The sequence below is a fragment of the Euprymna scolopes genome, chromosome 12, assembly GCF_053919585.1.
Source record: "Euprymna scolopes isolate OS-2025 chromosome 12, ASM5391958v1, whole genome shotgun sequence".
NCBI lineage: Eukaryota > Metazoa > Mollusca > Cephalopoda > Sepiida > Sepiolidae > Euprymna > Euprymna scolopes.
This window is the reverse complement of record NC_136493.1, coordinates 33,573,206-33,645,294: the sequence shown is the minus strand read 5'-3', so window position 1 is coordinate 33,645,294 and position 72,089 is coordinate 33,573,206.

Below are 72,089 nucleotides of genomic sequence, written 5' to 3'. Positions count from 1 at the left end.
CTTACAGACTGTGCGTATTCTGGTATCTTCTTTTATCGTCTATTTTCAATGTTTCCTATCGAATCAAAGGCTTTTAATGTTATTCTTAGGTACTTTTAGCTGACTTTCTTTGATTTAGACATAAAATAAAGACAAAATTAATACCTTGAAAAATTGGCAAATTTTCATGACCGCGGATCGTACAGAATGTGCGGATTCTGGTATCTTCCTTTATCGTCTATTTTCAATGTTTCCTATCAAATCAAAGGCTTTTAATGTTATTCTTAGGTATTTTTGGCTGACTTTCTTTGATTTAGACATAAAATAAAGACAAAATTATTACCTTGAAAAATTGGCAAATTTTCATGACCGCGGACCTTACAGAATGTGCGGATTCTGGTATCTTCTTTTATCGTCTGTTTTCAATGTTTCCTATCAAATCAAAGGCTTTTAATGTTATTCTTAGGTATTTTTGGTTGACTTTATTTGAGTTAGACATAAAATAAAGACAAAATTATTACCTTGAAATATTGGCAAATTTTCATGACCGCGGACCTTACAGAATGTGCGGATTCTGGTATCTTCTTTTATCGTCTATTTTCAATGTTTCCTTTCGAATCAAAGGCTTTTAATGTTATTCTTAGGTACTTTTGGCTGACTTTCTTTGATTTAGACATAAAATAAAGACAAAATTAATACCTTGAAAAATTGGCAAATTTTCATGACCGCGGATCTTACAGAATGTGCGGATTCTGGTATCTTCCTTTATCGTCTATTTTCAATGTTTCCTATCAAATCAAAGGCTTTTAATGTTATTCTTAGGTATTTTTGGCTGACTTTCTTTGATTTAGACATACAATAAAGACAAAATTATTACCTTGAAAAATTGGCAAATTTTCATGACCGCGGACCTTACAGAATGTGCGGATTCTGGTATCTTCTTTTATCGTCTGTTTTCAATGTTTCCTATCAAATCAAAGGCTTTTAATGTTATTCTTAGGTATTTTTGGTTGACTTTATTTGATTTAGACATAAAATAAAGACAAAATTATTACCTTGAAATATTGGCAAATTTTCATGACCGCGGACCTTACAGAATGTGCGTATTGTGGTATCTTCTTTTATCGTCTATTTTCAATGTTTCCTTTCGAATCAAAGGCTTTTAATGTTATTCTTAGGTACTTTTGGCTGACTTTCTTTTATGTAGACATAAAATAATGACAAAATTTATATTTGAAAAATTGGCCAATTTTCATGACCGCGGACCTTACAGAATGTGCGTATTGTGGTATCTTCTTTTATTGTCTATTTTCAATGTTTCCTATCAAATCAAAGGCTTTTAATGTTATTCTTAGGTACTTTTGGCTGACTTTCTTTTATGTAGACATAAAATAATGACAAAATTAATACCTTGAAAAATTGGCCAATTTTCATGACCGCGGACCTTACAGAATGTGCGTATTCTGGTATCTTCTTTTATCGTCTATTTTCAATGTTTCCTATCAAATCAAAGGCTTTTAATGTTATTCTTAGGTATTTTTGGCTGACTTTCTTTGATTTAGACATAAAATAAGACAAAATTAATACCTTGAAAAATTGGCAAATTTTCATGACCACCGACCTTACAGAATGTGCGGAGTCTGGTATCTTCCTTTATCGTCTATTTCATATGTTTCCTATCTAATCAAAGATTTTAATGTTATTCTTAGGTATTTTTGCTGACTTTCTTTTATTTAGACATAAAATAATGACAAAATTAATACCTTTAAAAATTGGCCAATTTTTATGACCGCGGATCTTACAGAATGTGCGGATTCTGGTATCTTCCTTTATCGTCTATTTTCAATGTTTCCTCTCAAATCAAAGGCTTTTAATGTTATTCTTAGGTATTTTTGGCTGACTTTCTTTGATTTAGACATAAAATAAAGACAAAATTATTACCTTGAAAAATTGGCAAATTTTCATGACCGCGGACCTTACAGAATGTGCGGATTCTGGTATCTTCTTTTATCGTCTGTTTTCAATGTTTCCTATCAAATCAAAGGCTTTTAATGTTATTCTTAGGTATTTTTGGTTGACTTTCTTTGATTTAGACATAAAATAAAGACAAAATTATTACCTTGAAAAATTGGCCAATTTTCATGACCGCGGACCTTACAGAATGTGCGGATTCTGGTATCTTCTTTTATCGTCTGTTTTCAATGTTTCCTATCAAATCAAAGGCTTTTAATGTTATTCTTAGGTATTTTTGGTTGACTTTATTTGAGTAAGACATAAAATAAAGACAAAATTATTACCTTGAAATATTGGCAAATTTTCATGACCGCGGACCTTACAGAATGTGCGGATTCTGGTATCTTCTTTTATCGTCTATTTTCAATGTTTCCTATCAAATCAAAGGCTTTTAATGTTATTCTTAGGTATTTTTGGTTGACTTTATTTGATTTAGACATATAATAAAGACAAAATTATTACCTTGAAATATTGGCAAATTTTCATGACTGCGGACCTTACAGAATGTGCGGATTCTGGTATCTTCTTTTATCGTCTATTTTCAATGTTTCCTTTCGAATCAAAGGCTTTTAATGTTATTCTTAGGTACATTTGGCTGACTTTCTTTTATTTAGACATAAAATAAAGACAAAATTAATACCTTGAAAAATTGGCAAATTTTCATGACCGCGGATCTTACAGAATGTGCGGATTCTGGTATCTTCCTTTATCGTCTATTTTCAATGTTTCCTATCAAATCAAAGGCTTTTAATGTTATTCTTAGGTATTTTTGGCTGACTTTCTTTGATTTAGACATAAAATAAAGACAAAATTATTACCTTGAAAAATTGGCAAATTTTCATGACCGCGGACCTTACAGAATGTGCGGATTCTGGTATCTTCTTTTATCGTCTGTTTTCAATGTTTCCTTTCGAATCAAAGGCTTTTAATGTTATTCTTAGGTACTTTTGGCTGACTTTCTTTTATTTAGACATAAAATAATGACAAAATTAATACCTTGAAAAATTGGCCAATTTTCATGACCGCGGACCTTACAGAATGTGCGGATTCTGGTATCTTCTTTTATTTTCTGTTTTTAATGTTTCCTATCAAATCAAAGGCTTTTAATGTTATTCTTAGGTATTTTTGGCTGACTTTCTTTGATTAAGACATAAAACAAGACAAAATTAATACCTTGAAAAATTGGCAAATTTTCATGACCGCGGACCTTACAGAATGTGCGGATTCTGGTATCTTCTTTTATCGTCTATTTTCAATGTTTCCTATCGAATCAAAGGCTTTTAATGTTATTCTTAGGTACTTTTGGCTGACTTTCTTTGATTTAGACATAAAATAATGACAAAATTAATACCTTGAAAAATTGGCAAATTTTCATGACCGCGGATCTTACAGAATGTGCGGATTCTGGTATCTTCCTTTATCGTCTATTTTAAATGTTTCCTATCAAATCAAAGGCTTTTAATGTTATTCTTAGGTAGTTTTGGCTGACTTTCTTTGATTAAGACATAAAATAAGACAAAATTAATACCTTGAAAAATTGGCAAATTTTCATGACCGCGGACCTTACAGAATGTGCGGATTCTGGTATCTTCTTTTATCGTCTATTTTCAATGTTTCCTATCTAATCAAAGGCTTTTAATGTTATTCTTAGGTACTTTCGGCTGACTTTCTTTGATTTAGACATAAAATAAAGACAAAATTAATACCTTGAAAAATTGGCAAATTTTCATGACCGCGGACCTTACAGAATGTGCGGATTCTGGTATCTTCCTTTATCGTCTATTTTAAATGTTTCCTATCAAATCAAAGGCTTTTAATGTTATTCTTAGGTATTTTTGGCTGACTTTCTTTGATTTAGACATAAAATAAAGACAAAATTATTACCTTGAAAAATTGGCAAATTTTCATGACCGCGGACCTTACAGAATGTGCTGATTCTGGTCTCTTCTTTTATCGTCTGTTTTCAATTTTTCCTATCAAATCAAAGGCTTTTAATGTTATTCTTAGGTATTTTTGGCTGACTTTCTTTTATTTAGACATAAAATAAAGACAAAATTAATACCTTGAAAAATTGGCAAATTTTCATGACCGTGGACCTTACAGAATGTGCGGATTCTGGTATCTTCTTTTATCGTCTGTTTTCAATGTTTCCTATCGAATCAAAGGCTTTTAATGTTATTCTTAGGTATTTTTGGCTGACTTTATTTGATTTAGACATAAAATAAAGACAAAATTATTACCTTGAAATTTTGGCAAATTTTCATGACCGCGGACCTTACAGAATGTGCGGATTCTGGTATCTTCCTTTATCGTCTATTTTCAATGTTTCCTATCAAATCAAAGGCTTTTAATGTTATTCTTAGGTATTTTTGGCTGACTTTCTTTGATTTAGACATAAAATAAAGACAAAATTTATACCTTTAAAAATTGGCTAATTTTCATGACCGCGGACCTTACAGAATGTGCGTATTGTGGTATCTTCTTTTATTGTCTATTTTCAATGTTTCCTATCAAATCAAAGGCTTTTAATGTTATTCTTAGGTATTTTTGGCTGACTTTCTTTGATTAAGATATAAAATAAGACAAAATTAATACCTTGAAAAATTGGCAAATTTTCATGACCGCGGACCTTACAGAATGTGCGGATTCTGGTATCTTCCTTTATCGTCTATTTTCAATGTTTCCTATCTAATCGAAGGCTTTTAATGTTATTCTTAGGTATTTTTGGCTGACTTTCTTTTATTTAGACATAAAATAAAGACAAAATTAATACCTTGAAAAATTGGCAAATTTTCATGACCGCGGACCTTACAGAATGTGCGGATTCTGGTATCTTCTTTTATCGTCTATTTTCAATGTTTCCTATCAAATCAAAGGCTTTTAATGTTATTCTTAGGTATTTTTGGCTGACTTTCTTTGATTAAGACTTAAATAAGACAAAATTAATACCTTGAAAAATTGGCAAATTTTCATGACCGCGGACCTTACAGAATGTGCGGATTCTGGTATCTTCTTTTATCGTCTATATTCAATGTTTCCTATCGAATCAAAGGCTTTTAATGTTATTCTTAGGTATTTTTTGCTGACTTTCTTTGATTAAGACATAAAATAAGACAAAATTAATACCTAGAAAAATTGGCAAATTTTCATGACCGCGGACCTTACAGAATGTGCGGATTCTGGTATCTTCTTTTATCGTCTATTTTCAATGTTTCCTATCAAATCAAAGGCTTTAAATGTTATTCTTAGGTATTTTTGGCTGACTTTCTTTGATTAAGACATAAAACAAACAAAATTAATACCTTGAAAAATTGGCAAATTTTCATGACCGCGGACCTTACAGAATGTGCGGATTCTGGTATCTTCTTTTATCGTCTATTTTCAATGTTTCCTATCGAATCAAAGGCTTTTAATGTTATTCTTAGGTACTTTTGGCTGACTTTATTTGATTTAGACATAAAATAAAGACAAAATTATTACCTTGAAATTTTGGCAAATTTTCATGACCGCGGACCTTACAGAATGTGCGGATTCTGGTATCTTCTTTTATCGTCTATAGTCAATGTTTCCTATCAAATCAAAGGCTTTTAATGTTATTCTTAGGTATTTTTGGCTGACTTTCTTTGATTAAGACATAAAGTAAGACAAAATTAATACCTTGAAAAATTGGCAAATTTTAATGACCGCGGATCTTACAGAATGTGCGGATTCTGGTATCTTCCTGTATCGTCTATTTTAAATGTTTCATATCAAATCAAAGGCTTTTAATGTTATTCTTAGGTATTTTTGGCTGACTTTCTTTGATTAAGACATAAAATAAGACAAAATTAATACCTAGAAAAATTGGCAAATTTTCATGACCGCGGATCTTACAGAATGTGCGGATTCTGGTATCTTCCTTTATCGTCTATTTTAAATGTTTCCTATCAAATCAAAGGCTTTTAATGTTATTCTTAGGTATTTTTGGCTGACATTCTTTGATTAAGACATAAAATAAGACAAAATTAATACCTTGAAAAATTGGCAAATTTTCATGACCGCGGACCTTACAGAATGTGCGGATTCTGGTATCTTCTTTTATCGTCTATTTTCAATGTTTCCTATCGAATCAAAGGCTTTTAATGTTATTCTTAGGTACTTTCGGCTGACTTTCTTTGATTTAGACATAAAATAAAGACAAAATTAATACCTTGAAAAATTGGCAAATTTTCATGACCGCGGACCTTACAGAATGTGCGGATTCTGGTATCTTCCTTTATCGTCTATTTTCAATGTTTCCTCTCAAATCAAAGGCTTTTAATGTTATTCTTAGGTATTTTTGGCTGACTTTCTTTGATTTAGACATAAAATAAAGACAAAATTATTACCTTCCAAAATTGGCAAATTTTCATGACCGCGGACCTTACAGAATGTGCTGATTCTGGTCTCTTCTTTTATCGTCTGTTTTCAATTTTTCCTATCAAATCAAAGGCTTTTAATGTTATTCTTAGGTATTTTTGGCTGACTTTCTTTGATTTAGACATAAAATAAAGACAAAATTAATACCTTGAAAAATTGGCAAATTTTCATGACCGTGGACCTTACAGAATGTGCGTATTGTGGTATCTTCTTTTATTGTCTATTTTCAATGTTTCCTATCAAATCAAAGGCTTTTAATGTTATTCTTAGGTATTTTTGGCTGACTTTCTTTGATTAAGACATAAAATAAGACAAAATAAATACCTTGAAAAATTGGCAAATTTTCATGACCGCGGACCTTACAGAATGTGCGGATTCTGGTATCTTCCGTTATCGTCTATTTTCAATGTTTCCTATCTAATCGAAGGCTTTTAATGTTATTCTTAGGTATTTTTGGCTGACTTTCTTTTATTTAGACATAAAATAAAGACAAAATTAATACCTTGAAAAATTGGCAAATTTTCATGACCGCTGACCTTACAGAATGTGCGGATTCTGGTATCTTCTTTTATCGTCTATTTTCAATGTTTCCTATCAAATCAAAGGCTTTAAATGTAATTCTTAGGTATTTTTGGCTGACTTTCTTTGATTAAGACATAAAATAAGACAAAATTAATACCTTGAAAAATTGGCAAATTTTCATGACCGCGGACCTTACAGAATGTGCGGATTCTGGTATCTTCTTTTATCGTCTATTTTCAATGATTCCTATCGAATCAAAGGCTTTTAATGTTATTCTTAGGTACTTTTGGCTGACTTTCTTTGATTTAGACATAAAATAAAGACAAAATTATTACCTTGAAAAATTGGAAAATTTTCATGACCGCTGACCTTACAGAATGTGCGGAGTCTGGTATCTTCCTTTATCGTCTATTTTCAATGTTTCCTATCTAATCAAAGATTTTAATGTTATTCTTAGGTATTTTTGGCTGACTTTCTTTTATTTAGACAAAAAATAATGACAAAATTAATACCTTGAAAAATTGGCCAATTTTCATGACCGCGGACCTTACAGAATGTGCGTATTGTGATATCTTCTTTTATTGTCTATTTTCAATGTTTCCTATCAAATCAAAGGCTTTTAATGTTATTCTTAGGTATTTTTGGCTGACTTTCTTTGATTAAGTCATAAAATAAGACAAAATTAATACCTTGAAAAATTGGCAAATTTTAACGACCGCGGACCTTACAGACTGTGCCTATTCTGGTATCTTCTTTTATCGTCTATTTTCAATGTTTCCTATCGAATCAAAGGCTTTTAATGTTATTCTTAGGTACTTTTAGCTGACTTTCTTTGATTTAGACATAAAATAAAGACAAAATTAATACCTTGAAAAATTGGCAAATTTTCATGACTGCGGATCTTACAGAATGTGCGGAGTCTGGTATCTTCCTTTATCGTCTATTTTCAATGTTTCCTATCAAATCAAAGGCTTTTAATGTTATTCTTAGGTATTTTTGGCTTACTTTCTTTTATTTAGACATAAAATAAAGACAAAATTATTACCTTGAAAAATTGGCAAATTTTCATGACCGCGGATCTTACAGAATGTGCGGATTCTGGTATCTTCTTTTATCGTCTGTTTTCAATGTTTCCTTTCGAATCAAAGGCTTTTAATGTTATTCTTAGGTACTTTTGGCTGACTTTCTTTTATTTAGACATAAAATAATGACAAAATTAATACCTTGAAAAATTGGCCAATTTTCATGACCACGGACCTTACAGAATGTGCGGATTCTGGTATCTTCTTTTATTTTCTGTTTTTAATGTTTCCTATCAAATCAAAGGCTTTTAATGTTATTCTTAGGTATTTTTGGCTGACTTTCTTTGATTAAGACATAAAACAAGACAAAATTAATACCTTGAAAAATTGGCAAATTTTCATGACCGCGGACCTTACAGAATGTGCGGATTCTGGTATCTTCTTTTATCGTCTATTTTCAATGTTTCCTATCGAATCAAAGGCTTTTAATGTTATTCTTAGGTACTTTTGGCTGACTTTCTTTGATTTAGACATAAAATAAAGACAAAATTAATACCTTGAAAAATTGGCAAATTTTCATGACCGCGGATCTTACAGAATGTGCGGATTCTGGTATCTTCCTTTATCGTCTATTTTAAATGTTTCCTATCAAATCAAAGGCTTTTAATGTTATTCTTAGGTAGTTTTGGCTGACTTTCTTTGATTAAGACATAAAATAAGACAAAATTAATACCTTGAAAAATTGGCAAATTTTCATGACCGCGGACCTTACAGAATGTGCGGATTCTGGTATCTTCTTTTATCGTCTATTTTCAATGTTTCCTATCTAATCAAAGGCTTTTAATGTTATTCTTAGGTACTTTCGGCTGACTTTCTTTGATTTAGACATAAAATAAAGACAAAATTAATACCTTGAAAAATTGGCAAATTTTCATGACCGCGGACCTTACAGAATGTGCGGATTCTGGTATCTTCCTTTATCGTCTATTTTAAATGTTTCCTATCAAATCAAAGGCTTTTAATGTTATTCTTAGGTATTTTTGGCTGACTTTCTTTGATTTAGACATAAAATAAAGACAAAATTATTACCTTGAAAAATTGGCAAATTTTCATGACCGCGGACCTTACAGAATGTGCTGATTCTGGTCTCTTCTTTTATCGTCTGTTTTCAATTTTTCCTATCAAATCAAAGGCTTTTAATGTTATTCTTAGGTATTTTTGGCTGACTTTCTTTTATTTAGACATAAAATAAAGACAAAATTAATACCTTGAAAAATTGGCAAATTTTCATGACCGTGGACCTTACAGAATGTGCGGATTCTGGTATCTTCTTTTATCGTCTGTTTTCAATGTTTCCTATCGAATCAAAGGCTTTTAATGTTATTCTTAGGTATTTTTGGCTGACTTTATTTGATTTAGACATAAAATAAAGACAAAATTATTACCTTGAAATTTTGGCAAATTTTCATGACCGCGGACCTTACAGAATGTGCGGATTCTGGTATCTTCTTTTATCGTCTATAGTCAATGTTTCCTATCAAATCAAAGGCTTTTAATGTTATTCTTAGGTATTTTTGGCTGACTTTCTTTGATTAAGACATAAAGTAAGACAAAATTAATACCTTGAAAAATTGGCAAATTTTAATGACCGCGGATCTTACAGAATGTGCGGATTCTGGTATCTTCCTTTATCGTCTATTTTCAATGTTTCCTATCAAATCAAAGGCTTTTAATGTTATTCTTAGGTATTTTTGGCTGACTTTCTTTGATTTAGACATAAAATAAAGACAAAATTTATACCTTTAAAAATTGGCAAATTTTCATGACCGCGGACCTTACAGAATGTGCGTATTGTGGTATCTTCTTTTATTGTCTATTTTCAATGTTTCCTATCAAATCAAAGGCTTTTAATGTTATTCTTAGGTATTTTTGGCTGACTTTCTTTGATTAAGATATAAAATAAGACAAAATTAATACCTTGAAAAATTGGCAAATTTTCATGACCGCGGACCTTACAGAATGTGCGGATTCTGGTATCTTCCTTTATCGTCTATTTTCAATGTTTCCTATCTAATCGAAGGCTTTTAATGTTATTCTTAGGTATTTTTGGCTGACTTTCTTTTATTTAGACATAAAATAAAGACAAAATTAATACCTTGAAAAATTGGCAAATTTTCATGACCGCGGACCTTACAGAATGTGCGGATTCTGGTATCTTCTTTTATCGTCTATTTTCAATGTTTCCTATCAAATCAAAGGCTTTTAATGTTATTCTTAGGTATTTTTGGCTGACTTTCTTTGATTAAGACTTAAATAAGACAAAATTAATACCTTGAAAAATTGGCAAATTTTCATGACCGCGGACCTTACAGAATGTGCGGATTCTGGTATCTTCTTTTATCGTCTATATTCAATGTTTCCTATCGAATCAAAGGCTTTTAATGTTATTCTTAGGTATTTTTTGCTGACTTTCTTTGATTAAGACATAAAATAAGACAAAATTAATACCTAGAAAAATTGGCCAATTTTCATGACCGCGGACCTTACAGAATGTGCGGATTCTGGTATCTTCTTTTATCGTCTATTTTCAATGTTTCCTATCAAATCAAAGGCTTTAAATGTTATTCTTAGGTATTTTTGGCTGACTTTCTTTGATTAAGACATAAAACAAACAAAATTAATACCTTGAAAAATTGGCAAATTTTCATGACCGCGGACCTTACAGAATGTGCGGATTCTGGTATCTTCTTTTATCGTCTATTTTCAATGTTTCCTATCGAATCAAAGGCTTTTAATGTTATTCTTAGGTATTTTTGGCTGACTTTATTTGATTTAGACATAAAATAAAGACAAAATTTTTACCTTGAAATTTTGGCAAATTTTCATGACCGCGGACCTTACAGAATGTGCGGATTCTGGTATCTTCTTTTATCGTCTATAGTCAATGTTTCCTATCAAATCAAAGGCTTTTAATGTTATTCTTAGGTATTTTTGGCTGACTTTCTTTGATTAAGACATAAAGTAAGACAAAATTAATACCTTGAAAAATTGGCAAATTTTAATGACCGCGGATCTTACAGAATGTGCGGATTCTGGTATCTTCCTGTATCGTCTATTTTAAATGTTTCATATCAAATCAAAGGCTTTTAATGTTATTCTTAGGTATTTTTGGCTGACTTTCTTTGATTAAGACATAAAATAAGACAAAATTAATACCTAGAAAAATTGGCAAATTTTCATGACCGCGGATCTTACAGAATGTGCGGATTCTGGTATCTTCCTTTATCGTCTATTTTAAATGTTTCCTATCAAATCAAAGGCTTTTAATGTTATTCTTAGGTATTTTTGGCTGACATTCTTTGATTAAGACATAAAATAAGACAAAATTAATACCTTGAAAAATTGGCAAATTTTCATGACCGCGGACCTTACAGAATGTGCGGATTCTGGTATCTTCTTTTATCGTCTATTTTCAATGTTTCCTATCGAATCAAAGGCTTTTAATGTTATTCTTAGGTACTTTCGGCTGACTTTCTTTGATTTAGACATAAAATAAAGACAAAATTAATACCTTGAAAAATTGGCAAATTTTCATGACCGCGGACCTTACAGAATGTGCGGATTCTGGTATCTTCCTTTATCGTCTATTTTAAATGTTTCCTATCAAATCAAAGGCTTTTAATGTTATTCTTAGGTATTTTTGGCTGACTTTCTTTGATTTAGACATAAAAAAAAGACAAAATTATTACCTTCCAAAATTGGCAAATTTTCATGACCGCGGACCTTACAGAATGTGCGGATTCTGGTATCTTCCTTTATCGTCTGTTTTCAATGTTTCCTATCTAATCGAAGGCTTTTAATGTTATTCTTAGGTATTTTTGGCTGACTTTCTTTGATTTAGACATAAAATAAAGACAAAATTAATACCTTGAAAAATTGGCAAATTTTCATGACCGCGGACCTTACAGAATGTGCGGATTCTGGTATCTTCTTTTATCGTCTATTTTCAATGTTTCCTATCAAATCAAAGGCTTTTAATGTTATTCTTAGGTATTTTTGGCTGACTTTCTTTGATTAAGACTTAAATAAGACAAAATTAATACCTTGAAAAATTGGCAAATTTTCATGACCGCGGACCTTACAGAATGTGCGGATTCTGGTATCTTCTTTTATCGTCTATATTCAATGTTTCCTATCGAATCAAAGGCTTTTAATGTTATTCTTAGGTATTTTTTGCTGACTTTCTTTGATTAAGACATAAAATAAGACAAAATTAATACCTAGAAAAATTGGCAAATTTTCATGACCGCGGACCTTACAGAATGTGCGGATTCTGGTATCTTCTTTTATCGTCTATTTTCAATGTTTCCTATCAAATCAAAGGCTTTAAATGTTATTCTTAGGTATTTTTGGCTGACTTTCTTTGATTAAGACATAAAACAAGACAAAATTAATACCTTGAAAAATTGGCAAATTTTCATGACCGCGGACCTTACAGAATGTGCGGATTCTGGTATCTTCTTTTATCGTCTATTTTCAATGTTTCCTATCGAATCAAAGGCTTTTAATGTTATTCTTAGGTACTTTTGGCTGACTTTATTTGATTTAGACATAAAATAGAGACAAAATTATTACCTTGAAATTTTGGCAAATTTTCATGACCGCGGACCTTACAGAATGTGCGGATTCTGGTATCTTCTTTTATCGTCTATAGTCAATGTTTCCTATCAAATCAAAGGCTTTTAATGTTATTCTTAGGTATTTTTGGCTGACTTTCTTTGATTAAGACATAAAGTAAGACAAAATTATTACCTTGAAAAATTGGCAAATTTTAATGACCGCGGATCTTACAGAATGTGCGGATTCTGGTATCTTCCTGTATCGTCTATTTTAAATGTTTCATATCAAATCAAAGGCTTTTAATGTTATTCTTAGGTATTTTTGGCTGACTTTCTTTGATTAAGACATAAAATAAGACAAAATTAATACCTAGAAAAATTGGCAAATTTTCATGACCGCGGACCTTACAGAATGTGCGGATTCTGGTATCTTCTTTTATCGTCTATTTTCAATGTTTCCTATCGAATCAAAGGCTTTTAATGTTATTCTTAGGTACTTTCGGCTGACTTTCTTTGATTTAGACATAAAATAAAGACAAAATTAATACCTTGAAAAATTGGCAAATTTTCATGACCGCGGACCTTACAGAATGTGCGGATTCTGGTATCTTCCTTTATCGTCTATTTTAAATGTTTCCTATCAAATCAAAGGCTTTTAATGTTATTCTTAGGTATTTTTGGCTGACTTTCTTTGATTTAGACATAAAATAAAGACAAAATTATTACCTTCAAAAATTGGCAAATTTTCATGACCGCGGACCTTACAGAATGTGCTGATTCTGGTCTCTTCTTTTATCGTCTGTTTTCAATTTTTCCTATCAAATCAAAGGCTTTTAATGTTATTCTTAGGTATTTTTGGCTGACTTTCTTTGATTTAGACATAAAATAAAGACAAAATTAATACCTTGAAAAATTGGCAAATTTTCATGACCGTGGACCTTACAGAATGTGCGTATTGTGGTATCTTCTTTTATTGTCTATTTTCAATGTTTCCTATCAAATCAAAGGCTTTTAATGTTATTCTTAGGTATTTTTGGCTGACTTTCTTTGATTAAGACATAAAATAAGACAAAATAAATACCTTGAAAAATTGGCAAATTTTCATGACCGCGGACCTTACAGAATGTGCGGATTCTGGTATCTTCCTTTATCGTCTATTTTCAATGTTTCCTATCTAATCGAAGGCTTTTAATGTTATTCTTAGGTATTTTTGGCTGACTTTCTTTTATTTAGACATAAAATAAAGACAAAATTAATACCTTGAAAAATTGGCAAATTTTCATGACCGCGGACCTTACAGAATGTGCGGATTCTGGTATCTTCTTTTATCGTCTATATTCAATGTTTCCTATCGAATCAAAGGCTTTTAATGTTATTCTTAGGTATTTTTTGCTGACTTTCTTTGATTAAGACACAAAATAAGACAAAATTAATACCTAGAAAAATTGGCAAATTTTCATGACCGCGGACCTTACAGAATGTGCGGATTCTGGTATCTTCTTTTATCGTCTATTTTCAATGTTTCCTATCAAATCAAAGGCTTTAAATGTTATTCTTAGGTATTTTTGGCTGATTTTCTTTGATTAAGACATAAAACAAGACAAAATTAATACCTTGAAAAATTGGCAAATTTTCATGACCGCGGACCTTACAGAATGTGCGGATTCTGGTATCTTCTTTTATCGTCTATTTTCAATGTTTCCTATCGAATCAAAGGCTTTTAATGTTATTCTTAGGTACTTTTGGCTTACTTTATTTGATTTAGACATAAAATAAAGACAAAATTATTACCTTGAAATTTTGGCAAATTTTCATGACCGCGGACCTTACAGAATGTGCGGATTCTGGTATCTTCTTTTATCGTCTATAGTCAATGTTTCCTATCAAATCAAAGGCTTTTAATGTTATTCTTAGGTATTTTTGGCTGACTTTCTTTGATTAAGACATAAAGTAAGACAAAATTAATACCTTGAAAAATTGGCAAATTTTAATGACCGCGGATCTTACAGAATGTGCGGATTCTGGTATCTTCCTTTATCGTCTATTTTAAATGTTTCCTATCAAATCAAAGGCTTTTAATGTTATTCTTAGGTATTTTTGGCTGACTTTCTTTGATTAAGACATAAAATAAGACAAAATAAATACCTTGAAAAATTGGCAAATTTTCATGACCGCGGACCTTACAGAATGTGCGGATTCTTGTATCTTCTTTTATCGTCTATTTTCAATGTTTCCTATCGAATCAAAGGCTTTTAATGTTATTCTTAGGTATTTTTGGCTGACTTTCTTTGATTAAGACATAAAATAAGACAAAATTAATACCTAGAAAAATTGGCAAATTTTCATGACCGCGGATCTTACAGAATGTGCGGATTCTGGTATCTTCCTTTATCGTCTATTTTAAATGTTTCCTATCAAATCAAAGGCTTTTAATGTTATTCTTAGGTATTTTTGGCTTACATTCTTTGATTAAGACATAAAATAAGACAAAATTAATACCTTGAAAAATTGGCAAATTTTCATGACCGCGGACCTTACAGAATGTGCGGATTCTGGTATCTTCTTTTATCGTCTATTTTCAATGTTTCCTATCGAATCAAAGGCTTTTAATGTTATTCTTAGGTACTTTCGGCTGACTTTCTTTGATTTAGACATAAAATAAAGACAAAATTAATACCTTGAAAAATTGGCAAATTTTCATGACCGCGGACCTTACAGAATGTGCGGATTCTGGTATCTTCCTTTATCGTCTATTTTAAATGTTTCCTATCAAATCAAAGGCTTTAAATGTTATTCTTAGGTATTTTTGGCTGACTTTCTTTGATTTAGACATAAAATAAAGACAAAATTATTACCTTCAAAAATTGGCAAATTTTCATGACCGCGGACCTTACAGAATGTGCTGATTCTGGTCTCTTTTTTTATCGTCTGTTTTCAATTTTTCCTATCAAATCAAAGGCTTTTAATGTTATTCTTAGGTATTTTTGGCTGACTTTCTTTGATTTAGACATAAAATAAAGACAAAATTAATACCTTGAAAAATTGGCAAATTTTCATGACCGTGGACCTTACAGAATGTGCGTATTGTGGTATCTTCTTTTATTGTCTATTTTCAATGTTTCCTATCAAATCAAAGGCTTTTAATGTTATTCTTAGGTATTTTTGGCTGACTTTCTTTGATTAAGACATAAAATAAGACAAAATTAATACCTTGAAAAATTGGCAAATTTTCATGACCGCGGACCTTACAGAATGTGCGGATTCTGGTATCTTCCTTTATCGTCTATTTTCAATGTTTCCTATCTAATCGAAGGCTTTTAATGTTATTCTTAGGTATTTTTGGCTGACTTTCTTTTATTTAGACATAAAATAAAGACAAAATTAATACCTTGAAAAATTGGCAAATTTTCATGACCGCGGACCTTACAGAATGTGCGGATTCTGGTATCTTCCTTTATCGTCTATTTTCAATGTTTCCTATCGAATCAAAGGCTTTTAATGTTATTCTTAGGTACTTTTGGCTGACTTTATTTGATTTAGACATAAAATAAAGACAAAATTATTACCTTGAAATTTTGGCAAATTTTCATGACCGCGGACCTTACAGAATGTGCGGATTCTGGTATCTTCTTTTATCGTCTATAGTCAATGTTTCCTATCGAATCAAAGGCTTTTAATGTTATTCTTAGGTATTTTTGGCTGACTTTCTTTGATTAAGACATAAAGTAAGACAAAATTAATACCTTGAAAAATTGGCAAATTTTAATGACCGCGGATCTTACAGAATGTGCGGATTCTGGTATCTTCCTTTATCGTCTATTTTAAATGTTTCCTATCAAATCAAAGGCTTTTAATGTTATTCTTAGGTATTTTTGGCTGACTTTCTTTGATTAAGACATAAAATAAGACAAAATAAATACCTTGAAAAATTGGCAAATTTTCATGACCGCGGACCTTACAGAATGTGCGGATTCTTGTATCTTCTTTTATCGTCTATTTTCAATGTTTCCTATCGAATCAAAGGCTTTTAATGTTATTCTTAGGTATTTTTGGCTGACTTTCTTTGATTAAGACATAAAATAAGACAAAATTAATACCTAGAAAAATTGGCAAATTTTCATGACCGCGGATCTTACAGAATGTGCGGATTCTGGTATCTTCCTTTATCGTCTATTTTAAATGTTTCCTATCAAATCAAAGGCTTTTAATGTTATTCTTAGGTATTTTTGGCTTACATTCTTTGATTAAGACATAAAATAAGACAAAATTAATACCTTGAAAAATTGGCAAATTTTCATGACCGCGGACCTTACAGAATGTGCGGATTCTGGTATCTTCTTTTATCGTCTATTTTCAATGTTTCCTATCGAATCAAAGGCTTTTAATGTTATTCTTAGGTACTTTCGGCTGACTTTCTTTGATTTAGACATAAAATAAAGACAAAATTAATACCTTGAAAAATTGGCAAATTTTCATGACCGCGGACCTTACAGAATGTGCGGATTCTGGTATCTTCCTTTATCGTCTATTTTAAATGTTTCCTATCAAATCAAAGGCTTTAAATGTTATTCTTAGGTATTTTTGGCTGACTTTCTTTGATTTAGACATAAAATAAAGACAAAATTATTACCTTCAAAAATTGGCAAATTTTCATGACCGCGGACCTTACAGAATGTGCTGATTCTGGTCTCTTCTTTTATCGTCTGTTTTCAATTTTTCCTATCAAATCAAAAGCTTTTAATGTTATTCTTAGGTATTTTTGGCTGACTTTCTTTGATTTAGACATAAAATAAAGACAAAATTAATACCTTGAAAAATTGGCAAATTTTCATGACCGTGGACCTTACAGAATGTGCGTATTGTGGTATCTTCTTTTATTGTCTATTTTCAATGTTTCCTATCAAATCAAAGGCTTTTAATGTTATTCTTAGGTATTTTTGGCTGACTTTCTTTGATTAAGACATAAAATAAGACAAAATTAATACCTTGAAAAATTGGCAAATTTTCATGACCGCGGACCTTACAGAATGTGCGGATTCTGGTATCTTCCTTTATCGTCTATTTTCAATGTTTCCTATCTAATCGAAGGCTTTTAATGTTATTCTTAGGTATTTTTGGCTGACTTTCTTTTATTTAGACATAAAATAAAGACAAAATTAATACCTTGAAAAATTGGCAAATTTTCATGACCGCGGACCTTACAGAATGTGCGGATTCTGGTATCTTCCTTTATCGTCTATTTTCAATGTTTCCTATCGAATCAAAGGCTTTTAATGTTATTCTTAGGTACTTTTGGCTGACTTTATTTGATTTAGACATAAAATAAAGACAAAATTATTACCTTGAAATTTTGGCAAATTTTCATGACCGCGGACCTTACAGAATGTGCGGATTCTGGTATCTTCTTTTATCGTCTATAGTCAATGTTTCCTATCAAATCAAAGGCTTTTAATGTTATTCTTAGGTATTTTTGGCTGACTTTCTTTGATTAAGACATAAAGTAAGACAAAATTAATACCTTGAAAAATTGGCAAATTTTAATGACCGCGGATCTTACAGAATGTGCGGATTCTGGTATCTTCCTTTATCGTCTATTTTAAATGTTTCCTATCGAATCAAAGGCTTTTAATGTTATTCTTAGGTATTTTTGGCTGATTTCTTTGATTAAGACATAAAATAAGACAAAATAAATACCTTGAAAAATTGGCAAATTTTCATGACCGCGGACCTTACAGAATGTGCGGATTCTTGTATCTTCTTTTATCGTCTATTTTCAATGTTTCCTATCGAATCAAAGGCTTTTAATGTTATTCTTAGGTACTTTCGGCTGACTTTCTTTGATTTAGACATAAAATAAAGACAAAATTAATACCTTGAAAAATTGGCAAATTTTCATGACCGCTGACCTTACAGAATGTGCGGATTCTGGTATCTTCCTTTATCGTCTATTTTAAATGTTTCCTATCAAATCAAAGGCTTTTAATGTTATTCTTAGGTATTTTTGGCTGACTTTCTTTGATTTAGACATAAAATAAAGACAAAATTATTACCTTGAAAAATTGGCAAATTTTCATGACCGCGGACCTTACAGAATGTGCTGATTCTGGTCTCTTCTTTTATCGTCTGTTTTCAATTTTTCCTATCAAATCAAAGGCTTTTAATGTTATTCTTAGGTATTTTTGGCTGACTTTCTTTGATTTAGACATAAAATAAAGACAAAATTAATACCTTGAAAAATTGGCAAATTTTCATGACCGTGGACCTTACAGAATGTGCGGATTCTGGTATCTTCTTTTATCGTCTGTTTTCAATGTTTCCTATCGAATCAAAGGCTTTTAATGTTATTCTTAGGTATTTTTGGCTGACTTTATTTGATTTAGACATAAAATAAAGACAAAATTATTACCTTGAAATTTTGGCAAATTTTCATGACCGCGGACCTTACAGAATGTGCGGATTCTGGTATCTTCTTTTATCGTTTATAGTCAATGTTTCCTATCAAATCAAAGGCTTTTAATGTTATTCTTAGGTATTTTTGGCTGACTTTCTTTGATTAAGACATAAAGTAAGACAAAATTAATACCTTGAAAAATTGGCAAATTTTAATGACCGCGGATCTTACAGAATGTGCGGATTCTGGTATCTTCCCTTATCGTCTATTTTCAATGTTTCCTATCAAATCAAAGGCTTTTAATGTTATTCTTAGGTATTTTTGGCTGACTTTCTTTGATTTAGACATAAAATAAAGACAAAATTTATACCTTTAAAAATTGGCAAATTTTCATGACCGCGGACCTTACAGAATGTGCGGATTCTGGTATCTTCTTTTATTGTCTATTTTCAATGTTTCCTATCAAATCAAAGGCTTTTAATGTTATTCTTAGGTATTTTTGGCTGACTTTCTTTGATTAAGACATAAAATAAGACAAAATTAATACCTTGAAAAATTGGCAAATTTTCATGACCGCGGACCTTACAGAATGTGCGGATTCTGGTATCTTCCTTTATCGTCTATTTTCAATGTTTCCTATCGAATCAAAGGCTTTTAATGTTATTCTTAGGTACTTTTGGCTGACTTTATTTGATTTAGACATAAAATAAAGACAAAATTATTACCTTGAAATTTTGGCAAATTTTCATGACCGCGGACCTTACAGAATGTGCGGATTCTGGTATCTTCTTTTATCGTCTATAGTCAATGTTTCCTATCAAATCAAAGGCTTTTAATGTTATTCTTAGGTATTTTTGGCTGACTTTCTTTGATTAAGACATAAAGTAAGACAAAATTAATACCTTGAAAAATTGGCAAATTTTAATGACCGCGGATCTTACAGAATGTGCGGATTCTGGTATCTTCCTTTATCGTCTATTTTAAATGTTTCCTATCAAATCAAAGGCTTTTAATGTTATTCTTAGGTATTTTTGGCTGATTTCTTTGATTAAGACATAAAATAAGACAAAATAAATACCTTGAAAAATTGGCAAATTTTCATGACCGCGGACCTTACAGAATGTGCGGATTCTTGTATCTTCTTTTATCGTCTATTTTCAATGTTTCCTATCGAATCAAAGGCTTTTAATGTTATTCTTAGGTACTTTCGGCTGACTTTCTTTGATTTAGACATAAAATAAAGACAAAATTAATACCTTGAAAAATTGGCAAATTTTCATGACCGCTGACCTTACAGAATGTGCGGATTCTGGTATCTTCCTTTATCGTCTATTTTAAATGTTTCCTATCAAATCAAAGGCTTTTAATGTTATTCTTAGGTATTTTTGGCTGACTTTCTTTGATTTAGACATAAAATAAAGACAAAATTATTACCTTGAAAAATTGGCAAATTTTCATGACCGCGGACCTTACAGAATGTGCTGATTCTGGTCTCTTCTTTTATCGTCTGTTTTCAATTTTTCCTATCAAATCAAAGGCTTTTAATGTTATTCTTAGGTATTTTTGGCTGACTTTCTTTGATTTAGACATAAAATAAAGACAAAATTAATACCTTGAAAAATTGGCAAATTTTCATGACCGTGGACCTTACAGAATGTGCGGATTCTGGTATCTTCTTTTATCGTCTGTTTTCAATGTTTCCTATCGAATCAAAGGCTTTTAATGTTATTCTTAGGTATTTTTGGCTGACTTTATTTGATTTAGACATAAAATAAAGACAAAATTATTACCTTGAAATTTTGGCAAATTTTCATGACCGCGGACCTTACAGAATGTGCGGATTCTGGTATCTTCTTTTATCGTTTATAGTCAATGTTTCCTATCAAATCAAAGGCTTTTAATGTTATTCTTAGGTATTTTTGGCTGACTTTCTTTGATTAAGACATAAAGTAAGACAAAATTAATACCTTGAAAAATTGGCAAATTTTAATGACCGCGGATCTTACAGAATGTGCGGATTCTGGTATCTTCCCTTATCGTCTATTTTCAATGTTTCCTATCAAATCAAAGGCTTTTAATGTTATTCTTAGGTATTTTTGGCTGACTTTCTTTGATTTAGACATAAAATAAAGACAAAATTTATACCTTTAAAAATTGGCAAATTTTCATGACCGCGGACCTTACAGAATGTGCGTATTGTGGTATCTTCTTTTATTGTCTATTTTCAATGTTTCCTATCAAATCAAAGGCTTTTAATGTTATTCTTAGGTATTTTTGGCTGACTTTCTTTGATTAAGACATAAAATAAGACAAAATTAATACCTTGAAAAATTGGCAAATTTTCATGACCGCGGACCTTACAGAATGTGCGGATTCTGGTATCTTCCTTTATCGTCTATTTTCAATGTTTCCTATCTAATCGAAGGCTTTTAATGTTATTCTTAGGTATTTTTGGCTGACTTTCTTTTATTTAGACATAAAATAAAGACAAAATTAATACCTTGAAAAATTGGCAAATTTTCATGACCGCGGACCTTACAGAATGTGCGGATTCTGGTATCTTCTTTTATCGTCTATTTTCAATGTTTCCTATCAAATCAAAGGCTTTTAATGTTATTCTTAGGTATTTTTGGCTGACTTTCTTTGATTAAGACTTAAATAAGACAAAATTAATACCTTGAAAAATTGGCAAATTTTCATGACCGCGGACCTTACAGAATGTGCGGATTCTGGTATCTTCTTTTATCGTCTATATTCAATGTTTCCTATCGAATCAAAGGCTTTTAATGTTATTCTTAGGTATTTTTTGCTGACTTTCTTTGATTAAGACATAAAATAAGACAAAATTAATACCTAGAAAAATTGGCAAATTTTCATGACCGCGGACCTTACAGAATTTTCGGATTCTGGTATGTTCTTTTATCGTCTATTTTCAATGTTTCCTATCAAATCAAAGGCTTTTAATGTTATTCTTAGGTACTTTTGGCTGACTTTATTTGATTTAGACATAAAATAAAGACAAAATTATTACCTTGAAATTTTGGCAAATTTTCATGACCGCGGACCTTACAGAATGTGCGGATTCTGGTATCTTCTTTTATCGTCTATTTTCAATGTTTCCTATCGAATCAAAGGCTGTTAATGTTATTCTTAGGTACTTTTGGCTGACTTTATTTGATTTAGACATAAAATAAAGACAAAATTATTACCTTGAAATTTTGGCAAATTTTCATGACCGCGGACCTTACAGAATGTGCGGATTCTGGTATCTTCTTTTATCGTCTATAGTCAATGTTTCCTATCAAATCAAAGGCTTTTAATGTTATTCTTAGGTATTTTTGGCTGACTTTCTTTGATTAAGACATAAAGTAAGACAAAATTAATACCTTGAAAAATTGGCAAATTTTAATGACCGCGGATCTTACAGAATGTGCGGATTCAGGTATCTTCCTTTATCGTCTATTTTCAATGTTTCCTATCAAATCAAAGGCTTTTAATGTTATTCTTAGGTATTTTTGGCTGACTTTCTTTGATTAAGACTTAAATAAGACAAAATTAATACCTTGAAAAATTGGCAAATTTTCATGACCGCGGACCTTACAGAATGTGCGGATTCTGGTATCTTCTTTTATCGTCTATTTTCAATGTTTCCTATCAAATCAAAGGCTTTTAATGTTATTCTTAGGTATTTTTGGCTGACTTTCTTTGATTAAGACTTAAATAAGACAAAATTAATACCTTGAAAAATTGGCAAATTTTCATGACCGCGGACCTTACAGAATGTGCGGATTCTGGTATCTTCTTTTATCGACTATATTCAATGTTTCCTATCGAATCAAAGGCTTTTAATGTTATTCTTAGGTATTTTTTGCTGACTTTCTTTGATTAAGACATAAAATAAGACAAAATTAATACCTAGAAAAATTGGCAAATTTTCATGACCGCGGACCTTACAGAATGTGCGGATTCTGGTATCTTCTTTTATCGTCTATTTTCAATGTTTCCTATCAAATCAAAGGCTTTAAATGTTATTCTTAGGTATTTTTGGCTGACTTTCTTTGATTAAGACATAAAACAAGACAAAATTAATACCTTGAAAAATTGGCAAATTTTCATGACCGCGGACCTTACAGAATGTGCGGATTCTGGTATCTTCTTTTATCGTCTATTTTCAATGTTTCCTATCGAATCAAAGGCTTTTAATGTTATTCTTAGGTACTTTTGGCTGACTTTATTTGATTTAGACATAAAATAAAGACAAAATTATTACCTTGAAATTTTGGCAAATTTTCATGACCGCGGACCTTACAGAATGTGCGGATTCTGGTATCTTCTTTTATCGTCTATAGTCAATGTTTCCTATCAAATCAAAGGCTTTTAATGTTATTCTTAGGTATTTTTGGCTGACTTTCTTTGATTAAGACATAAAGTAAGACAAAATTAATACCTTGAAAAATTGGCAAATTTTAATGACCGCGGATCTTACAGAATGTGCGGATTCTGGTATCTTCCTTTATCGTCTATTTTAAATGTTTCCTATCAAATCAAAGGCTTTTAATGTTATTCTTAGGTATTTTTGGCTGACTTTCTTTGATTTAGACATAAAATAAAGACAAAATTTATACCTTTAAAAATTGGCAAATTTTCATGACCGCGGACCTTACAGAATGTGCGGATTCTGGTATCTTCTTTTATTGTCTATTTTCAATGTTTCCTATCAAATCAAAGGCTTTTAATGTTATTCTTAGGTATTTTTGGCTGACTTTCTTTTATTTAGACATAAAATAAAGACAAAATTTATACCTTGAAAAATTGGCAAATTTTCATGACCGCGGACCTTACAGAATGTGCGGATTCTGGTATCTTCTTTTATCGTCTATTTTCAATGTTTCCTATCAAATCAAAGGCTTTTAATGTTATTCTTAGGTATTTTTTGCTGACTTTCTTTGATTAAGACTTAAATAAGACAAAATTAATACCTTGAAAAATTGGCAAATTTTCATGACCGCGGACCTTACAGAATGTGCGGATTCTGGTATCTTCTTTTATCGTCTATATTCAATGTTTCCTATCGAATCAAAGGCTTTTAATGTTATTCTTAGGTACTTTTGGCTGACTTTCTTTGATTAAGACATAAAACAAGACAAAATTAATACCTTGAAAAATTGGCAAATTTTCATGACCGTGGACCTTACAGAATGTGCGTATTGTGATATCTTCTTTTATTGTCTATTTTCAATGTTTCCTATCAAATCAAAGGCTTTTAATGTTATTCTTAGGTATTTTTGGCTGACTTTCTTTGATTAAGACATAAAACAAGACAAAATTAATACCTTGAAAAATTGGCAAATTTTCATGACCGCGGACCTTACAGAATGTGCAGATTCTGGTATCTTCTTTTATCGTCTATTTTCAATGTTTCCTATCGAATCAAAGGCTTTTAATGTTATTCTTAGGTACTTTTGGCTGACTTTCTTTGATTTAGACATAAAATAAAGACAAAATTAATACCTTGAAAAATTGGCAAATTTTCATGACTTACAGAATGTGCGGATTCTGGTATCTTCCTTTATCGTCTATTTTAAATGTTTCCTATCAAATCAAAGGCTTTAAATGTTATTCTTAGGTATTTTTGGCTGACTTTCTTTGATGTAGACATAAAATAAAGACAAAATTATTACCTTGAAAAATTGGCAAATTTTCATGACCGCGGACCTTACAGAATGTGCTGATTCTGGTCTCTTCTTTTATCGTCTGTTTTCAATTTTTCCTATCAAATCAAAGGCTTTTAATGTTATTCTTAGGTATTTTTGGCTGACTTTTTTTGATTTAGACATAAAATAAAGACAAAATTATTACCTTGAAATTTTGGCAAATTTTCATGACCGCGGACCTTACAGAATGTGCGGATTCTGGTATCTTCTTTTATCGTCTATAGTCAATGTTTCCTATCAAATCAAAGGCTTTTAATGTAATTCTTAGGTATTTTTGGCTGACTTTCTTTGATTTAGACATAAAGTAAGACAAAATTAATACCTTGAAAAATTGGCAAATTTTCATGACCGCGGATCTTACAGAATGTGCGGATTCTGGTATCTTCCTTTATCGTCTATTTTCAATGTTTCCTATCAAATCAAAGGCTTTTAATGTTATTCTTAGGTATTTTTGGCTGACTTTCTTTGATTTAGACATAAAATAAGACAAAATTAATACCTTGAAAAATTGGCAAATTTTCATGACCGCGGACCTTACAGAATGTGCGTATTGTGGTATCTTCTTTTATTGTCTATTTTCAATGTTTCCTATCAAATCAAAGGCTTTTAATGTTATTCTTAGGTATTTTTGGCTGACTTTCTTTGATTAAGACATAAAATAAGACAAAATTAATACCTTGAAAAATTGGCAAATTTTCATGACCGCGGACCTTACAGAATGTGCGGATTCTGGTATCTTCCTTTATCGTCTATTTTCAATGTTTCCTATCTAATCTAAGGCTTTTAATGTTATTCTTAGGTATTTTTGGCTGACTTTCTTTTATTTAGACATAAAATAAAGACAAAATTAATACCTTGAAAAATTGGCAAATTTTCATGACCGCGGACCTTACAGAATGTGCGGATTCTGGTATCTTCTTTTATCGTCTATTTTCAATGTTTCCTATCAAATCAAAGGCTTTTAATGTTATTCTTAGGTATTTTTGGCTGACTTTCTTTGATTAAGACATAAAATAAGACAAAATTAATACCTTGAAAAATTGGCAAATTTTCATGACCGCGGACCTTACAGAATGTGCGGATTCTGGTATCTTCTTTTATCGTCTATTTTCAATGTTTCCTATCGAATCAAAGGCTTTTAATGTTATTCTTAGGTATTTTTGGCTGACTTTATTTGATTTAGACATAAAATAAAGACAAAATTATTACCTTGAAATTTTGGCAAATTTTCATGACCGCGGACCTTACAGAATGTGCGGATTCTTGTATCTTCTTTTATCGTCTATAGTCAATGTTTCCCATCAAATCAAAGGCTTTTAATGTAATTCTTAGGTATTTTTGGCTGACTTTCTTTGATTTAGACATAAAGTAAGACAAAATTAATACCTTGAAAAATTGGCAAATTTTCATGACCGCGGATCTTACAGAATGTGCGGATTCTGGTATCTTCTTTTATTGTCTATTTTCAATTTTTCCTATCAAATCAAAGGCTTTTAATGTTATTCTTAGGTATTTTTGGCTGACTTTATTTGATTTAGACATAAAATAAGACAAAATTAATACCTTGAAAAATTGGCAAATTTTCATGACCGCGGACCTTACAGAATGTGCGGATTCTGGTATCTTCCTTCATCGTCTTTTTTCAATGTTTCCTATCAAATCAAAAGCTTTTAATGTTATTCTTAGGTATTTTTGGCTGACTTTCTTTGATTTAGACATAAAATAAAGACAAAATTATTACCTTGAAAAATTGGCAAATTTTCATGACCGCGGACCTTACAGAATGTGCGTATTGTGGTATCTTCTTTTATTGTCTATTTTCAATGTTTCCTATCAAATCAAAGGCTTTTAATGTTATTCTTAGGTATTTTTGGCTGACTTTCTTTGATTAAGACATAAAATAAAGACAAAATTAATACCTTGAAAAATTGGCAAATTTTCATGACCGCGGACCTTACAGAATGTGCGGATTCTGGTATCTTCTTTTATCGTCTATTTTCAATGTTTCCTATCGAATCAAAGGCTTATAATGTTATTCTTAGGTACTTTTGGCTGACTTTCTTTTATTTAGACATAAAATAATGACAAAATTAATACCTTGAAAAATTGGCCAATTTTCATGACCGCGGACCTTACAGAATGTGCGTATTGTGGTATCTTCTTTTATTGTCTATTTTTAATGTTTCCTATCAAATCAAAGGCTTTTAATGTTATTCTTAGGTATTTTTGGCTGACTTTCTTTGATTAAGACATAAAACAAGACAAAATTAATACCTTGAAAAATTGGCAAATTTTCATGACCGCGGACCTTACAGAATGTGCGGATTCTGGTATCTTCTTTTATCGTCTATTTTCAATGTTTCCTATCGAATCAAAGGCTTTTAATGTTATTCTTAGGTACTTTTGGCTGACTTTCTTTGATTTAGACATAAAATAAAGACAAAATTAATACCTTGAAAAATTGGAAAATTTTCATGACCGCGGATCTTACAGAATGTGCGGATTCTGGTATCTTCCTTTATCGTCTATTTTAAATGTTTCCTATCAAATCAAAGGCTTTTAATGTAATTCTTAGGTATTTTTGGCTGACTTTCTTTGATTAAGACATAAAATAAGACAAAATTAATACCTTGAAAAATTGGCAAATTTTCATGACCGCGGACCTTACAGAATGTGCGGATTCTGGTATCTTCTTTTATCGTCTATTTTCAATGTTTCCTATCGAATCAAAGGCTTTTAATGTTATTCTTAGGTACTTTTGGCTGACTTTATTTGATTTAGACATAAAATAAAGACAAAATTATTACCTTGAAATTTTGGCAAATTTTCATGACCGCGGACCTTACAGAATGTGCGGATTCTGGTATCTTCTTTTATCGTCTATAGTCAATGTTTCCTATCAAATCAAAGGCTTTTAATGTTATTCTTAGGTATTTTTGGCTGACTTTCTTTGATTAAGACATAAAGTAAGACAAAATTAATACCTTGAAAAATTGGCAAATTTTCATGACCGCGGATCTTACAGAATGTGCGGATTCTGGTATCTTCCTTTATCGTCTATTTTCAATGTTTCCTATCAAATCAAAGGCTTTTAATGTTATTCTTAGGTATTTTTGGCTGACTTTCTTTGATTTAGACATAAAATAAAGACAAAATTTATACCTTTAAAAATTGGCAAATTTTCATGACCGCGGACCTTACAGAATGTGCGGATTCTGGTATCTTCTTTTATCGTCTATTTTCAATGTTTCCTTTCAAATCAAAGGCTTTTAATGTTATTCTTAGGTATTTTTGGCTGACTTTCTTTGATTAAGACATAAAATAAGACAAAATTAATACCTTGAAAAATTGGCAAATTTTCATGACCGCGGACCTTACAGAATGTGCGGATTCTGGTATCTTCTTTTATCGTCTATATTCAATGTTTCCTATCGAATCAAAGGCTTTTAATGTTATTCTTAGGTATTTTTTGCTGACTTTCTTTGATTAAGACATAAAATAAGACAAAATTAATACCTAGAAAAATTGGCAAATTTTCATGACCGCGGACCTTACAGAATGTGCGGATTCTGGTATCTTCCTTTATCGTCTATTTTCAATGTTTTCTTATCAAATCAAAGGCTTTAAATGTTATTCTTAGGTATTTTTGGCTGACTTTCTTTGATTAAGACATAAAAGAAGACAAAATTAATACCTTGAAAAATTGGCAAATTTTCATGACCGCGGACCTTACAGAATGTGCGGATTCTGGTATCTTCTTTTATCGTCTATTTTCAATGTTTCCTATCGAATCAAAGGCTTTTAATGTTATTCTTCGGTACTTTTGGCTGACTTTCTTTGATTAAGACATAAAACAAGACAAAATTAATACCTTGAAAAATTGGCAAATTTTCATGACCGCGGACCTTACAGAATGTGCGTATTGTGATATCTTCTTTTATTGTCTATTTTCAATGTTTCCTATCAAATCAAAGGCTTTTAATGTTATTCTTAGGTATTTTTGGCTGACTTTCTTTGATTAAGACATAAAACAAGACAAAATTAATACCTTGAAAAATTGGCAAATTTTCATGACCGCGGACCTTACAGAATGTGCGGATTCTGGTATCTTCTTTTATCGTCTATTTTCAATGTTTCCTATCGAATCAAAGGCTTTTAATGTTATTCTTAGGTACTTTTGGCTGACTTTCTTTGATTTAGACATAAAATAAAGACAAAATTAATACCTTGAAAAATTGGCAAATTTTCATGACCGCGGATCTTACAGAATTTGCGGATTCTGGTATCTTCCTTTATCGTCTATTTTAAATGTTTCCTATCAAATCAAAGGCTTTTAATGTTATTCTTCGGTATTTTTGGCTGACTTTCTTTGATTAAGACATAAAATAAGACAAAATTAATACCTTGAAAAATTGGCAAATTTTCATGACCGCGGACCTTACAGAATGTGCTGATTCTGGTCTCTTCTTTTATCGTCTGTTTTCAATTTTTCCTATCAAATCAAAGGCTTTTAATGTTATTCTTAGGTATTTTTGGCTGACTTTCTTTGATTTAGACATAAAATAAAGACAAAATTAATACCTTGAAAAATTGGCAAATTTTCATGACCGTGGACCTTACAGAATGTGCGGATTCTGGTATCTTCTTTTATCGTCTGTTTTCAATGTTTCCTATCGAATCAAAGGCTTTTAATGTTATTCTTAGGTATTTTTTGCTGACTTTATTTGATTTAGACATAAAATAAAGACAAAATTATTACCTTGAAATTTTGGCAAATTTTCATGACCGTGGACCTTACAGAATGTGCGGATTCTGGTATCTTCTTTTATCGTCTGTTTTCAATGTTTCCTATCAAATCAAAGGCTTTTAATGTTATTCTTAGGTATTTTTGGCTGACTTTATTTGATTTAGACATAAAATAAAGACAAAATTATTACCTTGAAATTTTGGCAAATTTTCATGACCGCGGACCTTACAGAATGTGCGGATTCTGGTATCTTCTTTTATCGTCTATAGTCAATGTTTCCTATCAAATCAAAGGCTTTTAATGTAATTCTTAGGTATTTTTGGCTGACTTTCTTTGATTTAGACATAAAGTAAGACAAAATTAATACCTTGAAAAATTGGCAAATTTTCATGACCGCGGATCTTACAGAATGTGCGGATTCTGGTATCTTCCTTTATCGTCTATTTTCAATGTTTCCTATCAAATCAAAGGCTTTTAATGTTATTCTTAGGTATTTTTGGCTCACTTTCTTTGATTTAGACATAAAAGAAGACAAAATTATTACCTTGAAAAATTGGCAAATTTTCATGACCGCGGACCTTACAGAATGTGCGTATTGTGATATCTTCTTTTATCGTCTATTTTCAATGTTTCCTATCGATCCAAAGGCTTTTAATGTTATTCTTAGGTATTTTTGGCTGACTTTCTTTGATTAAGACATAAAATAAGACAAAATTAATACCTTGAAAAATTGGCAAATTTTCATGACCGCGGACCTTACAGAATGTGCGTATTGTGGTATCTTCTTTTATTGTCTATTTTCAATGTTTCCTATCAAATCAAAGGCTTTTAATGTTATTCTTAGGTATTTTTTGCTGACTTTCTTTGATTAAGACATAAAATAAGACAAAATTAATACCTTGAAAAATTGGCAAATTTTCATGACCGCGGACCTTACAGAATGTGCGGATTCTGGTATCTTCCTTTATCGTCTATTTTCAATGTTTCCTATCTAATCTAAGGCTTTTAATGTTATTCTTAGGTATTTTTGGCTGACTTTCTTTGATTTAGACATAAAATAAAGACAAAATTATTACCTTGAAATATTGGCAAATTTTCATGACCGCGGACCTTACAGAATGTGCGGATTCTGGTATCTTCTTTTATCATCTATTTTCAATGTTTCCTATCAAATTAAAGGCTTTTAATGTTATTCTTAGGTATTTTTGGCTGACTTTCTTTGATTAAGACATAAAAGAAGACAAAATTAATACCTTGAAAAATTGGCAAATTTTCATGACCGCGGACCTTACAGAATGTGCGGATTCTGGTATCTTCTTTTATCGTCTATTTTCAATGTTTCCTATCGAATCAAAGGCTTTTAATGTTATTCTTAGGTATTTTTGGCTGACTTTCTTTGATTAAGACATAAAATAAGACAAAATTAATACCTTGAAAAATTGGCAAATTTTCATGACCGCGGACCTTACAGACTGTGCCTATTCTGGTATCTTCTTTTATCGTCTATTTTCAATGTTTCCTATCAAATCAAAGGCTTTTAATGTTATTCTTAGGTACTTTTAGCTGACTTTCTTTGATTTAGACATAAAATAAAGACAAAATTAATTCCTTGAAAAATTGGCAAATTTTCATGACCGCGGATCTTACAGAATGTGCGGATTCTGGTATCTTCCTTTATCGTCTATTTTAAATGTTTCCTATCAAATCAAAGGCTTTTAATGTTATTCTTAGGTATTTTTGGTTGACTTTATTTGATTTAGACATAAAATAAAGACAAAATTATTACCTTGAAATATTGGCAAATTTTCATGACCGCGGACCTTACAGAATGTGCGGATTCTGGTATCTTCTTTTATCGTCTATTTTCAATGTTTCCTTTCGAATCAAAGGCTTTTAATGTTATTCTTAGGTACTTTTTGCTGACTTTCTTTTATTTAGACATAAAATAATGACAAAATTAATACCTTGAAAAATTGGCAAATTTTCATGACCGCGGACCTTACAGAATGTGCGGATTCTGGTATCTTCTTTTATCGTCTATTTTTAATGTTTTCTATAAAATCAAAGGCTTTTAATGTTATTCTTAGGTATTTTTGGCTGACTTTCTTTGATTAAGACATAAAATAAGACAAAATTAATACCTTGAAAAATTGGCAAATTTTCATGACCGCGGACCTTACAGACTGTGCCTATTCTGGTATCTTCTTTTATCGTCTATTTTCAATGTTTCCTATCGAATCAAAGGCTTTTAATGTTATTCTTAGGTACTTTTAGCTGACTTTCTTTGATTTAGACATAAAATAAAGACAAAATTAATTCCTTGAAAAATTGGCAAATTTTCATGACCGCGGATCTTACAGAATGTGCGGATTCTGGTATCTTGCTTTATCTTCTATTTTAAATTTTTCTTATCGAATCAAAGGCTTTTAATGTTATTCTTAGGTATTTTTGGCTGACTTTCTTTGATTAAGACATAAAATAAAGACAAAATTATTACCTTGAAAAATTGGCACATTTTCATGACCGCAGACCTTACAGAATGTGCGGATTCTGGTATCTTCTTTTATCGTCTATTTTCAATGTTTCCTATCGAATCAAAGGCTTTTAATGTTATTCTTAGGTATTTTTGGCTGACTTTCTTTGATTTAGACATAAAGTAAGACAAAATTAATACCTTGAAAAATTGGCAAATTTTCATGACCGCGGATCTTACAGAATGTGCGGATTCTGGTATCTTCCTTTATCGTCTATTTTCAATGTTTCCTTTCAAATCAAAGGCTTTTAATGTTATTCTTACGTATTTTTGGCTGACTTTCTTTGATTTAGACAAAAATAAAGACAAAATTATTACCTTGAAAAATTGGCAAATTTTCATGACCGCGGACCTTACAGAATGTGCGGATTCTGGTATCTTCTTTTATCGTCTGTTTTCAATGTTTCCTATCAAATCAAAGGCTTTTAATGTTATTCTTAGGTATTTTTGGTTGACTTTATTTGATTTAGACATAAAATAAAGACAAAATTATTACCTTGAAATATTGGCAAATTTTCATGACCGCGGACCTTACAGAATGTGCGGATTCTGGTATCTTCTTTTATCGTCTATTTTCAATGTTTCCTTTCGAATCAAAGGCTTTTAATGTTATTCTTAGGTACTTTTGGGTGACTTTCTTTTTATTTAGACATAAAATAATGACAAAATTAATACCTTGAAAAATTGGCCAATTTTCATGACCGCTGACCTTACAGAATGTGCGCATTGTGATATCTTCTTTTATTGTCTATTGTCAATGTTTCCTATCAAATCAAAGGCTTTTAATGTTATTCTTAGGTATTTTTGGCTGACTTTCTTTGATTAAGACATAAAATAAGACAACATTAATACCTTGAAAAATTGGCAAATTTTCATGACCGCGGACCTTACAGAATGTGCGGATTCTGGTATCTTCTTTTATCGTCTATTTTCAATGTTTCCTATCGAATCAAAGGCTTTTAATGTTATTCTTAGGTTCTTTTGGCTGACTTTCTTTGATTTAGACATAAAATAAAGACAAAATTAATACCTTGAAAAATTGGCAAATTTTCATGACCGCGGATCTTACAGAATGTGCGGATTCTGGTATCTTCCTTTATCGTCTATTTTCAATGTTTCCTATCAAATCAAAGGCTTTTAATGTTATTCTTAGGTATTTTTGGCTGACTTTCTTTGATTTAGACATAAAATAAAGACAAAATTATTACCTTGAAAAATTGGCAAATTTTCATGACCGCGGACCTTACAGAATGTGCGTATTGTGGTATCTTCTTTTATTGTCTATTTTCAATGTTTCCTATCAAATCAAAGGCTTTTAATGTTATTCTTAGGTATTTTTGGCTGACTTTCTTTGATTAAGACATAAAATAAGACAAAATTAATACCTTGAAAAATTGGCAAATTTTCATGACCGCGGACCTTACAGAATGTGCGGATTCTGGTATCTTCTTTTATTGTCTATTTTTAATGTTTCCTATCAAATCAAAGGCTTTTAATGTTATTCTTAGGTATTTTTGGCTGACTTTCTTTGATTAAGACATAAAACAAGACAAAATTAATACCTTGAAAAATTGGCAAATTTTCATGACCGCGGACCTTACAGAATGTGCGGATTCTGGTATCTTCTTTTATCGTCTATTTTCAATGTTTCCTATCGAATCAAAGGCTTTAAATGTTATTCTTAGGTACTTTTGGCTGACTTTCTTTGATTTAGACATAAAATAAAGACAAAATTAATACCTTGAAAAATTGGAAAATTTTCATGACCGCGGATCTTACAGAATGTGCGGATTCTGGTATCTTCTTTTATCGTCTATTTTCAATGTTTCCTATCAAATCAAAGGCTTTTAATGTTATTCTTAGGTATTTTTGGCTGACTTTCTTTGATTTAGACATAAAGTAAGACAAAATTAATACCTTGAAAAATTGGCAAATTTTCATGACCGCGGATCTTACAGAATGTGCGGATTCTGGTATCTTCCTTTATCGTCTATTTTCAATGTTTCCTATCAAATCAAAGGCTTTTAATGTTATTCTTAGGTATTTTTGGCTGACTTTCTTTGATTTAGACATAAAAGAAAGACAAAATTATTACCTTGAAAAATTGGCAAATTTTCATGACCGCGGACCTTACAGAATGTGCGGATTCTGGTATCTTCTTTTATCGTCTATTTTCAATGTTTCCTATCGAATCAAAGGCTTTTAATGTTAGTCTTAGGTATTTTTGGCTGACTTTCTTTGATTTAGACATAAAGTAAGACAAAATTAATACCTTGAAAAATTGGCAAATTTTCATGACCGCGGATCTTACAGAATGTGCGGATTCTGGTATCTTCTTTTATCGTCTGTTTTCAATGTTTCCTATCAAATCAAAATGCTTTTAATGTTATACTTAGGTATTTTTAGTTCACTTTATTTGATTTAGACATAAAATAAAGACAAAATTATTACCTTGAAATATTGGCAAATTTTCATGACCGCGGACCTTACAGAATGTGCGGATTCTGGTATCTTCTTTTATCGTCTATTTTCAATGTTTCCTTTCGAATCAAAGGCTTTTAATGTTACTCTTAGGTACTTTTGGCTGACTTTCTTTTATTTAGACATAAAATAATGACAAAATTAATACCTTGAAAAATTGGCCAATTTTCATGACCGCGGACCTTACAGAATGTGCGTATTGTGGTATCTTCTTTTATTGTCTATTTTCAATGTTTCCTATCAAATCAAAGGCTTTTAATGTTATTCTTAGGTATTTTTGGCTGACTTTCTTTGATTAAGACATAAAACAAGACAAAATTAATACCTTGAAAAATTGGCAAATTTTCATGACCGCGGACCTTACAGAATGTGCGGATTCTGGTATCTTCTTTTATCGTCTATTTTCAATGTTTCCTATCGAATCAAAGGCTTTTAATGTTATTCTTAGGTACTTTTGGCTGACTTTCTTTGATTTAGACATAAAATAAAGACAAAATTAATACCTTGAAAAATTGGCAAATTTTCATGACCGCGGATCTTACAGAATGTGCGGATTCTGGTATCTTGCTTTATCTTCTATTTTAAATTTTTCTTATCGAATCAAAGGCTTTTAATGTTATTCTTAGGTATTTTTGGCTGACTTTCTTTGATTTAGACATAAAATAAAGACAAAATTATTACCTTGAAAAATTGGCACATTTTCATGACCGCAGACCTTACAGAATGTGCGGATTCTGGTATCTTCTTTTATCGTCTATTTTCAATGTTTCCTATCGAATCAAAGGCTTTTAATGTTATTCTTAGGTATTTTTGGCTGACTTTCTTTGATTTAGACATAAAGTAAGACAAAATTAATACCTTGAAAAATTGGCAAATTTTCATGACCGCGGATCTTACAGAATGTGCGGATTCTGGTATCTTCCTTTATCGTCTATTTTCAATGTTTCCTTTCAAATCAAAGGCTTTTAATGTTATTCTTACGTATTTTTGGCTGACTTTCTTTGATTTAGACATAAAATAAAGACAAAATTATTACCTTGAAAAATTGGCAAATTTTCATGACCGCGGACCTTACAGAATGTGCGGATTCTGGTATCTTCTTTTATCGTCTGTTTTCAATGTTTCCTATCAAATCAAAGGCTTTTAATGTTATTCTCAGGTATTTTTGGTTGACTTTATTTGATTTAGACATAAAATAAAGACAAAATTATTACCTTGAAATATTGGCAAATTTTCATGACCGCGGACCTTACAGAATGTGCGGATTCTGGTATCTTCTTTTATCGTCTATTTTCAATGTTTCCTTTCGAATCAAAGGCTTTTAATGTTATTCTTAGGTACTTTTGGGTGACTTTCTTTTTATTTAGACATAAAATAATGACAAAATTAATACCTTGAAAAATTGGCCAATTTTCATGACCGCTGACCTTACAGAATGTGCGTATTGTGATATCTTCTTTTATTGTCTATTGTCAATGTTTCCTATCAAATCAAAGGCTTTTAATGTTATTCTTAGGTATTTTTGGCTGACTTTCTTTGATTAAGACATAAAATAAGACAACATTAATACCTTGAAAAATTGGCAAATTTTCATGACCGCGGATCTTACAGAATGTGCGGATTCTGGTATCTTCCTTTATCGTCTATTTTCAATGTTTCCTATCAAATCAAAGGCTTTTAATGTTATTCTTAGGTATTTTTGGCTGACTTTCTTTGATTTAGACATAAAATAAAGACAAAATTATTACCTTGAAAAATTGGCAAATTTTCATGACCGCGGACCTTACAGAATGTGCGTATTGTGGTATCTTCTTTTATTGTCTATTTTCAATGTTTCCTATCAAATCAAAGGCTTTTAATGTTATTCTTAGGTATTTTTGGCTGACTTTCTTTGATTTAGACATAAAATAAAGACAAAATTATTACCTTGAAAAATTGGCAAATTTTCATGACCGCGGACCTTACAGAATGTGCGTATTGTGGTATCTTCTTTTATTGTCTATTTTCAATGTTTCCTATCGAATCAAAGGCTTTTAATGTTATTCTTAGGTATTTTTGGCTGACTTTCTTTGATTAAGACATAAAATAAGACAAAATTAATACCTTGAAAAATTGGCAAATTTTCATGACCGCGGACCTTACAGAATGTGCGGATTCTGGTATCTTCTTTTATCGTCTATTTTCAATGTTTCCTATCGAATCAAAGGCTTTTAATGTTATTCTTAGGTTCTTTTGGCTGACTTTCTTTGATTTAGACATAAAATAAAGACAAAATTAATACCTTGAAAAATTGGCAAATTTTCATGACCGCGGATCTTACAGAATGTGCGGATTCTGGTATCTTCCTTTATCGTCTATTTTCAATGTTTCCTATCAAATCAAAGGCTTTTAATGTTATTCTTAGGTATTTTTGGCTGACTTTCTTTGATTTAGACATAAAATAAAGACAAAATTATTACCTTGAAAAATTGGCAAATTTTCATGACCGCGGACCTTACAGAATGTGCGTATTGTGGTATCTTCTTTTATTGTCTATTTTCAATGTTTCCTATCAAATCAAAGGCTTTTAATGTTATTCTTAGGTATTTTTGGCTGACTTTCTTTGATTAAGACATAAAATAAGACAAAATTAATACCTTGAAAAATTGGCAAATTTTCATGACCGCGGACCTTACAGAATGTGCGGATTCTGGTATCTTCTTTTATTGTCTATTTTTAATGTTTCCTATCAAATCAAAGGCTTTTAATGTTATTCTTAGGTATTTTTGGCTGACTTTCTTTGATTAAGACATAAAACAAGACAAAATTAATACCTTGAAAAATTGGCAAATTTTCATGACCGCGGACCTTACAGAATGTGCGGATTCTGGTATCTTCTTTTATCGTCTATTTTCAATGTTTCCTATCGAATCAAAGGCTTTAAATGTTATTCTTAGGTACTTTTTGCTGACTTTCTTTGATTTAGACATAAAATAAAGACAAAATTAATACCTTGAAAAATTGGAAAATTTTCATGACCGCGGATCTTACAGAATGTGCGGATTCTGGTATCTTCTTTTATCGTCTATTTTCAATGTTTCCTATCAAATCAAAGGCTTTTAATGTTATTCTTAGGTATTTTTGGCTGACTTTCTTTGATTTAGACATAAAGTAAGACAAAATTAATACCTTGAAAAATTGGCAAATTTTCATGACCGCGGATCTTACAGAATGTGCGGATTCTGGTATCTTCCTTTATCGTCTATTTTCAATGTTTCCTATCAAATCAAAGGCTTTTAATGTTATTCTTAGGTATTTTTGGCTGACTTTCTTTGATTTAGACATAAAATAAAGACAAAATTATTACCTTGAAAAATTGGCAAATTTTCATGACCGCGGACCTTACAGAATGTGCGTATTGTGGTATCTTCTTTTATTGTCTATTTTCAATGTTTCCTATCGAATCAAAGGCTTTTAATGTTATTCTTAGGTATTTTTGGCTGACTTTCTTTGATTAAGACATAAAATAAGACAAAATTAATACCTTGAAAAATTGGCAAATTTTCATGACCGCGGATCTTACAGAATGTGCGGATTCTGGTATCTTCTTTTATTGTCTATTTTTAATGTTTCCTATCGAATCAAAGGCTTTAAATGTTATTCTTAGGTATTTTTGGCTGACTTTCTTTGATTTAGACATAAAATAAAGACAAAATTATTACCTTGAAAAATTGGCAAATTTTCATGACCGCGGACCTTACAGAATGTGCGGATTCTGGTATCTTCTTTTATCGTCTATTTTCAATGTTTCCTATCGAATCAAAGGCTTTTAATGTTATTCTTAGGTATTTTTGGCTGACTTTCTTTGATTTAGACATAAAGTAAGACAAAATTAATACCTTGAAAAATTGGCAAATTTTCATGACCGCGGACCTTACAGAATGTGCGTATTGTGGTATCTTCTTTTATTGTCTATTTTAAATGTTTCCTATCAAATCAAAGGCTTTTAATGTTATTCTTAGGTATTTTTGGCTGACTTTCTTTGATTAAGACATAAAATAAGACAAAATTAATACCTTGAAAAATTGGCAAATTTTCATGACCGCGGACCTTACAGAATGTGCGGATTCTGGTATCTTCTTTTATTGTCTATTTTTAATGTTTCCTATCAAATCAAAGGCTTTTAATGTTATTCTTAGGTATTTTTGGCTGACTTTCTTTGATTAAGACATAAAACAAGACAAAATTAATACCTTGAAAAATTGGCAAATTTTCATGACCGCGGACCTTACAGAATGTGCGGATTCTGGTATCTTCTTTTATCGTCTATTTTCAATGTTTCCTATCGAATCAAAGGCTTTAAATGTTATTCTTAGGTACTTTTGGCTGACTTTCTTTGATTTAGACATAAAATAAAGACAAAATTAATACCTTGAAAAATTGGAAAATTTTCATGACCGCCGATCTTACAGAATGTGCGGATTCTGGTATCTTCTTTTATCGTCTATTTTCAATGTTTCCTATCAAATCAAAGGCTTTTAATGTTATTCTTAGGTATTTTTGGCTGACTTTCTTTGATTTAGACATAAAGTAAGACAAAATTAATACCTTGAAAAATTGGCAAATTTTCATGACCGCGGACCTTACAGAATGTGCGTATTGTGGTATCTTCTTTTATTGTCTATTTTCATTGTTTCCTATCGAATCAAAGGCTTTTAATGTTATTCTTAGGTATTTTTGGCTGACTTTCTTTGATTAAGACATAAAATAAGACAAAATTAATACCTTGAAAAATTGGCAAATTTTCATGACCGCGGACCTTACAGAATGTGCGGATTCTGGTATCTTCTTTTATTGTCTATTTTTAATGTTTCCTATCAAATCAAAGGCTTTTAATGTTATTCTTAGGTATTTTTGGCTGACTTTCTTTGATTTAGACATAAAATAAAGACAAAATTAATACCTTGAAAAATTGGCAAATTTTCATGACCGCGGATCTTACAGAATGTGCGGATTCTGGTATCTTCTTTTATCGTCTATTTTCAATGTTTCCTATCGAATCAAAGGCTTTTAATGTTATTCTTAGGTATTTTTGGCTGACTTTCTTTGATTTAGACATAAAATAAAGACAAAATTATTACCTTGAAAAATTGGCAAATTTTCATGACCGCGGACCTTACAGAATGTGCGGATTCTGGTATCTTCTTTTATCGTCTATTTTCAATGTTTCCTATCGAATCAAAGGCTTTTAATGTTATTCTTAGGTATTTTTGGCTGACTTTCTTTGATTTAGACATAAAGTAAGACAAAATTAATACCTTGAAAAATTGGCAAATTTTCATGACCGCGGATCTTACAGAATGTGCGGATTCTGGTATCTTCCTTTATCGTCTATTTTAAATGTTTCCTATTAAATCAAAGGCTTTTAATGTTATTCTTAGGAATTTTTGCTGACTTTGTTTGATTTAGACATAAAATAAAGACAAAATTATTACCTTGAAAAATTGGCAAATTTTCATGACCGCGGACCTTACAGAATGTGCGGATTCTGGTATCTTCTTTTATCGTCTATTTTCAATGTTTCCTATCGAATCAAAGGCTTTTAATGTTATTCTTAGGTATTTTTGCTGACTTTCTTTGATTTAGACATAAAGTAAGACAAAATTAATACCTTGAAAAATTGGCAAATTTTCATGACCGCGGATCTTACAGAATGTGCGGATTCTGGTATCTTCCTTTATCGTCTATTTTCAATGTTTCCTATCAAATCAAAGGCTTTTAATGTTATTCTTAGGTATTTTTTGCTCACTTTCTTTGATTTAGACATAAAATAAAGACAAAATTATTACCTTGAAAAATTGGCAAATTTTCATGACCGCGGACCTTACAGAATGTGCGGATTCTGGTATCTTCTTTTATCGTCTGTTTTCAATGTTTCCTATCAAATCAAAGGCTTTTAATGTTATTCTTAGGTATTTTTGGTTGACTTTATTTGATTTAGACATAAAATAAAGACAAAATTATTACCTTGAAAAATTGGCAAATTTTCATGACCGCGGACCTTACAGAATGTGCGGATTCTGGTATCTTCTTTTATCGTCTATTTTCAATGTTTCCTATCAAATCAAAGGCTTTTAATGTTATTCTTAGGTATTTTTGGCTGACTTTCTTTGATTTAGACATAAAATAAAGACAAAATACTTACATTGAAAAATTGGCAAATTTTCATGACCGCGGATCTTACAGAATGTGCGGATTCTGGTATCTTCTTTTATCGTCTATTTTCAATGTTTCCTATCAAATCAAAGGCTTTTAATGTAATTCTTAGGTATTTTTGGCTGACTTTCTTTGATTTAGACATAAAGTAAGACAAAATTAATACCTTGAAAAATTGGCAAATTTTCATGACCGCGGATCTTACAGAATGTGCGGATTCTGGTATCTTCTTTTATCGTCTGTTTTCAATGTTTCCTATCAAATCAAAGGCTTTTAATGTTATTCTTAGGTATTTTTGGTTGACTTTATTTGATTTAGACATAAAATAAAGACAAAATTATTACCTTGAAATATTGGCAAATTTTCATGACCGCGGACCTTACAGAATGTGCGGATTCTGGTATCTTCTTTTATTGTCTATTTTCAATGTTTCCTATCGAATCAAATGCTTTTAATGTTATTCTTAGGTACTTTTGGCTGACTTTCTTTGATTTAGACATAAAATAAAGACAAAATACTTACCTTGAAAAATTGGCAAATTTTCATGACCGCGGATCTTACAGAATGTGCGGATTCTGGTATCTTCCTTTATCGTCTATTTTAAATGTTTCCTATCAAATCAAAGGCTTTTAATGTTATTCTTAGGTATTTTTGGCTGACTTTCTTTGATTTAGACATAAAATAAAGACAAAATTATTACCTTGAAAAATTGGCAAATTTTCATGACCGCGGATCTTACAGAATGTGCGGATTCTGGTATCTTCCTTTATCGTCTATTTTAAATGTTTCCTATCAAATCAAAGGCTTTTAATGTTATTCTTAGGTATTTTTGGCTGACTTTCTTTGATTTAGACATAAAATAAAGACAAAATACTTACCTTGAAAAATTGGCAAATTTTCATGACCGCGGATCTTACAGAATGTGCGGATTCTGGTATCTTCTTTTATCGTCTATTTTCAATGTTTCCTATCAAATCAAAGGCTTTTAATGTAATTCTTAGGTATTTTTGGCTGACTTTCTTTGATTTAGACATAAAGTAAGACAAAATTAATACCTTGAAAAATTGGCAAATTTTCATGACCGCGGATCTTACAGAATGTGCGGATTCTGGTATCTTCCTTTATCGTCTATTTTCAATGTTTCCTATCAAATCAAAGGCTTTTAATGTTATTCTTACGTATTTTTGGCTGACTTTCTTTGATTTAGACATGAAATAAAGACAAAATTATTACCTTGAAAAATTGGCAAATTTTCATGACCGCGGACCTTACAGAATGTGCGGATTCTGGTATCTTCTTTTATTGTCTATTTTCAATGTTTCCTATCAAATCAAAGGCTTTTAATGTTATTCTTAGGTATTTTTGGCTGACTTTCTTTGATTAAGACATAAAATAAGACAAAATTAATACCTTGAAAAATTGGCAAATTTTCATGACCGCGGACCTTACAGAATGTGCGGATTCTGGTATCTTCTTTTATTGTCTATTTTTAATGTTTCCTATCAAATCAAAGGCTTTTAATGTTATTCTTAGGTACTTTTGGCTGACTTTCTTTGATTAAGACATAAACCAAGGCAAAATTAGTACCTTGAAAAATTGGCAAATTTTCATGACCGCGGACCTTACAGAATGTGCGGATTCTGGTATCTTCATTTATCGCCTATTTTCAATGTTTCCTATCGAATCAAAGGCTTTAAATGTTATTCTTAGGTACTTTTGGCTGACTTTCTTTGATTTAGACATAAAATAAAGACAAAATTATTACCTTGAAAAATTGGCAAATTTTCATGACCGCGGATCTTACAGAATGTGCGGATTCTGGTATCTTCCTTTATCGTCTATTTTAAATGTTTCCTATCAAATCAAAGGCTTTTAATGTTATTCTTTGGTATTTTTGGCTGACTTTCTTTGATTTAGACATAAAATAAAGACAAAATTATTACCTTGAAAAATTGGCAAATTTTCATGACCGCGGATCTTACAGAATGTGCGGATTCTGGTATCTTCTTTTATCGTCTATTTTCAATGTTTCCTATCGAATCAAAGGCTTTTAATGTTATTCTTAGGTATTTTTGGCTGACTTTCTTTGATTTAGACATAAAGTAAGACAAAATTAATACCTTGAAAAATTGGCAAATTTTCATGACCGCGGATCTTACAGAATGTGCGGATTCTGGTATCTTCCTTTATCGTCTATTTTCAATGTTTCCTATCAAATCAAAGGCTTTTAATGTTATTCTTAGGTATTTTTGGCTGACTTTCTTTGATTTAGACATAAAATAAAGACAAAATTATTACCTTGAAAAATTGGCAAATTTTCATGACCGCGGACCTTACAGAATGTGCGGATTCTGGTATCTTCTTTTATCGTCTGTTTTCAATGTTTCCTATCAAATCAAAGGCTTTTAAAATTATTCTTAGGTATTTTTGGTTGACTTTATTTGATTTAGACATAAAATAAAGACAAAATTATTACCTTGAAATATTGGCAAATTTTCATGACCGCGGACCTTACAGAATGTGCGGATTCTGGTATCTTCTTTTATCGTCTATTTTCAATGTTTCCCATCAAATCAAAGGCTTTTAATGTTATTCTTAGGTATTTTTTGCTGACTTTCTTTGATTTAGACATAAAGTAAGACAAAAGTAATACCTTGAAAAATTGGCAAATTTTCATGACCGCGGATCTTACAGAATGTGCGGATTCTGGTATCTTCCTTTATCGTCTATTTTCAATGTTTCCTATCAAATCAAAGGCTTTTAATGTTATTCTTAGGTATTTTTGACTGACTTTCTTTGATTTAGACATAAAATAAAGACAAAATTATTACCTTGAAAAATTGGCAAATTTTCATGACCGCGGATCTTACAGAATGTGCGGATTCTGGTATCTTCCTTTATCGTCTATTTTCAATGTTTCCTATCAAATCAAAGGCTTTTAATGTTATTCTTAGGTATTTTTGGCTGACTTTCTTTGATTTAGACATAAAATAAAGACAAAATTATTACCTTGAAAAATTGGCAAATTTTCATGACCGCGGATCTTACAGAATGTGCGGATTCTGGTATCTTCTTTTATCGTCTATTTTCAATGTTTCCTATCGAATCAAAGGCTTTTAATGTTATTCTTAGGTATTTTTGGCTGACTTTCTTTGATTTAGACATAAAGTAAGACAAAATTAATACCTTGGAAAATTGGCAAATTTTCATGACCGCGGATCTTACAGAATGTGCGGATTCTGGTATCTTCCTTTATCGTCTATTTTCAATGTTTCCTATCAAATCAAAGGCTTTTAATGTTATTCTTAGGTATTTTTGGCTGACTTTCTTTGATTTAGACATAAAATAAAGACAAAATTATTACCTTGAAAAATTGGCAAATTTTCATGACCGCGGACCTTACAGAATGTGCGGATTCTGGTATCTTCTTTTATCGTCTGTTTTCAATGTTTCCTATCAAATCAAAGGCTTTTAAAATTATTCTTAGGTATTTTTGGTTGACTTTATTTGATTTAGACATAAAATAAAGACAAAATTATTACCTTGAAATATTGGCAAGTTTTCATGACCGCGGACCTTACAGAATGTGCGGATTCTGGTATCTTCTTTTATCGTCTATTTTCAATGTTTCCCATCAAATCAAAGGCTTTTAATGTTATTCTTAGGTATTTTTTGCTGACTTTCTTTGATTTAGACATAAAGTAAGACAAAAGTAATACCTTGAAAAATTGGCAAATTTTCATGACCGCGGATCTTACAGAATGTGCGGATTCTGGTATCTTCCTTTATCGTCTATTTTCAATGTTTCCTATCAAATCAAAGGCTTTTAATGTTATTCTTAGGTATTTTTGGCTGACTTTCTTTGATTTAGACATAAAATAAAGACAAAATTATTACCTTGAAAAATTGGCAAATTTTCATGACCGCGGATCTTACAGAATGTGCGGATTCTGGTATCTTCCTTTATCGTCTATTTTCAATGTTTCCTATCAAATCAAAGGCTTTTAATGTTATTCTTAGGTATTTTTGGCTGACTTTCTTTGATTTAGACATAAAATAAAGACAAAATTATTACCTTGAAAAATTGGCAAATTTTCATGACCGCGGATCTTACAGAATGTGCGGATTCTGGTATCTTCTTTTATCGTCTATTTTCAATGTTTCCTATCGAATCAAAGGCTTTTAATGTTATTCTTAGGTATTTTTGGCTGACTTTCTTTGATTTAGACATAAAGTAAGACAAAATTAATACCTTGAAAAATTGGCAAATTTTCATGACCGCGGATCTTACAGAATGTGCGGATTCTGGTATCTTCCTTTATCGTCTATTTTCAATGTTTCCTATCAAATCAAAGGCTTTTAATGTTATTCTTAGGTATTTTTGGCTGACTTTCTTTGATTTAGACATAAAATAAAGACAAAATTATTACCTTGAAAAATTGGCAAATTTTCATGACCGCGGACCTTACAGAATGTGCGGATTCTGGTATCTTCTTTTATCGTCTGTTTTCAATGTTTCCTATCAAATCAAAGGCTTTTAAAATTATTCTTAGGTATTTTTGGTTGACTTTATTTGATTTAGACATAAAATAAAGACAAAATTATTACCTTGAAATATTGGCAAGTTTTCATGACCGCGGACCTTACAGAATGTGCGGATTCTGGTATCTTCTTTTATCGTCTATTTTCAATGTTTCCCATCAAATCAAAGGCTTTTAATGTTATTCTTAGGTATTTTTTGCTGACTTTCTTTGATTTAGACATAAAGTAAGACAAAAGTAATACCTTGAAAAATTGGCAAATTTTCATGACTGCGGATCTTACAGAATGTGCGGATTCTGGTATCTTCCTTTATCGTCTATTTTCAATGTTTCCTATCAAATCAAAGGCTTTTAATGTTATTCTTAGGTATTTTTGGCTGACTTTCTTTGATTTAGACATAAAATAAAGACAAAATTATTACCTTGAAAAATTGGCAAATTTTCATGACCGCGAATCTTACAGAATGTGCGGATTCTGGTATCTTCCTTTATCGTCTATTTTCAATGTTTCCTATCAAATCAAAGGCTTTTAATGTTATTCTTAGGTATTTTTGGCTGACTTTCTTTGATTTAGACATAAAATAAAGACAAAATTATTACTTTGAAAAATTGGCAAATTTTCATGACCGCGGACCTTACAGAATGTGCGGATTCTGGTATCTTCTTTTATCGTCTGTTTTCAATGTTTCCTATCAAATCAAAGGCTTTTAAAATTATTCTTAGGTATTTTTGGTTGACTTTATTTGATTTAGACATAAAATAAAGACAAAATTATTACCTTGAAATATTGGCAAATTTTCATGACCGCGGACCTTACAGAATGTGCGGATTCTGGTATCTTCTTTTATCGTCTATTTTCAATGTTTCCCATCAAATCAAAGGCTTTTAATGTTATTCTTAGGTATTTTTGGCTGACTTTCTTTGATTTAGACATAAAGTAAGACAAAATTAATACCTTGAAAAATTGGAAAATTTTCATGACCGCGGATCTTACAGAATGTGCGGATTCTGGTATCTTCCTTTATCGTCTATTTTCAATGTTTCCTATCAAATCAAAGGCTTTTAAATGTTATTCTTAGGTATTTTTGGTTGACTTTCTTTGATTAAGACATAAAATAAGACAAAATTAATACCTTGAAAAATTGGCAAATTTTCATGACCGCGGACCTTACAGAATGTGCGGATTCTGGTATCTTCTTTTATTGTCTATCTTTAATGTTTCCTATCAAATCAAAGGCTTTTAATGTTATTCTTAGGTATTTTTGGCTGACTTTCTTTGTATTAAGACATAAAATAAAGACAAAATTAATACCTTGAAAAATTGGCAAATTTTCATGACCGCGGACCTTACAGAATGTGCGGATTCTGGTATCTTCTTTTATCGTCTATTTTCAATGTTTCCTATCGAATCAAAGGCTTTAAATGTTTTTCTTAGGTACTTTTGGCTGACTTTCCTTGATTTAGACATAAAATAAAGACAAAATTATTACCTTGAAAAATTGGCAAATTTTCATGACCGCGGACCTTACAGAATGTGCGGATTCTGGTATCTTCTTTTATCGTCTATTTTCAATGTTTCCTATCGAATCAAAGGCTTTTAATGTTATTCTTAGGTATTTTTGGCTGACTTTCTTTGATTTAGACATAAAGTAAGACAAAATTAATACCTTGAAAAATTGGCAAATTTTCATGATTGCGGATCTTACAGAATGTGCGGATTCTGGTATCTTCCTTTATCGTCTATTTTCAATGTTTCCTTTCGAATCAAAGGCTTTTAATGTTATTCTTAGGTATTTCTGGCTGACTTTCTTTGATTTAGAAATAAAATAAGACAAAATTATTACCTTGAAATATTGGCAAATTTTTATGACCGCGGACCTTACAGAATGTGCGGATTCTGGTATCTTCTTTTATCGTCTATTTTCAATGTTTCCTTTCGAATCAAAGGCTTTTAATGTTATTCTTAGGTACTTTTGGCTGACTTTATTTGATTTAGACATAAAATAATGACAAAATTAATACCTTGAAAAATTGGCCAATTTTCATGACCGCGGACCTTACAGAATGTGCGGATTCTGGTATCTTCTTTTATTGTCTATTTTCAATGTTTCCTATCAAATCAAAGGCTTTTAATGTTATTCTTAGGTATTTTTGGCTGACTTTCTTTGATTAAGACATAAAATAAGACAAAATTAATACCTTGAAAAATTGGCAAATTTTCATGACCGCGGACCTTACAGAATGTGCGGATTCTGGTATCTTCTTTTATTGTCTATTTTTAATGTTTCCTATCAAATCAAAGGCTTTTAATGTTATTCTTAGGTACTTTTGGCTAACTTTCTTTGATTAAGACATAAACCAAGACAAAATTAATACCTTGAAAAATTGGCAAATTTTCATGACCGCGGACCTTACAGAATGTGCGGATTCTGTTATCTTCTTTTATCGTCTATTTTCAATGTTTCCTATCGAATCAAAGGCTTTAAATGTAATTCTTAGGTACTTTTGGCTGACTTTCTTTGATTTAGACATAAAATAAAGACAAAATTATTACCTTGAAAAATTGGCAAATTTTCATGACCGCGGATCTTACAGAATGTGCGGATTCTGGTATCTTCCTTTATCGTCTATTTTAAATGTTTCCTATCAAATCAAAGGCTTTTAATGTTATTCTTTGGTATTTTTGGCTGACTTTCTTTGATTTAGACATAAAATAAAGACAAAATTATTACCTTGAAAAATTGGCAAATTTTCATGACCGCGGATCTTACAGAATGTGCGGATTCTGGTATCTTCCTTTATCGTCTATTTTCAATGTTGCCTATCAAATCAAAGGCTTTTAATGTTATTCTTAGGTATTTTTGGCTGACTTTCTTTGATTTAGACATAAAATAAAGACAAAATTATTACCTTGAAAAATTGGCAAATTTTCATGACCGCGGACCTTACAGAATGTGCGGATTCTGGTATCTTCTTTTATCGTCTGTTTTCAATGTTTCCTATCAAATCAAAGGCTTTTAAAATTATTCTTAGGTATTTTTGGTTGACTTTATTTGATTTAGACATAAAATAAAGACAAAATTATTACCTTGAAATATTGGCAAATTTTCATGACCGCGGACCTTACAGAATGTGCGGATTCTGGTATCTTCTTTTATCGTCTATTTTCAATGTTTCCCATCAAATCAAAGGCTTTTAATGTTATTCTTAGGTATTTTTTGCTGACTTTCTTTGATTTAGACATAAAGTAAGACAAAAGTAATACCTTGAAAAATTGGCAAATTTTCATGACCGCGGATCTTACAGAATGTGCGGATTCTGGTATCTTCCTTTATCGTCTATTTTCAATGTTTCCTATCAAATCAAAGGCTTTTAATGTTATTCTTAGGTATTTTTGGCTGACTTTCTTTGATTTAGACATAAAATAAAGACAAAATTATTACTTTGAAAAATTGGCAAATTTTCATGACCGCGGACCTTACAGAATGTGCGGATTCTGGTATCTTCTTTTATCGTCTGTTTTCAATGTTTCCTATCAAATCAAAGGCTTTTAAAATTATTCTTAGGTATTTTTGGTTGACTTTATTTGATTTAGACATAAAATAAAGACAAAATTATTACCTTGAAATATTGGCAAATTTTCATGACCGCGGACCTTACAGAATGTGCGGATTCTGGTATCTTCTTTTATCGTCTATTTTCAATGTTTCCCATCAAATCAAAGGCTTTTAATGTTATTCTTAGGTATTTTTGGCTGACTTTCTTTGATTTAGACATAAAGTAAGACAAAATTAATACCTTGAAAAATTGGAAAATTTTCATGACCGCGGATCTTACAGAATGTGCGGATTCTGGTATCTTCCTTTATCGTCTATTTTCAATGTTTCCTATCAAATCAAAGGCTTTTAAATGTTATTCTTAGGTATTTTTGGTTGACTTTCTTTGATTAAGACATAAAATAAGACAAAATTAATACCTTGAAAAATTGGCAAATTTTCATGACCGCGGACCTTACAGAATGTGCGGATTCTGGTATCTTCTTTTATTGTCTATCTTTAATGTTTCCTATCAAATCAAAGGCTTTTAATGTTATTCTTAGGTATTTTTGGCTGACTTTCTTTGTATTAAGACATAAAATAAAGACAAAATTAATACCTTGAAAAATTGGCAAATTTTCATGACCGCGGACCTTACAGAATGTGCGGATTCTGGTATCTTCTTTTATCGTCTATTTTCAATGTTTCCTATCGAATCAAAGGCTTTAAATGTTTTTCTTAGGTACTTTTGGCTGACTTTCCTTGATTTAGACATAAAATAAAGACAAAATTATTACCTTGAAAAATTGGCAAATTTTCATGACCGCGGACCTTACAGAATGTGCGGATTCTGGTATCTTCTTTTATCGTCTATTTTCAATGTTTCCTATCGAATCAAAGGCTTTTAATGTTATTCTTAGGTATTTTTGGCTGACTTTCTTTGATTTAGACATAAAGTAAGACAAAATTAATACCTTGAAAAATTGGCAAATTTTCATGATTGCGGATCTTACAGAATGTGCGGATTCTGGTATCTTCCTTTATCGTCTATTTTCAATGTTTCCTTTCGAATCAAAGGCTTTTAATGTTATTCTTAGGTATTTCTGGCTGACTTTCTTTGATTTAGAAATAAAATAAGACAAAATTATTACCTTGAAATATTGGCAAATTTTTATGACCGCGGACCTTACAGAATGTGCGGATTCTGGTATCTTCTTTTATCGTCTATTTTCAATGTTTCCTTTCGAATCAAAGGCTTTTAATGTTATTCTTAGGTACTTTTGGCTGACTTTATTTGATTTAGACATAAAATAATGACAAAATTAATACCTTGAAAAATTGGCCAATTTTCATGACCGCGGACCTTACAGAATGTGCGTATTGTGGTATCTTCTTTTATTGTCTATTTTCAATGTTTCCTATCAAATCAAAGGCTTTTAATGTTATTCTTAGGTATTTTTGGCTGACTTTCTTTGATTAAGACATAAAATAAGACAAAATTAATACCTTGAAAAATTGGCAAATTTTCATGACCGCGGACCTTACAGAATGTGCGGATTCTGGTATCTTCTTTTATTGTCTATTTTTAATGTTTCCTATCAAATCAAAGGCTTTTAATGTTATTCTTAGGTACTTTTGGCTAACTTTCTTTGATTAAGACATAAACCAAGACAAAATTAATACCTTGAAAAATTGGCAAATTTTCATGACCGCGGACCTTACAGAATGTGCGGATTCTGTTATCTTCTTTTATCGTCTATTTTCAATGTTTCCTATCGAATCAAAGGCTTTAAATGTAATTCTTAGGTACTTTTGGCTGACTTTCTTTGATTTAGACATAAAATAAAGACAAAATTATTACCTTGAAAAATTGGCAAATTTTCATGACCGCGGATCTTACAGAATGTGCGGATTCTGGTATCTTCCTTTATCGTCTATTTTAAATGTTTCCTATCAAATCAAAGGCTTTTAATGTTATTCTTTGGTATTTTTGGCTGACTTTCTTTGATTTAGACATAAAATAAAGACAAAATTATTACCTTGAAAAATTGGCAAATTTTCATGACCGCGGATCTTACAGAATGTGCGGATTCTGGTATCTTCCTTTATCGTCTATTTTCAATGTTTCCTATCAAATCAAAGGCTTTTAATGTTATTCTTAGGTATTTTTGGCTGACTTTCTTTGATTTAGACATAAAATAAAGACAAAATTATTACCTTGAAAAATTGGCAAATTTTCATGACCGCGGACCTTACAGAATGTGCGGATTCTGGTATCTTCTTTTATCGTCTGTTTTCAATGTTTCCTATCAAATCAAAGGCTTTTAAAATTATTCTTAGGTATTTTTGGTTGACTTTATTTGATTTAGACATAAAATAAAGACAAAATTATTACCTTGAAATATTGGCAAATTTTCATGACCGCGGACCTTACAGAATGTGCGGATTCTGGTATCTTCTTTTATCGTCTATTTTCAATGTTTCCCATCAAATCAAAGGCTTTTAATGTTATTCTTAGGTATTTTTTGCTGACTTTCTTTGATTTAGACATAAAGTAAGACAAAAGTAATACCTTGAAAAATTGGCAAATTTTCATGACCGCGGATCTTACAGAATGTGCGGATTCTGGTATCTTCCTTTATCGTCTATTTTCAATGTTTCCTATCAAATCAAAGGCTTTTAATGTTATTCTTAGGTATTTTTGGCTGACTTTCTTTGATTTAGACATAAAATAAAGACAAAATTATTACCTTGAAAAATTGGCAAATTTTCATGACCGCGGATCTTACAGAATGTGCGGATTCTGGTATCTTCTTTTATCGTCTATTTTCAATGTTTCCTATCAAATCAAAGGCTTTTAATGTTATTCTTAGGTATTTTTGGCTGACTTTCTTTGATTTAGACATAAAATAAAGACAAAATTATTACCTTGAAAAATTGGCAAATTTTCATGACCGCGGACCTTACAGAATGTGCGGATTCTGGTATCTTCTTTTATCGTCTATTTTCAATGTTTCCCATCAAATCAAAGGCTTTTAATGTTATTCTTAGGTATTTTTGGCTGACTTTCTTTGATTTAGACATAAAGTAAGACAAAATTAATACCTTGAAAAATTGGCAAATTTTCATGACCGCGGATCTTACAGAATGTGCGGATTCTGGTATCTTCCTTTATCGTCTATTTTCAATGTTTCCTATCAAATCAAAGGCTTTTAAATGTTATTCTTAGGTATTTTTGGCTGACTTCCTTTGATTAAGACATAAAATAAGACAAAATTAATACCTTGAAAAATTGGCAAATTTTCATGACCGCGGACCTTACAGAATGTGCGGATTCTGGTATCTTCTTTTATTGTCTATCTTTAATGTTTCCTATCAAATCAAAGGCTTTTAATGTTATTCTTAGGTATTTTTGGCTGACTTTCTTTGTATTAAGACATAAAACAAGACAAAATTAATACCTTGAAAAATTGGCAAATTTTCATGACCGCGGACCTTACAGAATGTGCGGATTCTGGTATCTTCTTTTATCGTCTATTTTCAATGTTTCCTATCGAATCAAAGGCTTTAAATGTTATTCTTAGGTACTTTTGGCTGACTTTCCTTGATTTAGACATAAAATAAAGACAAAATTATTACCTTGAAAAATTGGCAAATTTTCATGACCGCGGATCTTACAGAATGTGCAGATTCTGGTATCTTCTTTTATCGTCTATTTTCAATGTTTCCTATCGAATCAAAGGCTTTTAATGTTATTCTTAGGTATTTTTGGCTGACTTTCTTTGATTTAGACATAAAGTAAGACAAAATTAATACCTTGAAAAATTGGCAAATTTTCATGACCGCTGATCTTACAGAATGTGCGGATTCTGGTATCTTCCTTTATCGTCTATTTTCAATGTTTCCTATCAAATCAAAGGCTTTTAATGTTATTCTTAGGTATTTCTGGCTGACTTTCTTTGATTTAGAAATAAAATAAGACAAAATTATTACCTTGAAATATTGGAAAATTTTCATGACCGCGGACCTTACAGAATGTGCGGATTCTGGTATCTTCTTTTATCGTCTATTTTCAATGTTTCCTTTCGAATCAAAGGCTTTTAATGTTATTCTTAGGTACTTTTGGCTGACTTTATTTGATTTAGACATAAAATAATGACAAAATTAATACCTTGAAAAATTGGCAAATTTTCATGACCGCGGACCTTACAGAATGTGCGTATTGTGGTATCTTCTTTTATTGTCTATTTTCAATGTTTCCTATCAAATCAAAGGCTTTTACTGTTATTCTTAGGTATTTTTGGCTGACTTTCTTTGATTTAGACATAAAATAAAGACAAAATTATTACCTTGAAAAATTGGCAAATTTTCATGACCGCGGACCTTACAGAATGTGCGGATTCTGGTATCTTCTTTTATCGTCTGTTTTCAATGTTTCCTATCAAATCAAAGGCTTTTAAAATTATTCTTAGGTATTTTTGGTTGACTTTATTTGATTTAGACATAAAATAAAGACAAAATTATTACCTTGAAATATTGGCAAATTTTCATGACCGCGGACCTTACAGAATGTGCGGATTCTGGTATCTTCTTTTATCGTCTATTTTCAATGTTTCCCATCAAATCAAAGGCTTTTAATGTTATTCTTAGGTATTTTTTGCTGACTTTCTTTGATTTAGACATAAAGTAAGACAAAAGTAATACCTTGAAAAATTGGCAAATTTTCATGACCGCGGATCTTACAGAATGTGCGGATTCTGGTATCTTCCTTTATCGTCTATTTTCAATGTTTCCTATCACATCAAAGGCTTTTAATGTTATTCTTAGGTATTTTTGGCTGACTTTCTTTGATTTAGACATAAAATAAAGACAAAATTATTACCTTGAAAAATTGGCAAATTTTCATGACCGCGGATCTTACAGAATGTGCGGATTCTGGTATCTTCCTTTATCGTCTATTTTCAATGTTTCCTATCAAATCAAAGGCTTTTAATGTTATTCTTAGGTATTTTTGGCTGACTTTCTTTGATTTAGACATAAAATAAAGACAAAATTATTACCTTGAAAAATTGGCAAATTTTCATGACCGCGGACCTTACAGAATGTGCGGATTCTGGTATCTTCTTTTATCGTCTATTTTCAATGTTTCCCATCAAATCAAAGGCTTTTAATGTTATTCTTAGGTATTTTTGGCTGACTTTCTTTGATTTAGACATAAAGTAAGACAAAATTAATACCTTGAAAAATTGGCAAATTTTCATGACCGCGGATCTTACAGAATGTGCGGATTCTGGTATCTTCCTTTATCGTCTATTTTCAATGTTTCCTATCACATCAAAGGCTTTTAAATGTTATTCTTAGGTATTTTTGGCTGACTTTCTTTGATTAAGACATAAAATAAGACAAAATTAATACCTTGAAAAATTGGCAAATTTTCATGACCGCGGACCTTACAGAATGTGCGGATTCTGGTATCTTCTTTTATTGTCTATCTTTAATGTTTCCTATCAAATCAAAGGCTTTTAATGTTATTCTTAGGTATTTTTGGCTGACTTTCTTTGTATTAAGACATAAAACAAAACAAAATTAATACCTTGAAAAATTGGCAAATTTTCATGACCGCGGATCTTACAGAATGTGCGGATTCTGGTATCTTCCTTTATCGTCTATTTTCAATGTTTCCTATCAAATCAAAGGCTTTTAATGTTATTCTTAGGTATTTCTGGCTGACTTTCTTTGATTTAGAAATAAAATAAGACAAAATTATTACCTTGAAATATTGGCAAATTTTCATGACCGCGGACCTTACAGAATGTGCGGATTCTGGTATCTTCTTTTATCGTCTATTTTCAATGTTTCCTTTCGAATCAAAGGCTTTTAATGTTATTCTTAGGTACTTTTGGCTGACTTTATTTGATTTAGACATAAAATAATGACAAAATTAATACCTTGAAAAATTGGCCAATTTTCATGACCGCGGACCTTACAGAATGTGCGTATTGTGGTATCTTCTTTTATTGTCTATTTTCAATGTTTCCTATCAAATCAAAGGCTTTTACTGTTATTCTTAGGTATTTTTGGCTGACTTTCTTTGATTTAGACATAAAATAAAGACAAAATTATTACCTTGAAAAATTGGCAAATTTTCATGACCGCGGACCTTACAGAATGTGCGGATTCTGGTATCTTCTTTTATCGTCTGTTTTCAATGTTTCCTATCAAATCAAAGGCTTTTAAAATTATTCTTAGGTATTTTTGGTTGACTGTATTTGATTTAGACATAAAATAAAGACAAAATTATTACCTTGAAATATTGGCAAATTTTCATGACCGCGGACCTTACAGAATGTGCGGATTCTGGTATCTTCTTTTATCGTCTATTTTCAATGTTTCCCATCAAATCAAAGGCTTTTAATGTTATTCTTAGGTATTTTTTGCTGACTTTCTTTGATTTAGACATAAAGTAAGACAAAAGTAATACCTTGAAAAATTGGCAAATTTTCATGACCGCGGATCTTACAGAATGTGCGGATTCTGGTATCTTCCTTTATCGTCTATTTTCAATGTTTCCTATCAAATCAAAGGCTTTTAATGTTATTCTTAGGTATTTTTGGCTGACTTTCTTTGATTTAGACATAAAATAAAGACAAAATTATTACCTTGAAAAATTGGCAAATTTTCATGACCGCGGATCTTACAGAATGTGCGGATTCTGGTATCTTCCTTTATCGTCTATTTTCAATGTTTCCTATCAAATCAAAGGCTTTTAATGTTATTCTTAGGTATTTTTGGCTGACTTTCTTTGATTTAGACATAAAATAAAGACAAAATTATTACCTTGAAAAATTGGCAAATTTTCATGACCGCGGACCTTACAGAATGTGCGGATTCTGGTATCTTCTTTTATCGTCTATTTTCAATGTTTCCCATCAAATCAAAGGCTTTTAATGTTATTCTTAGGTATTTTTGGCTGACTTTCTTTGATTTAGACATAAAGTAAGACAAAATTAATACCTTGAAAAATTGGCAAATTTTCATGACCGCGGATCTTACAGAATGTGCGGATTCTGGTATCTTCCTTTATCGTCTATTTTCAATGTTTCCTATCAAATCAAAGGCTTTTAAATGTTATTCTTAGGTATTTTTGGCTGACTTTCTTTGATTAAGACATAAAATAAGACAAAATTAATACCTTGAAAAATTGGCAAATTTTCATGACCGCGGACCTTACAGAATGTGCGGATTCTGGTATCTTCTTTTATTGTCTATCTTTAATGTTTCCTATCAAATCAAAGGCTTTTAATGTTATTCTTAGGTATTTTTGGCTGACTTTTTTGTATTAAGACATAAAACAAGACAAAATTAATACCTTGAAAAATTGGCAAATTTTCATGACCGCGGACCTTACAGAATGTGCGGATTCTGGTATCTTCTTTTATCGTCTATTTTCAATGTTTCCTATCGAATCAAAGGCTTTAAATGTTATTCTTAGGTACTTTTGGCTGACTTTCCTTGATTTAGACATAAAATAAAGACAAAATTATTACCTTGAAAAATTGGCAAATTTTCATGACCGCGGATCTTACAGAATGTGCGGATTCTGGTATCTTCTTTTATCGTCTATTTTCAATGTTTCCTATCGAATCAAAGGCTTTTAATGTTATTCTTAGGTATTTTTGGCTGACTTTCTTTGATTTAGACATAAAGTAAGACAAAATTAATACCTTGAAAAATTGGCAAATTTTCATGACCGCGGATCTTACAGAATGTGCGGATTCTGGTATCTTCCTTTATCGTCTATTTTCAATGTTTCCTATCAAATCAAAGGCTTTTAATGTTATTCTTAGGTATTTCTGGCTGACTTTCTTTGATTTAGAAATAAAATAAGACAAAATTATTACCTTTAAATATTGGCAAATTTTCATGACCGCGGACCTTACAGAATGTGCGGATTCTGGTATCTTCTTTTATCGTCTGTTTTCAATGTTTCCTTTCGAATCAAAGGCTTTTAATGTTATTCTTAGGTACTTTTGGCTGACTTTATTTGATTTAGACATAAAATAATGACAAAATTATTACCTTGAAAAATTGGCCAATTTTCATGACCGCGGACCTTACAGAATGTGCGGATTCTGGTATCTTCTTTTATTGTCTATTTTCAATGTTTCCTATCAAATCAAAGGCTTTTAATGTTATTCTTAGGTATTTTTGGCTGACTTTCTTTGATTAAGACATAAAATAAGACAAAATTAATACCTTGAAAATTGGCAAATTTTCATGACCGCGGACCTTACAGAATGTGCGGATTCTGGTATCTTCTTTTATCGTCTATTTTCAATGTTTCCTATCGAATCAAAGGCTTTTAATGTTATTCTTAGGTACTTTTGGCTGACTTTCTTTGATTTAGACATAAAGTAAGACAAAATTAATACCTTGAAAAATTGGCAAATTTTCATGACCACGGATCTTACAGAATGTGCGGATTCTGGTATCTTCCTTTATCGTCTATTTTCAATGTTTCCTATCAAATCAAAGGCTTTGAATGTTATTCTTAGGTATTTTTGGCTGACTTTCTTTGATTTAGACATAAAATAAAGACAAAATTTATACCTTGAAAAATTGGCAAATTTTCATGACCGCGGACCTTACAGAATGTGCGGATTCTGGTATCTTCTTTTATTGTCTATTTTTAATGTTTCCTATCAAATCAAAGGCTTTTAATGTTATTCTTTGGTATTTTTGGCTGACTTTCTTTGATTAAGACATAAAACAAGACAAAATTAATACCTTGAAAAATTGGCAAATTTTCATGACCGCGGACCTTACAGAATATGCGGATTCTGGTATCTTCTTTTATCGTCTATTTTCAATGTTTCCTATCGAATCAAAGGCTTTAAATGTTATTCTTAGGTACTTTTGGCTGACTTTCTTTGATTTAGACATAAAATAAAGACAAAATTAATACCTTGAAAAATTGGCAAATTTTCATGACCGCGGATCTTACAGAATGTGCGGATTCTGGTATCTTCCTTTATCGTCTATTTTAAATGTTTCCTATAAAATCTAAGGCTTTTAATGTTATTCTTAGGTATTTTTGGCTGACTTTCTTTGATTTAGACATAAAATAAAGACAAAATTATTACCTTGAAAAATTGGCAAATTTTCATGACCGCGGACCTTACAGAATGTGCGGATGCTGGTATCTTCTTTTATCGTCTATTTTCAATGTTTCCTATCGAATCAAAGGCTTTTAATGTTATTCTTAGGTATTTTTGGCTGACTTTCTTTGATTTAGACATAAAGTAAGACAAAATAAATACCTTGAAAAATTGGCAAATTTTCATGACCGCGGATCTTACAGAATGTGCGGATTCTGGTATCTTCCTTTATCGTCTATTTTCAATGTTTCCTATCAAATCAAAGGCTTTTAATGTTATTCTTAGGTATTTTTTGCTGACTTTCTTTGTATTAAGACATGAAATAAAGACAAAATTAATACCTTGAAAAATTGGCAAATTTTCATGACCGCGGACCTTACAGAATGTGCGGATTCTGGTATCTTCTTTTATTGTCTATTTTTAATGTTTCCTATCAAATCAAAGGCTTTTAATGTTATTCTTAGGTATTTTTGGCTGACTTACTTTGATTAAAACATAAAACAAGACAAAATTAATACCTTGAAAAATTGGCAAATTTTCATGACCGCGGACCTTACAGAATGTGCGGATTCTGGTATCTTCTTTTATCGTCTATTTTCAATGTTTCCTATCGAATCAAAGGCTTTAAATGTTATTCTTAGGTACTTTTGGCTGACTTTCTTTGATTTAGACATAAAATAAAGACAAAATTAATACCTTGAAAAATTGGCAAATTTTCATGACCGCGGATCTTACAGAATGTGCGGATTCTGGTATCTTCCTTTATCGTCTATTTTCAATGTTTCCTATCAAATCAAAGGCTTTTAATGTTATTCTTAGGTATTTTTGGCTGACTTTCTTTGATTTAGACATGAAATAAAGACAAAATTAATACCTTGAAAAATTGGCAAATTTTCATGACCGCGGACCTTACAGAATGTGCGGATTCTGGTATCTTCTTTTATTGTCTATTTTTAATGTTTCCTATCAAATCAAAGGCTTTTAATGTTATTCTTAGGTATTTTTGGCTGACTTACTTTGATTAAAACATAAAATAAAGACAAAATTATTACCTTGAAATATTGGAAAATTTTCATGACCGCGGACCTTACAGAATGTGCGGATTCTGGTATCTTCTTTTATCGTCTATTTTCAATGTTTCCCATCAAATCAAAGGCTTTTAATGTTATTCTTAGGTATTTTTGGCTGACTTTCTTTGATTTAGACATAAAGTAAGACAAAATTAATACCTTGAAAAATTGGCAAATTTTCATGACCGCGGATCTTACAGAATGTGCGGATTCTGGTATCTTCCTTTATCGTCTATTTTCAATGTTTCCTATCAAATCAAAGGCATTTAAATGTTATTCTTAGGTATTTTTGGCTGACTTTCTTTGATTAAGACATAAAATAATGACAAAATTAATACCTTGAAAAATTGGCCAATTTTCATGACCGCGGATCTTACAGAATGTGCGTATTGTGGTATCTTCTTTTATTGTCTATTTTCAATGTTTCCTATCAAATCAAAGGCTTTTACTGTTATTCTTAGGTATTTTTGGCTGACTTTCTTTGATTTAGACATAAAATAAAGACAAAATTATTACCTTGAAAAATTGGCAAATTTTCATGACCGCGGACCTTACAGAATGTGCGGATTCTGGTATCTTCTTTTATCGTCTGTTTTCAATGTTTCCTATCAAATCAAAGGCTTTTAAAATTATTCTTAGGTATTTTTGGTTGACTTTATTTGATTTAGACATAAAATAAAGACAAAATTATTACCTTGAAATATTGGCAAATTTTCATGACCGCGGACCTTACAGAATGTGCGGATTCTGGTATCTTCTTTTATCGTCTATTTTCAATGTTTCCCATCAAATCAAAGGCTTTTAATGTTATACTTAGGTATTTTTTGCTGACTTTCTTTGATTTAGACATAAAGTAAGACAAAAGTAATACCTTGAAAAATTGGCAAATTTTCATGACCGCGGATCTTACAGAATGTGCGGATTCTGGTATCTTCCTTTATCGTCTATTTTCAATGTTTCCTATCAAATCAAAGGCTTTTAATGTTATTCTTAGGTATTTTTGGCTGACTTTCTTTGATTTAGACATAAAATAAAGACAAAATTATTACCTTGAAAAATTGGCAAATTTTCATGACCGCGGATCTTACAGAATGTGCGGATTCTGGTATCTTCCTTTATCGTCTATTTTCAATGTTTCCTATCAAATCAAAGGCTTTTAATGTTATTCTTAGGTATTTTTGGCTGACTTTCTTTGATTTAGACATAAAATAAAGACAAAATTATTACCTTGAAAAATTGGCAAATTTTCATGACCGCGGACCTTACAGAATGTGCGGATTCTGGTATCTTCTTTTATCGTCTATTTTCAATGTTTCCCATCAAATCAAAGGCTTTTAATGTTATTCTTAGGTATTTTTGGCTGACTTTCTTTGATTTAGACATAAAGTAAGACAAAATTAATACCTTGAAAAATTGGCAAATTTTCATGACCGCGGATCTTACAGAATGTGCGGATTCTGGTATCTTCCTTTATCGTCTATTTTCAATGTTTCCTATCAAATCAAAGGCTTTTAAATGTTATTCTTAGGTATTTTTGGCTGACTTTCTTTGATTAAGACATAAAATAAGACAAAATTAATACCTTGAAAAATTGGCAAATTTTCATGACCGCGGACCTTACAGAATGTGCGGATTCTGGTATCTTCTTTTATTGTCTATCTTTAATGTTTCCTATCAAATCAAAGGCTTTTAATGTTATTCTTAGGTATTTTTGGCTGACTTTTTTGTATTAAGACATAAAACAAGACAAAATTAATACCTTGAAAAATTGGCAAATTTTCATGACCGCGGACCTTACAGAATGTGCGGATTCTGGTATCTTCTTTTATCGTCTATTTTCAATGTTTCCTATCGAATCAAAGGCTTTTACTGTTATTCTTAGGTACTTTTGGCTGACTTTCCTTGATTTAGACATAAAATAAAGACAAAATTATTACCTTGAAAAATTGGCAAATTTTCATGACCGCGGATCTTACAGAATGTGCGGATTCTGGTATCTTCTTTTATCGTCTATTTTCAATGTTTCCTATCGAATCAAAGGCTTTTAATGTTATTCTTAGGTATTTTTGGCTGACTTTCTTTGATTTAGACATAAAGTAAGACAAAATTAATACCTTGAAAAATTGGCAAATTTTCATGACCGCGGATCTTACAGAATGTGCGGATTCTGGTATCTTCCTTTATCGTCTATTTTCAATGTTTCCTATCAAATCAAAGGCTTTTAATGTTATTCTTAGGTATTTCTGGCTGACTTTCTTTGATTTAGAAATAAAATAAGACAAAATTATTACCTTTAAATATTGGCAAATTTTCATGACCGCGGACCTTACAGAATGTGCGGATTCTGGTATCTTCTTTTATCGTCTGTTTTCAATGTTTCCTTTCGAATCAAAGGCTTTTAATGTTATTCTTAGGTACTTTTGGCTGACTTTATTTGATTTAGACATAAAATAATGACAAAATTATTACCTTGAAAAATTGGCCAATTTTCATGACCGCGGACCTTACAGAATGTGCGGATTCTGGTATCTTCTTTTATTGTCTATTTTCAATGTTTCCTATCAAATCAAAGGCTTTTAATGTTATTCTTAGGTATTTTTGGCTGACTTTCTTTGATTAAGACATAAAATAAGACAAAATTAATACCTTGAAAATTGGCAAATTTTCATGACCGCGGACCTTACAGAATGTGCGGATTCTGGTATCTTCTTTTATCGTCTATTTTCAATGTTTCCTATCGAATCAAAGGCTTTTAATGTTATTCTTAGGTACTTTTGGCTGACTTTCTTTGATTTAGACATAAAGTAAGACAAAATTAATACCTTGAAAAATTGGCAAATTTTCATGACCGCGGATCTTACAGAATGTGCGGATTCTGGTATCTTCCTTTATCGTCTATTTTCAATGTTTCCTATCAAATCAAAGGCTTTTAAATGTTATTCTTAGGTATTTTTGGCTGACTTTCTTTGATTAAGACATAAAATAAGACAAAATTAATACCTTGAAAAATTGGCAAATTTTCATGACCGCGGACCTTACAGAATGTGCGGATTCTGGTATCTTCTTTTATTGTCTATCTTTAATGTTTCCTATCAAATCAAAGGCTTTTAATGTTATTCTTAGGTATTTTTGGCTGACTTTTTTGTATTAAGACATAAAACAAGACAAAATTAATACCTTGAAAAATTGGCAAATTTTCATGACCGCGGACCTTACAGAATGTGCGGATTCTGGTATCTTCTTTTATCGTCTATTTTCAATGTTTCCTATCGAATCAAAGGCTTTAAATGTTATTCTTAGGTACTTTTGGCTGACTTTCCTTGATTTAGACATAAAATAAAGACAAAATTATTACCTTGAAAAATTGGCAAATTTTCATGACCGCGGATCTTACAGAATGTGCGGATTCTGGTATCTTCTTTTATCGTCTATTTTCAATGTTTCCTATCGAATCAAAGGCTTTTAATGTTATTCTTAGGTATTTTTGGCTGACTTTCTTTGATTTAGACATAAAGTAAGACAAAATTAATACCTTGAAAAATTGGCAAATTTTCATGACCGCGGATCTTACAGAATGTGCGGATTCTGGTATCTTCCTTTATCGTCTATTTTCAATGTTTCCTATCAAATCAAAGGCTTTTAATGTTATTCTTAGGTATTTCTGGCTGACTTTCTTTGATTTAGAAATAAAATAAGACAAAATTATTACCTTTAAATATTGGCAAATTTTCATGACCGCGGACCTTACAGAATGTGCGGATTCTGGTATCTTCTTTTATCGTCTGTTTTCAATGTTTCCTTTCGAATCAAAGGCTTTTAATGTTATTCTTAGGTACTTTTGGCTGACTTTATTTGATTTAGACATAAAATAATGACAAAATTATTACCTTGAAAAATTGGCCAATTTTCATGACCGCGGACCTTACAGAATGTGCGGATTCTGGTATCTTCTTTTATTGTCTATTTTCAATGTTTCCTATCAAATCAAAGGCTTTTAATGTTATTCTTAGGTATTTTTGGCTGACTTTCTTTGATTAAGACATAAAATAAGACAAAATTAATACCTTGAAAATTGGCAAATTTTCATGACCGCGGACCTTACAGAATGTGCGGATTCTGGTATCTTCTTTTATCGTCTATTTTCAATGTTTCCTATCGAATCAAAGGCTTTTAATGTTATTCTTAGGTACTTTTGGCTGACTTTCTTTGATTTAGACATAAAGTAAGACAAAATTAATACCTTGAAAAATTGGCAAATTTTCATGACCACGGATCTTACAGAATGTGCGGATTCTGGTATCTTCCTTTATCGTCTATTTTCAATGTTTCCTATCAAATCAAAGGCTTTGAATGTTATTCTTAGGTATTTTTGGCTGACTTTCTTTGATTTAGACATAAAATAAAGACAAAATTTATACCTTGAAAAATTGGCAAATTTTCATGACCGCGGACCTTACAGAATGTGCGGATTCTGGTATCTTCTTTTATTGTCTATTTTTAATGTTTCCTATCAAATCAAAGGCTTTTAATGTTATTCTTTGGTATTTTTGGCTGACTTTCTTTGATTAAGACATAAAACAAGACAAAATTAATACCTTGAAAAATTGGCAAATTTTCATGACCGCGGACCTTACAGAATATGCGGATTCTGGTATCTTCTTTTATCGTCTATTTTCAATGTTTCCTATCGAATCAAAGGCTTTAAATGTTATTCTTAGGTACTTTTGGCTGACTTTCTTTGATTTAGACATAAAATAAAGACAAAATTAATACCTTGAAAAATTGGCAAATTTTCATGACCGCGGATCTTACAGAATGTGCGGATTCTGGTATCTTCCTTTATCGTCTATTTTAAATGTTTCCTATAAAATCAAAGGCTTTTAATGTTATTCTTAGGTATTTTTGGCTGACTTTCTTTGATTTAGACATAAAATAAAGACAAAATTATTACCTTGAAAAATTGGCAAATTTTCATGACCGCGGACCTTACAGAATGTGCGGATGCTGGTATCTTCTTTTATCGTCTATTTTCAATGTTTCCTATCGAATCAAAGGCTTTTAATGTTATTCTTAGGTATTTTTGGCTGACTTTCTTTGATTTAGACATAAAGTAAGACAAAATAAATACCTTGAAAAATTGGCAAATTTTCATGACCGCGGATCTTACAGAATGTGCGGATTCTGGTATCTTCCTTTATCGTCTATTTTCAATGTTTCCTATCAAATCAAAGGCTTTTAATGTTATTCTTAGGTATTTTTTGCTGACTTTCTTTGTATTAAGACATGAAATAAAGACAAAATTAATACCTTGAAAAATTGGCAAATTTTCATGACCGCGGACCTTACAGAATGTGCGGATTCTGGTATCTTCTTTTATTGTCTATTTTTAATGTTTCCTATCAAATCAAAGGCTTTTAATGTTATTCTTAGGTATTTTTGGCTGACTTACTTTGATTAAAACATAAAACAAGACAAAATTAATACCTTGAAAAATTGGCAAATTTTCATGACCGCGGACCTTACAGAATGTGCGGATTCTGGTATCTTCTTTTATCGTCTATTTTCAATGTTTCCTATCGAATCAAAGGCTTTAAATGTTATTCTTAGGTACTTTTGGCTGACTTTCTTTGATTTAGACATAAAATAAAGACAAAATTAATACCTTGAAAAATTGGCACATTTTCATGACCGCGGACCTTACAGTATGTGCGGATTCTGGTAACCTCTTTTATCGTCTATTTTCAATGTTTCCTATCTAATCGAAGGCTTTTAATGTTATTCTTAGGTATTTTTGCTGACTTTCTTTTATTTAGACATACAATAAAGACAAAATTAATACCTTGAAAAATTGGCAAATTTTCATGACCGCGGACCTTATAGAATGTGCGGATACTGGTATCTTTTTTTATCGTCTATTTTCAATGTTTCCTATCAAATCAAAGGCTTTTAATGTTATTCTTAGGTATTTTTGGCTGACATTCTTTGATTAAGACATAAAATAAAGACAAAATTAATACCTTGAAAAATTGGCAAATTTTCATGACCGCGGATCTTACAGAATGTGCGGATTCTGGTATCTTCGTTTATCGTCTATTTTCAATGTTTCCTATCGAATCAAAGGCTTTTAATGTTATTCTTAGGTATTTTTGGCTGACTTTCTTTTATTTAGACATAAAGTAAGACAAAATTAATACCTTGAAAAATTGGCAAATTTTCATGACCGCGGATCTTACAGAATGTGCGGATTCTGGTATCTTCCTTTATCGTCTATTTTCAATGTTTCCTATCAAATCAAAGGCATTTAAATGTTATTCTTAGGTATTTTTGGCTGACTTTCTTTGATTAAGACATAAAATAAGACAAAATTAATACCTTGAAAAATTGGCAAATTTTCATGACCGCGGACATTACAGAATGTGCGGATTCTGGTATCTTCTTTTATTGTCTATCTTTAATGTTTCCTATCAAATCAAAGGCTTTTAATGTTATTCTTAGGTATTTTTTGCTGACTTTCTTTGTATTAAGACATAAATCAAGACAAAATTAATACCTTGAAAAATTGGCAAATTTTCATGACCGCGGACCTTACAGAATGTGCGGATTCTGGTATCTTCTTTTATCGTCTATTTTCAATGTTTCCTATCGAATCAAAGGCTTTAAATGTTATTCTTAGGTACTTTTGGCTGACTTTCCTTGATTTAGACATAAAATAAAGACAAAATTATTACCTTGAAAAATTGGCAAATTTTCATGACCGCGGATCTTACAGAATGTGCGGATTCTGGTATCTTCTTTTATCGTCTATTTTCAATGTTTCCTATCGAATCAAAGGCTTTTAATGTTATTCTTAGGTATTTTTGGCTGACTTTCTTTGATTTAGACATAAAGTAAGACAAAATTAATACCTTGAAAAATTGGCAAATTTTCATGACCGCGGATCTTACAGAATGTGCGGATTCTGGTATCTTCCTTTATCGTCTATTTTAAATGTTTCCTATCATATCAAAGGCTTTTAATGTTATTCTTAGGTATTTCTGGCTGACTTTCTTTGATTTAGAAATAAAATAAGACAAAATTATTACCTTGAAATATTGGCAAATTTTCATGACCGCGGACCTTACAGAATGTGCGGATTCTGGTATCTTCTTTTATCGTCTATTTTCAATGTTTCCTTTCGAATCAAAGGCTTTTAATGTTATTCTTAGGTACTTTCGGCTGACTTTATTTGATTTAGACATAAAATAATGACAAAATTAATACCTTGAAAAATTGGCCAATTTTCATGACCGCGGACCTTACAGAATGTGCGTATTGTGGTATCTTCTTTTATTGTCTATTTTCAATGTTTCCTATCAAATCAAAGGCTTTTACTGTTATTCTTAGGTATTTTTGGCTGACTTTCTTTGATTTAGACATAAAATAAAGACAAAATTATTACCTTGAAAAATTGGCAAATTTTCATGACCGCGGACCTTACAGAATGTGCGGATTCTGGTATCTTCTTTTATCGTCTATTTTCAATGTTTCCTATCGAATCAAAGGCTTTTAATGTTATTCTTAGGTATTTTTGGCTGACTTTCTTTGATTTAGACATAAAGTAAGACAAAATTAATACCTTGAAAAATTGGCAAATTTTCATGACCGCGGATCTTACAGAATGTGCGGATTCTGGTATCTTCCTTTATCGTCTATTTTCAATGTTTCCTATCAAATCAAAGGCTTTTAATGTTATTCTTAGGTATTTCTGGCTGACTTTCTTTGATTTAGAAATAAAATAAGACAAAATTATTATCTTGAAATATTGGCAAATTTTCATGACCGCGGACCTTACAGAATGTGCGGATTCTGGTATCTTCTTTTATCGTCTGTGTTCAATGTTTCCTTTCGAATCAAAGGCTTTTAATGTTATTCTTAGGTACTTTTGGCTGACTTTATTTGATTTAGACATAAAATAAAGACAAAATTAATACCTTGAAAAATTGGCCAATTTTCATGACCGCGGACCTTACAGAATGTGCGGATTCTGGTATCTTCTTTTATTGTCTATTTTCAATGTTTCCTATCAAATCAAAGGCTTTTAATGTTATTCTTAGGTATTTTTGGCTGACTTTCTTTGATTTAGACATAAAGTAAGACAAAATTAATACCTTGAAAAATTGGCAAATTTTCATGACCGCGGACCTTACAGAATGTGCGGATTCTGGTATCTTCTTTTATCGTCTATTTTCAATGTTTCCTATCGAATCAAAGGCTTTTAATGTTATTCTTAGGTACTTTTGGCTGACTTTCTTTGATTTAGACATAAAGTAAGACAAAATTAATACCTTGAAAAATTGGCAAATTTTCATGACCACGGATCTTACAGAATGTGCGGATTCTGGTATCTTCCTTTATCGTCTATTTTCAATGTTTCCTATCAAATCCAAGGTTTTGAATGTTATTCTTAGGTATTTTTGGCTGACTTTCTTTGATTTAGACATAAAATAAAGACAAAATTTATACCTTGAAAAATTGGCAAATTTTCATGACCGCGGACCTTACAGAATGTGCGGATTCTGGTATCTTCTTTTATTGTCTATTTTTAATGTTTCCTATCAAATCAAAGGCTTTTAATGTTATTCTTTGGTATTTTTGGCTGACTTTCTTTGATTAAGACATAAAACAAGACAAAATTAATACCTTGAAAAATTGGCAAATTTTCATGACCGCGGACCTTACAGAATGTGCGGATTCTGGTATCTTCTTTTATCGTCTATTTTCAATGTTTCCTATCGAATCAAAGGCTTTAAATGTTATTCTTAGGTACTTTTGGCTGACTTTCTTTGATTTAGACATAAAATAAAGACAAAATTAATACCTTGAAAAATTGGCAAATTTTCATGACCGCGGATCTTACAGAATGTGCGGATTCTGGTATCTTCCTTTATCGTCTATTTTAAATGTTTCCTATAAAATCAAAGGCTTTTAATGTTATTCTTAGGTATTTTTGGCTGACTTTCTTTGATTTAGACATAAAATAAAGACAAAATTATTACCTTGAAAAATTGGCAAATTTTCATGACCGCGGACCTTACAGAATGTGCGGATGCTGGTATCTTCTTTTATCGTCTATTTTCAATGTTTCCTATCGAATCAAAGGCTTTTAATGTTATTCTTAGGTATTTTTGGCTGACTTTCTTTGATTTAGACATAAAATAAAGACAAAATTATTACCTTGAAAAATTGGCAAATTTTCATGACCGCGGACCTTACAGAATGTGCGGATGCTGGTATCTTCTTTTATCGTCTATTTTCAATGTTTCCTATCGAATCAAAGGCTTTTAATGTTATTCTTAGGTATTTTTGGCTGACTTTCTTTGATTTAGACATAAAGTAAGACAAAATTAATACCTTGAAAAATTGGCAAATTTTCATGACCGCGGATCTTACAGAATGTGCGGATTCTGGTATCTTCCTTTATCGTCTATTTTCAATGTTTCCTATCAAATCAAAGGCTTTTAATGTTATTCTTAGGTATTTTTGGCTGACTTTCTTTGATTAAGACATAAAACAAGACAAAATTAATACCTTGAAAAATTGGCAAATTTTCATGACCGCGGACCTTACAGAATGTGCGGATTCTGGTATCTTATTTTATCGTCTATTTTCAATGTTTCCTATCAAATCAAAGGCTTTTAATGTTATTCTTAGGTATTTTTGCTGACTTTCTTTGATTTAGACATAAAATAAAGACAAAATTAATACCTTGAAAAATTGGTAAATTTTCATGACCGCGGACCTTACAGAATGTGCGGATTCTGGTATCTTCTTTTACCGTCTATTTTCAATGTTTCCTATCGAATCAAAGGCTTTTAATGTTATTCTTAGGTATTTTTGGCTGACTTTCTTTGATTTAGACATAAAGTAAGACAAAATTTATACCTTGAAAAATTGGCAAATTTTCATGACCGCGGATCTTACAGAATGTGCGGATTCTGGTATCTTCCTTTGTCGTCTATTTTCAATGTTTCCTATCAAATCAAAGGCTTTTAATGTTATTCTTAGGTATTTTTGGCTGACTTTCTTTGATTTAGACATAAAATAAAGACAAAATTATTACCTTGAAAAATTGGCAAATTTTCATGACCGCGGATCTTACAGAATGTGCGGATTCTGGTATCTTCTTTTATCGTCTGTTTTCAATGTTTCCTATCAAATCAAAGGCTTTTAATGTTATTCTTAGGTATTTTTGGTTGACTTTATTTGATTTAGACATAAAATAAAGACAAAATTATTACCTTGAAATATTGGCAAATTTTCATGATCGCGGACCTTACAGAATGTGCGGATTCTGGTATCTTCTTTTATCGTCTATTTTCAATGTTTCCTTTCGAATCAAAGGCTTTTAATGTTATTTTTAGGTACTTTTGGCTGACTTTCTTTGATTTAGACATAAAATAATGACAAAATTAATACCTTGAAAATTGGCCAATTTTCATGACCGCGGACCTTACAGAATGTGCGTATTGTGGTATCTTCTGTTATTGTCCATTTTCAATGTTTCCTATCAAATCAAAGGCTTTTAATGTTATTCTTAGGTATTTTTGGCTGACTTTCTTTGATTTAGACATAAAATAAGACAAAATTAATACCTTGAAAAATTGGCAAATTTTCATGACCGCGGACCTTACAGAATGTGCGGATTCTGGTATCTTCTTTTATCGTCTATTTTCAATGTTTCCTATCGAATCAAAGGCTTTTAATGTTATTCTTAGGTACTTTTGGCTGACTTTCTTTGATTTAGACATAAAGTAAGACAAAATTAATACCTTGAAAAATTGGCAAATTTTCATGACCGCGGATCTTACAGAATGTGCGGATTCTGGTATCTTCCTTTATCGTCTGTTTTAAATGTTTCCTATCAAATCAAAGGCTTTTAATGTTATTCTAAGATATTTTTGGCTGACTTTCTTTGATTTAGACGTAAAATAAAGAAAAAATTATTACCTTGAAAAATTGGCAAATTTTCATGACCGCGGACCTTACAGAATGTGCGTATTGTGGTATCTTCTTTTATTGTCTATTTTCAATGTTTCCTATCAAATCAAAGGCTTTTAATGTTATTCTTAGGTATTTTTGGCTGACTTTCTTTGATTAAGACATAAAATAAGACAAAATTAATACCTTGAAAAATTGGCAAATTTTCATGACCGCGGACCTTACAGAATGTGCGGATTCTGGTATCTTCCTTTATCGTCTATTTTAAATGTTTCCTATCGAATCGAAGGCTTTTAATGTTATTCTTAGGTATTTTTGGCTGATTTCTTTTATTTAGACATAAAATAAAGACAAAATTAATACCTTGAAAAATTGGCAAATTTTCATGACCGCGGACCTTACAGAATGTGCGGATTCTGGTATCTTCTTTTATCGTCTATTTTCAATGTTTTCTATATAATCAAAGGCTTTTAATGTTATTCTTAGGTATTTTTGGCTGACTTTCTTCGATTAAGACATAAAATAAGACAAAATTAATACCTTGAAAAATTGGCAAATTTTCATGACCGCGGACCTTACAGAATGTGCGGATTCTGGTATCTTCTTTTATCGTCTATATTCAATATGTTTCCTATCGAATCAAAGGCTTTTAATGTTATTCTTAGGTATTTTTGGCTGACTTTCTTTGATTAAGACATAAAATAAGACAAAATTAATACCTTGAAAAATTGGCAAATTTTCATGACCGCGGACCTTACAGAATGTGCGGATTCTGGTATCTTCTTTTATCGTCTATTTTAAATGTTTCCTATCGAATCAAAGGCTTTTAATGTTATTCTTAGGTACTTTTGGCTGACTTTCTTTGATTTAGACATAAAATAAGACAAAATTAATACCTTGAAAAATTGGCAAATTTTCATGACCGCGGACCTTACAGAATGTGCGGAGTCTGGTATCTTCCTTTATCGTCTGTTTTCAATGTTTTCTATCTAATCAAAGGCTTTTAATGCTATTCTTAGGTATTTTTGGCTGACTTTCTTTTATTTAGACATAAAATAATGACAAAATTAATACCTTGAAAAATTGGCCAATTTTCATGACCGCGGACCTTACAGAATGTGCGTATTGTGGTATCTCCTTTTATTGTCTATTTTCAATGTTTCCTATCAAATCAAAGGCTTTTAATGTTATTCTTAGGTATTTTTGGCTGACTTTCTTTTATTTAGACATAAAATAAAGACAAAATTATTACCTTGAAAAATTGGCCAATTTTCATGACCGCGGACCTTACAGAATGTGCTTATTGTGGTATGGTCTTTTATTGTCTATTTTCAATGTTTCCTATCAAATCAAAGGCTTGTAATGTTATTCTTAGGTATTTTTGGCTGACTTTCTTTGATTAAGACATAAAATAAGACAAAATTAATACCTTGAAAAATTGGCAAATTTTCATGACCGCGGACCTTACGGAATGTGCGGATTCTGGTATCTTCCTTTATCGTCTATTTTCAATGTTTCCTATCTAATCGAAGGCTTTTAATGTTATTCTTAGGTATTTTTGGCTGACTTTCTTTTATTTAGACATAAAAAAAAGACAAAATTAATACCTTGAAAAATTGGCAAATTTTCATGACCGCGGACCTTACAGAATGTGCGGATTCTGGTATCTTCTTTTATCGTCTATTTTCAATGTTTCCTATCACATCAAAGGCTTTTAATGTTATTCTTAGGTATTTTTGGCTGACTTTCTTTGATTAAGACATAAAATAAGACAAAATGATACCTTGAAAAATTGGCAAATTTTCATGACCGCGGACCTTACAGAATGTGCGGATTCTGGTATCTTCTTTTATCGTCTATATTCAATGTTTCCTATCAAATCAAAGGCTTTTACTGTTATTCTTTGGTATTTTTGGCTGACTTTCTTTGATTTAGACATAAAATAAAGACAAAATTATTACCTTGAAAAATTGACCAATTTTCATGACCGCGGACCTTACAGAATGTGCGTATTGTGGTATCTTCTTTTATTGTCTATTTTCAATGTTTCCTATCAAATCAAAGCTTTTAATGTTATTCTTAGGTATTTTTGGCTGACTTTCTTTGATTAAGACATAAAATAAGACAAAATTAATACCTTGAAAAATTAGCAAATTTTCATGACCGCGGACCTTACAGAATGTGCGGATTCTG